At 35.2% G+C, this 72089-nt stretch overlaps 2 protein-coding genes and 1 pseudogene across 5 annotated transcripts; 1 reads left to right on the top strand and 2 right to left on the bottom strand.

The window, feature by feature from the left end:
• Positions 1 to 20265: 20265 nt before the first annotated feature.
• On the bottom strand, positions 20266 to 40041 carry CAGE1 (cancer antigen 1). Its single transcript, XM_039869387.1, has 8 exons — positions 37630 to 40041; positions 35498 to 35579; positions 31543 to 32066; positions 28370 to 29431; positions 25977 to 26123; positions 24228 to 24338; positions 20953 to 21033; positions 20266 to 20724 (listed from the first exon to the last, which is right to left on the bottom strand). Exons 1-8 carry the CDS (start codon positions 37735 to 37737, stop codon positions 20611 to 20613), a joined length of 2229 nt encoding a protein of 742 aa, XP_039725321.1. The 5' UTR covers positions 37738 to 40041; the 3' UTR covers positions 20266 to 20610.
• A 2-nt stretch (positions 40042 to 40043) lies between these two features.
• Positions 40044 to 64870, top strand: RIOK1 (RIO kinase 1). 4 transcript variants are annotated; one of them, XM_039869388.1, is made up of 17 exons: positions 40044 to 40319; positions 43084 to 43294; positions 44763 to 44853; positions 45732 to 45801; positions 47284 to 47326; positions 50765 to 50857; positions 51660 to 51772; positions 51875 to 51955; positions 53491 to 53577; positions 53982 to 54119; positions 54533 to 54636; positions 54860 to 54966; positions 58455 to 58520; positions 59356 to 59475; positions 60302 to 60355; positions 61929 to 62081; positions 63269 to 64870. In XM_039869388.1, the coding sequence occupies exons 1-17, from the start codon at positions 40249 to 40251 to the stop codon at positions 63377 to 63379; spliced, it is 1713 nt and encodes a 570-aa protein (XP_039725322.1). In that variant the 5' UTR covers positions 40044 to 40248; the 3' UTR covers positions 63380 to 64870. The 4 variants fall into 4 exon arrangements, with proteins under 4 accessions (XP_039725322.1, XP_039725323.1, XP_039725324.1 ...); XM_039869389.1 differs by having other exon boundaries at positions 40047 to 40157; positions 63269 to 63740; XM_039869390.1 differs by having other exon boundaries at positions 40047 to 40157; positions 43084 to 43172; positions 63269 to 63739.
• On the bottom strand, positions 62992 to 63110 carry LOC120607790 (uncharacterized; annotated as a pseudogene).
• Positions 64871 to 72089: the final 7219 nt, after the last annotated feature.

The following is a 72089-nucleotide window of genomic DNA, read 5'->3' as shown; positions in this document are numbered from 1 at the left end:
TTTCCAACTAAAGTGAGTCTCTTGTGGGCAGCATATATAAGGATATTGTTTTCTCATCCATTCAGCCACTTTATCTTTTGATTGGAGCATTTAATCCTTTTACATTTGAAGTACTTGTTGATAAATATGTAGTTATTTACATTTTATTATTCATATTTTTAATCTTTTTTTTCTTCCTCTTCTTAAAGAAGTCTCTTTAATATTTCTTGTAATACTGGTTTGGTGTTGATAAACTACTTTAGCTTTTTCTTGTCTGGAAATCTCTTTATCTGTTCTTCAATTCTAAATGATAGCTTTGCTGGGTAGTCTAATCTTGGTTGTAGGTCAACAATGTTGAATCTTAAGACCCATGAAAAAAGTATACTTCTCTCTATATTTGTCTTCTTTATTCTCTCTCAGCAAAGTTAATACTTTTCAGTGTATAACTCTTTCATGTTTCTTGTCAAATTTATCCCCACGTGGTTCATATTTTTGGTGCTATTAGAAATGTTTTTATTTTTTAAGCTTAAATTTCTGATTGTTTATCATTTTAGAATCAGCTTGTCAATTTCTATTTAAAAAGTCTGCTGGATATCAATTGGGACTGTACTGAATTTAAGATCACCTATTGTATTATATACAGCAATACAAAAAAATTTTTATATTGATCTTGTATCCTATACTTTGCTAATCTCACTTAACAGTCCTAGTAGCTTTTTTGTAGATTTCATCAGATTTTCTATATAGATTATCATGTCATCCAGAAAATAAATTCATTTTCATTTCTTCTTTTCATGTCATCCAGAAAATAAATTCATTTTTATTTCTTTCCAATTGCACTGGACAGAACCTCCAGTACAATGTGAGTAGAAGCTTTGTTCTTGATCTTGAGAAAGTATTCAGTCTTTCATCATTTAGTATATTAGTGTGTGTTTTTTTTTTTCTATAGATGATCTTTATCATATAAAGTTCCCTTCCTCCTTAGTTTGTTTCAAGTTTTTATCAGGAATGGATGTTGGATTTTGTCAAATTCTTTTTCTGTGTTTATTAAAAATGATCATATGCTTTTTCATTTCTGATTTTTAAAATAGGCTAAGATTAATAGAATTATTTTAAGATAAAGCTGATAAATTTTTGCATATATGGAGTCATTCACAGATTTCAGGGATTAGGACATGGATATCTTTTAGGGAGGCATTTTTCAGTCTGCTGCAATTATTGTTCTGCCATTGACTTCTGCTTCTTTTTTTTCATGCCAACCCTTTTTCATTAAAAAAAGAAAAGAAAAAGAAGTCAAGAAATACAATTTGCTTTTATATTTTTATTTTACATTATTTTCTCTTTTAAATCTATTTTTTACTTTTTACTTTTACCTCTTCTTTTCTCATACCAATCCTTTTTCATAAAAAAAAGAACTAAAAAATATACAATGTGATTATTACTATAAATAGGGCAGTATTAATGTTATTTTACTTTGCCATATACTTAAGTGTGGCTATTTGTTGGGTTTACAAGTTTCAGAGATAAACAAGTGTTCACCTTATTCTCTGTGATTAAGGTATACAAACTCATGGATTTTTATTTTATTTTATTTTTTTTTTAGGCAAGGCAACCCTTGGTTGACCTCACAGATTGCAAGGACCTTGTCAGCTTACAATCTCTTATTATTATTTTTTTTACACCTACAGCACCTAGTCTTCCTAGGTGGTCTCCCATCCAAGTACTAACCAGGCCCGACCCTGCTTAGCTTCTGAGATTGGACTTGTTCAGGATACCAGGCCATAGCAAATTCATGGATTTTTAATAGGATATTCAAGCCAAGCAAATATTGCTGGTCACCCTGTACTCAGACTATAATGAAATTTAAGAAGAAAGGTTACAAATTTGCACTCTGATTTTTCTGTGACTTCTAATTTGGTTTTGCATGGAAAAACATTTACGGGGACTTTGTGTAGGTAGAAACCACAGTTGCTGTGAAAGGTCAGTGAGTAGTTTTCTATGAATTCAGCATTGTCTATACCAGATATAGCTTTGGAAGTATTCTTCTAGGACTCAGTGGGTCTCTGTGGATGGTAAATAATGAACACATTAATGTGGAAGACTTTAATGAGTACCCGTAAAACCTCTAAACTATAATCATGGATCACCTGATGGCAGACAATGTATTGGAAGATCATCTGGAACAATGAGGAATGAGTTAGCATGGCTGGATAAGATGGAATACCAGGACAGGAAATGAACTGGGACATTTTTGTTAGAGGGTCCACCTCTCCTCAAGAGGATGTCACAGATGTAGGTGGGAATTGGGTAGAGAAAACAAGTCTGAAATTTTATAGGAATGTGTGTTCCAGAACCAGGAATATGGAGCAGAGACTTCCACACATGAAACAGATATGGTCATGACATTATAGAGAAAGTAGTGTTTGGGAAAAGGAGACGTTTGACAAGAATCTCTGCAGCATTGTGGAAAAGCCATGTGACTTAGACTGGGAAAACGGTGAATGTACCTTTAAGGAAAGGGCATTTGAGCAGAGATTTGAAGGATAGTGTGTGATAACTGGGGAGCAGGTAGCCTGAGCATTCCAGGTGGAGGAACATATGCTAAAGCCCTGAAGCAAAAGAGAATGCAGTCAATTTGAGGATCTATACTATCTCCAGTGTGGCTGAAAGCAAGACAGGGAATGGTGAGATGAGATTGGATAGACAGTCAGGAGCTCTATCACGAAGGAACTTGTTCGCCACTCTAAGAATTTTGTTTTTACCTAAAGGTGATAGAAAATCACTAGACTGTTTTAAGGGCATGATCAGATTTATATTTCAGAAAGATCACTCTGGCTGCTTATACCAAATGGACTTCACTAAGTACCTTCTTTTAGTCTTTTAGAAAAATTAGATATCATTAATGGCTTTTGTAAGTAAGCAGATGTTTCTAAAATCCAAGGTATGTGAATTGAAAACTTACAGAATAGCTTGTGAATGTATTTGAAGAAAGACACTGTACCAATGCTAAATTTTAACATAATATACTAGCAGCAATTTAAGGAAACATTGCTCTGACGATGTGCACATTTGATAATTTTTGAAGCAGCATATACCTTTTAAGGAGATCAAAGCTAATTCACTATAATTAAATAAAAATACGGTTATTTGTGGATATAACAAACTATATTTGATAAAAAAAATGAATGGCAATCCTGATCACTTAAAGCAAATAAACTCAGATAATATCTTCTATGGTTCTCAACCTGTCCATTAAAATTGCCTGGACAACTTCTGAAATATACCTATGTCCAGGTCCACCAGATATTTTAGCTTATTTGATCTGGGAATAGGGCTTGGGCACTGGATATATTTTTAAAAAGCATTCAAGGCAATTCTAATAAGGAGCCGCAGGTAACTTTTTAATAAAGTTTATAGAACTCAGATACCAGGTCTCCTCTTGAACACAAACCAAATCAACAACTCAGCTGAAATATAATTTAAAATTTTTTTGAATTTTAAAAATAACTGGAGCAAAGCAATAAGGCCAAAGTGATGGTTTGACACTGTTTTTAGAGTACTCTTTATTTTTATATTCATGAGTCTATGATGATTGGGCTGTTTTCTTGTTTCTAAGCCAGGGAAGGGTCTAGTTTTACCTCTCTTGAGTGTATAACAACATCCCTTTTTCCCCTCCAAATTTACAACTTGCTTGTGTTAGTCTGAAAAATGAGCAAATTTTTTTTTTTTTTTTTACAATTCATTCTGCTTAAAAACAATAGTGGAAAACAAAAGCAAACTTTCCGAGGTACGAATACCTACACTGTCTTTCAATTGTCTTATGGCGAGTTGGCCCTACTGAAAGTTCATATTTTGGAGGGTGCTTAAGCTCTAGAGATAGTCAGCACAGTACAGATGAAACTGGAGGAAGAAGCATGTGAGAAATAAAGATAATAAATAAGTGGAAAAATTCTGCAGAATTTAAAAACACAAATTTTGGAGTGTTTCAAGCTGAATCTCATTCTAATGAGAAAGCTTACTTTGTACTGATACGTGTGTATATTTTATTTGGTGTGCATTCAAAAACTTTTTGTGAATAAATTCAAGCACTGAAGGTTATTTTACTTGAATACCATGGCAAAATATTCTAAAATTTTTGGCTTTTTCTCATTAATTCTTTCAACTCCCCCCCACCCCCGAAATCAAAGGGAACGCTGAGAAAAGAAGCAGAAAATCTGGTTGTTCAAGTAGTCCGGACATTGAGTAGACTAATTACATTATTGAAGAATGATCTTAATCTGTAAAACTGCATTTTTCCTTCTTCTAGGAGTCTAAGAAAAAATGAATTTAGCAAGCCAGAGAGCAAAATAATATATCAGTAAATGTTTACAAAATTAAAAATTAAGCTTTTCAACTTACTGTGCAATCTGGGAGTTAGATATCTTGAGCCTTTGGTCAGCGCATTCAATAATTTCTTCATATGATCTAACCTTTTAAAAATAAGGTAAAGATAAATTGGATAAATAAATTTTAGAATTTGGATAAATTCTAAAATTTTAATTTAATTTATTTTTTTGTTTTTTAAAATCTCTACAAGTTGAAGTTTAATTCAATTATATGACTCCCATCAATGAAAGTTTTTACAATAGTCAAAAGATCTTCCTTACATTTTGAAATCAGAAATACGAATAGAAATGGAATTATAATGTGTCTCTTCATCAGGCAGAAAGTGAAGTGTCAAAAAAAGGGACACCCGTAATGAGTCAACTATGATCTGAGTCATATTCCAGACAAGTGGTATATGTGTCAACTCAGGAATACAATCCATTTGGTTAAAGTTAACGTGCTTTTTAAAAGACTTAAACTAGAACACTGAGTTGGCAGGATTTATAATTTTCTTCAATGTGAAGCAGTAATACTAAGACCCGAAGTTGCTGACAGCAGAAGAATAGATACACACAATGTTCTTTGCTAGCTTTCAGCTAAAAGGTTAATGGGGACCTTTTATGAAGTAAATCAATATAAATGTGTTATATCATCCCTCAGATCCTTTTTAGCTCCAAAATTCTATTATTTTAATATTTGGCATAGCTTTTAAGAGGCAAATATTGCTGTAAGAAAATCTGTACCTTATCTATTAAGTTGCCTAAATGTCTCTGATACTTGTCATTTTCCTCAATGAGTCTGTTGCAGTGGTCTTCTTTTGACTCTAGAAGAGATCCCAATTTTGCAATCTATGGAGAAACATCAATAAAAATATTAACTTAGGAATTGCCATGAAAGCATGGATGCTAAAAACAAATGAGAACGGTGAGCTAAACTTCATTCCAATACTTTCTCAAACTGAGTTGTACTATAGGTGAATCCAGAGATGCTATGAACCAGGTCCTAGTTAGATTCACTTAGAACAGATAGGCAGAAATTATAATGATGTTTCAATTTTTTTCTCTAACTGTAAAACAGCTTTACAAACAATTAAACAACTATTAGTTAATACCAATATTTATTAGCCTCAAATCTGCACTAATTTCTTTCTATATATAACCAATGTAGAGACATATTTGATTCTTTCTGAGGTATAACACTAATGTGCTGACAATGCATTTTCAGGTTTGATAATTATTCTCAATTGCATTAATGACTGCAAGTTTTTTTTTTTTTAATTTTCAATTCAGTATATGTTATATGCTTACCTGTGGTCCATTTTTTATTCGCAGAAAAACCATTAAAAATTAAAAACTGGATTGACATCAGAAACATGGCAGAGTGAGAGCTGTTCCCAGATGTCCCTCCCTGAAACAACAATAAGCTGAACATCTAAAACTCAACAAAAAACACCCACACTGCATACCAGCAGGTCAGAACCCTGGGTGTTGGACAGTGGACTGGGAGAAACAAAGAAGTTGCCTCTTGCAGATGTAGCTCCCCATAGGAGGAAGGGAAGGGGAGAAGGAGCAGCCAGTTTCCTGAATGGCCCTGACTGGGAGAGCTGTGAGCTCCCTGCGGCTGGCGGCAGTGCCCAGTCATCAGGGCAGAAGGCAGAGAAACGGGGATGGCAGAGAAGCAGGGATGAAATCAAATAACAGTTGATTTTTACCAGCCGTGGTTGCAAAACCAAGGCTGAGCCACTGCCCCCATCCCCTAACTCAGAAGGCCCCTACTCCCATACCCTCCGAGACAGAACACCACGGAGCCTCAGGGGAATCTGAGCAACGCTACCAAAATTGTTGCTAACACTGACAGGAACTGAGACTGAGGGTAGCGAGCATGATTAAACATCTGTAAGGAAAAAAAAAGACATTATTAAGACTTTATATAAAGCAGAGATCCAAGAGGCTTAGACGCCAACTACTGGAAACCAAAAGAAAAACACCTTCTTGGCAGTAGGCTAGGGACCATTATATAATAAATCTTTTTGGAAAAAAAATCAGAATACACTTCCGTTAATGCCCAGGTGGAGAAATAGCCCATTAAGCACCATGAACAACTAAGGTGACAAGGCATCTCAGAAAAAAAGAGAAAAATCTCCAGAAAATAAGCTTACAGACATAAAAATATGCAACTTAAATGACAGAGAATTCAGGATGGTACTTCTGAAAAAATGAGATCCAAAACTATTCATATCACAATTTTAGGAATTGAAAAAACAACTAGATAAGCAGAATGAGTTCTTTAGCAAGGAGCTTGAAACCCTCAAAAAGAACCAAATAGACCTTCTGGAGATAAAAAATATACTGCATGAGTTGAAAAATGAGATAATAAGCTTAGGAAATAGAGTCGACCAAATGGAGGAAAGGATCAGTGATATCAAGGGAAGAAATCCAGAAATAAATCATAGGGAAGAAGAGAGAAACTGAAGAATGAAAAACAATGAATGAGAAATACAAGAACTAGTTGATACCATCAGGAAAGGAAACATAAGAATAATGGAAATTCTCAAAGGGGACACATCTCAGTTCCAAAGACAGATATAGACTCAAAGTGAAAGGGTAGAAAATGATCTTTCAAGCAAATGGCATTCAGAAAAAAGCAGAAGTAGTGGTACTAATAACAGATGCAATAGACTTCAAAATAAAAAAAGATAAAGAAAGATACTGAGGGAATCATGCACCAAGAAAACATAACACTTATTAATATCTATGCTCCCAATCAGGGAGCCTCAAAATACATAAAGCAATTACTAACAGAACTAAAGGGAGAAACAGACCAAAACACTTTCATAGTAGGGGACCTAAATACCCCACTGTCAGATATGGACAGATCATCCAAACAGAAAATCAATAAGGAAATAACATCCTTAAATGATACATCAGATCAACTGGACATAATTGACATTTACAGAGCCTTTCACTCCAAAACAGCTGCTTATACATTCTTCTCTAGTGCACATGGAACATTCTCAAGAATCGACCACATACTGGGACACAGAGATAGCCTCAACAAATATAAGAGGGTTGAAATCATACCAACCATATTCCCTGATGCTTTGCATCATAATGCTTTGCAACTAGAGATCACCTGTAAAAAGGAAGCAGAAAGAACCAGAAATATGTGGAGATTAAACAATATGCTGCTGAAGAATAACTGGGTCAGAGAAGAAATAAAAAGAGAGATCAAGAGATACATGGCAACGAATGATAATGATAGTACAACATATCAAACTTTTGGGACACGGCAAAAGCGGTCATAAGAAGAAAGTTCATATCATAACAGGCCAATCTCCAAAAAGAAGAATGAGCCCAAATAAACAACCTAACGCTTCATCTTAAAAAACTAGAAAAGGAAGAACAAATGAAGCCTAAAGTCAGCAGAAGGAAAGAAACAATCAAAATTAGAGCAGATAAATGAAATTGAAAACAAAACAAAAAAAAACAATAGAAACAATAAATGCAACAAAGAACTAGTTCTTTGAAATGTTAATAAAATTGACAAATCCTTGGCTAGACTCACTAAAGAAAAAAGAGAAAGGACACAAATAAACAAAATCAGGGATGAAGGAGGGGAAATTATGACAGACATTGCAGAAATACAAGGGATCATACAAGAATACTATGAAAAAGTATATAACATCAAATTTAATAACCTACAAGAAATGGACCAGTACTTAGAAAAATACAACCTCTCTGGACTGAATCAAGAAGAACTGGAAAATCTAAATAGATCGATCAGCAGTATGGAAATTAAAACAAACATAGAAAAGCTACCAAAAAGTAAAAGTCCAGGACCAGATGGCTTCGCCAGCGAATTCCACCAAACATTCAAAGAAGATTTAATTCATATTCTTCTCAAACTCTTCCATAAAATCAAAGAGGCAGCAATACTTCCCAATTCATTTTACGAGGCCAATATTACCCTGATACCAAAACCTGGTAAAGATAACACACAAAAAGAAAACTACACACCAATGTCTCTCGTAAACACAAATGCAAAAATCCTAAATAAGATACTAGTGAACTGAATACAGCAACGTATTAAAAAGATTATACACCATGATCTAGTGGGCTTCATGCCAGGGGCACAGGGATGGTTCAACATAGGCAAATCGATATACCACATAAACAAATTAAAAAATAAGAATCATATGATTATATCACTAGATGCAGAATAAGCCTTCAACAAGATACACCACCTATTTGTGATCAAAACACTTAACAAAATTGGTATAGAAAGAAAATACCTTAATATAATAAAGGCCATATATGACAAAGCCTCAGCCAACATTATACTTAATGGTGAAAAACTAAAAACCTTCCCTCTAAGATCAGGAACAAGGCAAGGCTGTCCACTGTCACCACTGCTATTCAGTATAACATTGGAGGTCCTAGCAAGTGCTATCAGGCAAGAGAAAGATATAAAAGGCATCTAAATAGGAAATGAAGAAGTCAAACTATCATTGTTTGTGGATGACATGATTCTCTATATAAAAATCCCTTAAGACTCCACAAGAACACTACTAGAAACAGTAAGCAAATACAGTAAAGTTTCTGGATACAGAGTCAACGTTCAAAAATCTATAGTGTTTCTATACTTTAATAATGAAGTGTCAGAAAAAGAAGTGGAAAATTAATTCCTTTTGCAATTGCAACAAAAAGAATAAAATACCTAGGAATAAATCTAACAAAACATGTGAAGAACCTATATAATGAAAACTATAAAACCCTGTTAAAAGAAATCCAAGAAGATACAAAGAAATGGAAAAATATTCTGTGTTCTTGGATTGGAAAAATCAAAGTAGTTAGAATGACTTTATTACTGAAAGCATTATACAGATTTAATGCAATCCCCATCAAAATCCCATCAGCATTTTTTAAAGAAATGGAACAAAAAATCATCAGATTTGTATGGAAGCACAAAAGACCCTGAATTGCTAAAGCCATCCTGAGAAAAAAGAATGACGCTGGAGGCATCACTCTGCCCGACTTCAAATTATACTACAAAGTGACAGTAATCAAAACGGCATGGTATTGGCAGAAAAACAGGCACACAAATTAGTGGAATGGAATTGAGAGTCCAGAAGTAAGCCCATATTTATATGGGCAAATAATTTTTGACAAAAGAGTCAAAAACATACAGTGGAGAAAGGAAAGTCTTTTTAATAAATGGTGCTGGTAAAAATGGAAAGCCACCTGCAAAAGAATGAAACGAGACTGCTGTCTATCACCACACACTAAAATTAACTCCAAATGGATTAGGGACCTGAATATAAGACCTGAAACAATAAAATGCATAGAAGAGAACATAGGAATGAAACTCAAGTACTTTAGGCTTAAAGAAGATTTTATGAATTTGACCTCAAAGGCAAGGGAAGTAAAAGCAAAAATAAATGAATGGGAGTACATCAAACTAAAAAGTTTCTGCTCAGCAAAAGAAACCGTCGACAAGGTGAAGAGACAACAATCTCAATGGGAAAATATATTTGCAAGCAACACCTCCGATAAGGGCCTAATATACAAAATATACAAAGAACTCATATGACTCAGTAACAACAAAAAACAAATAACCCAATCAATAAATGACCTGAACATACACTTCTCCCTAGAGGACATACAAATGGCCAACAAATATTTGAAAAGATGCTCAACATTGCTAGCTATTAGGGAAATGCAAATCAAAACCACAATGAGATATCATCTCACACCTGTCAGAATAGCTATAATCAACAGAACAAGTAATAACAAATATTGGAGAGAATGTAGAGAAAAAGGAACCCTCATACACTGCTGGTGGGACTGCAAATTGGTACAGCCACTGTGGAAAACAGTATGAAGGTGCCTCAAAAAACTAAGAATTGATCTATCATATGATCCAGCAATCCCTCTACGGGGGATTTACCCCAAAGACTTGAAAACATATCCAAAAAGATATTTGCACATTGATGTTCATAGCAGCACTATTCACAGTGGCCAGGACATGGAAACAACCAAAGTGTCCTGTGATAGATGATTGGCTAAAGAAGCCATGGTACATATATACAATGGAATATTACTCAGCCATAAGAAGAGATGAAATACTGCCATTTGTGACAACCAAATGGACCTTGAGATAATCATGCTAAGCAAAATAAGCCAGACAGAAAAAGTTGAAAATCACATGATATCACTTATATGTGGGATATAAACCTAAAAGCAACAAATGAACAGGACAGAGACTCATGGACATGGACAATGGACTAGTGGTTACTAGAGGGTAGGGGGGAGGATAAAGAGGGTAGGTAGACAGGGGAAAATTTAAATCATTTCTTCAATTAAATAAATAAATAAATATTTTTAAAAAATATTAAAAACTGGACTCTGGAAGTAACATCTAAGATTATCTGGAAGAGTATTCACAAGTTCCCTTAGCAATTCCATTTATTTTCAAAACAATTATAGAAAAAAAACAACATTGTGATTTTGATTTGCATTTCCCTGATAATTAATGATGCTGAATATCTTTTCATGTACCTGATAGCAATCTGTACATCCTAATTGTAAAAATGTCTATTCAGACTTCCTGCCCATTTTTTAATCAAAAAATTTTTTTTTGCCATTGAGTTGTATGAGTTCTTTATATATTTTGGATATTAACCCCTTCTCAAGGATTTCTGATATGCAAATATTTTCTCCCATTCAGTAGGTTTCCTTTTCATTTTGTTGATGGTTTCCTTTGTTGTGCAAAAGCTTTTTAGTTTGATGTAGTACCATTTGTTTATTTTTGCTTTTGCTGCTTTTACTTTTGATGTCAGATTCAAAATCTTCACTAAGACCTATGTCAAGAAACTTACTATTTATGTTTTCGTCTAGGAATTTTATGGTTTCAGGTATTACGTCAAATATTTAATCCTTTTAGAATTGATTTTTGCGTATGATACAAGACAGTGGTCCAATTTCATTCTTTTGCATGAAGCTGTCAGTTTCTCTAACATTATTTATGGAACAGACGGTTCTTTCTTTCATCGTATATTCTTGGCTCCTTTATCATAAATTAATTGATTGCATATGTGTGGGTCTATTTCCAAGCTTTCTATTTCATCAATCTATGTTTCTGTTTTTATGCGAACACTACACTGCTTTAATTACTACAGCTTTGTAATAGAGTTTGAAATTGGGAAGAATGATGTCTCCAGCTTTGTTCTTTCTTAAAATTGCTTCTTTGTTTGGGGTGTTTTGTGGCTCCATACAAATTTTAGGGTTCTTTGTTCTATTTTTGTAAAAAATGTGATTGGAATTTGATAGGGATTGAATCTGTAGATTTAGATGGTAAGGACATTTTAACAATATTAATTCTTCCAATCCATGTACATGAGCTACTTTTTCATTTATTTTTGTCTTCTTCAATGTCTTCTCTTAATGTTTTCTGGTCAGGTTTTTAACATATATTCTAATAGATGTGAAGTCATATTTTCTGTGGTTTTAATTTGCCTCTTAATGATGGTATCTTTTCATGTGCTTATTTGCCATCCATGTATCTTCTTAGTGACGTGTCTGTTAAAATCTTTTTGCCCATTTTTTAAATTGGGTTGTTTATTTTATTATGATAGAGATTAGAGGGTTCTTTTCATATTTGATACATGTCCTTTATCAGATCTGTGACCTGAAAATATTTTCTCCCTGTCTGTGGTTTTTCTTTTCTTTAAGAGCTCTATATTTTAAAGTTAAAAAAAATTTGAAATAGAAAAGTTTTGGAAGACAGTCTATTAAAGTCAAATCACTGAAAAAGTCTAAAACACTTCCATGAAAGTATACCCAAAAGTACTCTGTTATCTGTAAAGTAATATTTATGGAATAATTTAAAGGGTGGGGTGGTGGCAATATTTTTCTTTTGTAAAGGAGGATACTACAAGATAACCTAGAACATGGTTATTTGGCAAATATTAATGAAAGCTGTTCTTTAATGTGGTATCTTTTCCTCAATGTCTCAAAGATGCTGTAATGCTTTGGAGCTGGGTGCTAGGAAACCTGAATCTACTCAATATCTCCACTGAAAGAAAGCAGATTTGAATAAAGGAAGAGAAACTGAAGGTTAGTCAAGTGACTTTATATGCACTTGACTTAATACAGCAGGAGATATAGACCATTGTAAGTCAAATAGGTGATAGTTCAAGTGAGGAGCAGCACTCCCAAGCTTTGTTCTTTCCTAGACACTCCCATTCACCAGACAGTTCATGGAGGTGAGCCTTCCCCACTTGACTCTATTCTACCTGGCCCTAGATTTCTGGATCCATGGAGGCTGTGCCTGGTGCCCCTGCGCTCACACCCCAGCCTATGTGGTTGATGATTCTTGAGGCTTCCCTACTAGGTTTTCCACATGACACTTGTATATGGTTTTCGGCCTTGTTTAGTCCTTTGATTTGAGCATCCTCTTTTGCCTCTGGTGAATATCTCACCTTTTATGGAGAGAACCCTTTTTCCTGCCCCTCCCACTCCCCAAGTCACTGCCCATATTTAAGTAAAGGTGGAAGAGAAGAAATCAGATTTTGTGACAAGGTAAATTGAAGAAAAAGCAAAAAAAAATCTTTAGATGAGTACCAGGACCAAGAATATGTACTCTACAGACTTAAAACACTTTGGCTTGAAAAAGCCTTCTTGAGTCCACACATAGTAGATGTCGTTTATTCTGTCATAATTCTTATTCTTTGAAAATGTAATGCATTTACAATCTGTGTTAAGTGAGAATTGTTAAAGTCTTCATATATTAAAATCTGCAGATGACACTGTTTCACAGATACAATCAGTAAAAGCAACATATTGAAAAATGTTCCATTTTACTATAAGTATAAATTAAAAGGGCAATAGTTTAGAAAAATTTCAATTGATAATATTTAATGCTGGCAAGGTTTTGGTGAAACAGTGCCACTTACACTGATATCTGCAAGGTAAAATTCAACTCTTTTTAAAATTTATTTGATTATGTACATAAAGATCCACATGCATATTTATAGCTTTGAAAGTTATTATCCAACTTTCATAATTTATTCTAAGGAAATAACCCACAAAGGAAAAGCGTCTCCAGATAAAAATAGAAAGAACTCAAATATCCAATAAGCAGAATAGCTTAAAAAATTATCGTATTTCCATACTATGGAATATTATGCAGCTATTAAGAATTATATACAATCTATAAGGTCAGCATAGTAATATGTAAGAATGAGTGATATTTAATTAAAACAAAATTTAAGAGTTTATTAACATGATGATTTCAACTCTGTAGAAGTGGACAAAAACTGTTATGTGTCTAAAATGTTCTAGTACGAGCTATGCTTTATTCATATATTAAAATACAATACAGGAGTGAAAGTGAGTAAATTACAGTTACACCTACCACAAGAAAGAAACTTGCAATAATAAGGTTGAGGGGGGAAAGTTAGAAAAGAATATACAAGATACAATTAAAAAGATATGCAAAACAATATTATACATTGTTTAAAGATACATATATATGCAGGAAATAAAAAAATGCATGGTAAAGGTAAACACCAAAGTTAGGATAATGGTTACCACTGGGTGGAGGGGAGGAAAATACAACTGAAGAGGGGCCATGGGGGCCTTGAACTATATTCACATTTTATTTCTTAAACTGGGTGGTGGGTACACGGATATCTGTTATATTAGTTTTACATAGTTTGGTGTGAAATATTTAGAATAAATATTTTTAAAGATAGCATCACAGCGCTTACATATATAGAAACACGTTCTAACAAGAGGTCCCACCCCTGGGTGTTTGAGGGCTGAGAGCAGGTGAATGTTCTTCTACCTCGCCAGCTCTCCTCTCCTGTGGGCCCTGCCCATGTGAGCTGGAGCACATGGCACAGATGCAGACCCAAAGAAGCTGTGACGGGCCTTGCCAATCATCTTGAAGAAGCAGGCTCCAAGGACAGGGCTGAGTGAGGCAGAGGAAGAGCACTCATGTCTGCTTGGTCCACAGAAACATACACTTGGCCATGGGAGAGGAGAAAATCCTCTTGGAAAGCTGCTCCCCCTGAGCTGTGTGGACCACAGGCACTGAGAAGAACTGAAAGGCAGAGATGCTGGCTGGTTGCAGGTGCTGGATATGGTTCACTCAGTCCAGTTGGGACTACTCAGTCACAAAGTCCTCCAGAGGAAGAGTTCTAGGTTGCATCCCCTCTATAGTCCCCATTTTCTAGATATGTGGACACAGTTCCAAGTTAATAACATATTCATATGTTGGTATTAATATAATACATAATATTCCTATTATTATTACCCAAGTATATTATGAGGCACTGAAATCTTCATCACTAAGAAATAAATGAGGTCGACACATATCATCAGCTTTCTGTTGCTACTGTAAGAAATTACCACACACTTAGTGGCTTACAACAAATTTATTATCTTATAGTTCTGTAGGTTAGAAGTCTGACAGGGGTCTCACTTGGCTAAAGTTGAAGTGTCAGCAGGGCTGTGTTCCTTTCTGAAGGCTTTAGGGGAGATTTTCCAGCTTCTAAAGGCTGCCCAAATTTCTTGGCTTGTGATCCCCTTCCCCCACCTTCAAAGCTAGCAGTGGTGTATCTCTGATGTTCTTCAGTAGTTGTATCTTCCTCTGACATGGCTAGATGTATGTGATTAGATTGGGCCCATCCTGATAATGTCTCCATATCTCAAGGTCCTTGATTTAATTACATCCACAAAGTGCTTTTTGCCATAATTGTCTGGATTCCTTATTTTGTTAAGGCATACAAAGTCCTTTTGCCATATTCTGGGACTAAGTGTGGACATTTATAAGAAGCCATTATTGTGTCTATAGCACACCTCTAAGAGGATCACCGAGGCCTCTATCACTTGAAGTGTAAACTTTCAACGATGACAGTAGATGGCTCGATTATCATTATGAACAGCCTTGGAGAATGGGATATCTAAAGGCCGGCTGATTGATTTCCTAATTCTTTAAACAAAGATTTTGAGATTGAATATGTATAATAAAATATAAATAAAAAACAAACAAACCAAATACACAGAACAGGTAAACATGTAGATATGAAGACAAGACCTGTACTACAGTGCTATATATTTGCTATTAAACTTCTGGTATTTAAAGCAAAACTGAAATGTGGTCAGTTACTGACTTTCATTATTTATCAAATGAAAACACACCTGTCTCTAAAGAAAAGTTTTTCCTAGTAGGCCTGAGGTCTCAAACGAAGTTCTCATCCAAGTGGCACTAAGTGAAACAACAGTCTCTCTATAGCAAATGGAGAAAGATGTTTTTCGGGATGGTTGAGGGTTACCAAAATAACTCAGTAAAAGAATTCTGTGAGAGCCAAGAGAGCATGTTCCAAGTAGAAGCTTTCTGATAATAAACATGATCTAATTTGACTCTTTATTAAGTAGTGAAATGAATTTATGACCAACACAAAAAAATGAAATAGAACAGAATAATAAAAGCAGTGTTTCTTCTGTGTGGGGGCATATATGTATTTGATCAAGATGTAAAATGTAATCTTTTTTATTTTGGGTTACTACTTGAGAGATGAAAGGACTGCACAGATAACCCATCAGAGATTCAAGAGTTCTTAAACAAGCTCTTGCTAAGAGGTGGTTAGCAGCTAGATTGATGTTATATTCTTCAACAAGGGTCTATAGTGTGAATACTGTTTTTAGCACTGGAATTAGGATAGGATTTAGAGAAATCAAAACCAAGAAGGTGAGGAATAGGATCAGAGAATGAGAAGAATGCTGGAAACAGATGGTAAGATTGACACATCTTCCTGTGGAAACTGAGGAACTAAGGTTCAGCCCTCCCACCTGTATGATCTGACTTCTAGTGAACTCAGACTCTTCCTTAGGAGGTCAGTCAGTGGCAGAGAGGCCTGGAAACTCTAAGTTGTATTCAGGTAATACTGTGCCCAAATCCAGAAATGGGTGGGTTCTCTCATAGTTCAGAGGGCCCATGAGACACTGGGTTGTAATTGTTTTCTTTTGGCTCAGTTAGGAAATTTTTCCTAGACTAGTAATTTTCTACTTTGCAAAATATTCTTTTCTTATTTTTATGACTAGAGGAGATGAATATTTTTAAATGCTACCTCTTGAGTATTTTCTTTACAAGTTAACAAACTTCTAACTTAAGAGGCTACCAAAATAATAAATTAGCAAATGTTTTATGTAATATGTAAAGTTCTATAGTGAAGTGTTATGTTTTAGGATAGTTCTAAGTTTTTGATCTTTGACTATTCTGTAATAATGGCTAAAGGATTTCTTCTATAATACTGGATAAAAAATACCTTATTTTCATAAAAAGGTTTCTATTTTACTAAAGATGAGATTTAGGAGCAACTTGAGGGGTCATTACAATAAGCCCAACTTAAACCCTGAACATCAGTACTGTTAACTGGATTACTGTCTTTTTTCTCTGAAAAATCCCCAGAATTTGATGTACCTTATCAAGGGCTTCAATGACTAGGAGACATTTTGCACTCAATAGTTAAACACCCAAAATGGTAGAGCTAGTCAGAAGGCAAAGTTGAGTCAAGGACCCTGTGTCAGGATGGAAGAGATCAGAAAGTGAATGGAGTGGACAACAGAATCAGAATTGTGAAGAAGAACCAATAGGAAGGTTCCACATGATAAAGAATCAAAGGATGTTTGAGCCATCAAATTTAACTCCAGCAGACCAGGTATTGCTGGCCTAGAGTTTCTTAGAGTGAGGAGTGAGCTTCCTGGAGCACACTTCTACATTTCAAAAATAAAGAACAGGAACAAAACCTTCTAATTTTGGAAAATTTCAAACACATACAAAACTAGAGAGAGCAGTATAATGAACCTATCATCATTTCAACAATTATCAACACTTTTCCATTATTTTTGCATCTGTCTCCAACTGCACCCCCGACCCCAAACACACACCCACAAACACACACTCTCATTCTGCCATCTTTTTATTTTCCTGGAGTGTTTTAAAGCAAACCTAGTAATCATATTAATTCACTCATAAATACTTTAAAATGTGTATCATTAACAGATAAGGGCTTTTAAATACACAATGATACCACTATCATATCTATTAAAATTAGTAATTTCTTAATATTATCTAATACCCAGGTTGTGTTGTTATCTCACAAACATCTTTTCATAGTGAGTTTGTTTGAATCAGAATCTACACAATTTTCACACACTGTATTTGGTTGATTTGTCTCTGAAGTTTCTAATTTCTTTTAGTCTATAACAGCTATTCCTCTTCTCTCCCTGCCTCTTCTAATTGTTAATTTCTAATCAATTGTTAATTGATTAGAAATTTTCACATTCTGGATTTATTCTCATGGTGTCATTTAATGTTTCTTTATCCACTGTCAACTGGTAGTTAGGTTTAGAAGCTTGCTTTCAGGTCCAGTTGTTTTGGTGAGAATACTTCATAGATGATGCTGTGCATGTCCTCCGGGATCACATCAGAGTGCACAGGTCTGCTTGTCTCACCTCTAGCAGGGCTGAGATTGATCAGTGGGCTCAGGTGTTTGTCAATCTGACTCATTCATTAAAAGTTCTTTATCAGTCTTGAACTTAAAGGTTTTAGTAGTCATTATAATTGCCTAGATTCCTTATTTTATTCAGGGATGCAAAATATAATTTTCTAAATGTATCTTTTCTTTTGTTTTTAGTAGCTTACACTCTTCAATGAAGAACTCTCCCTCATCAATTATTTGGTTTCTCTGAGACACAGTTTGTACAAGAAAGACTGCAACATGTTTTTAAAGGTGACATAGTGTATCTGGCATGCTTCCATTTGTGTTCTTTTTCTCATTCCAGCTTCCCAATGTTGGAAAGATTAGGGTCCATTCTTATTATCTTTTATGCCTGAAGCATAGAAACTGCTAATGAGTTACAGAATTTATTGAGTGCTCTCCTCTGATATCCCTATGCTCAAATTTTACTAGTCTTCAAGGCCCAACTTGCATCCCCTTCACTAAGTCTTCCACATGGATGTCATCTCTTCCTCCCCTGAACTCGTCATTCAACGAACATCTCTCCTCTCTTAGATGTGAGTCACTGTATTTCTCTTTAAGAAACTTTTCCTTTACTCCTTGTAAATAGGTACTTATGTATTTTATCTTCTTTTCTAGATTCCTTAAAAGGAGGGACTATGTTTGATTTAGTTTTCTATCTCCATAGTGACTAGTACTTCTTAACACTTTGTGGGAAGTCAATAATTACTTATTTAATGAAAAAAATTAATGAATTAGAAAAGAAGAAACCTTTAAGCCCTCACAGCAAGGGAATTTTTCTTCTTTTAAAGAAAAGTGTCCTGGCCACTGTGAATAATGCTGCTATGAACATCAATGTGCAAATATCTTTTTGGATATGTTTTCAAGTCTTTGGGGTAAATCTCCAGTAGAGGGATTGCTGAATCATACGGTAGATCAATTCTTAGTTTTTTTTTTAGGAGGCTTCATACTGTTTTCCATAGTGGCTGTACCAATTTGCAGTTCCACCAGCTATGTATGAGGGTTCCTTTTTCTCTGCATTCTCTCCAACATTTGTTATTACTTGTTCTGTTGATTATAGCTATTCTGACAGGTGTGAGATGGAATCTCATTGTGGTTTTGATTTGCATTTTCCTAATAGCTAGCAATGTTGAACATCTTTTCATATGTTTGTTGGCCATTTGTATGTCTTCTTGAGAGAAGTGTCTGTTTAGGTCTTCTGCTCATTTTTTGATTGGATCGTTTGTTTTTTTGTTTTGTTATTGAGTCGTATGAGCTCTTTGTATATTTTGGATATTAGGCCCTTATCAGAGGCGTTGCTTGAAAATATATTTTCCCATTGAGATAGTTGTCTCTTTACCTTGTTGATGGTTTCTTTTGCTGTGCAGAACCTTTTTACCAAAGTGTCCTATGATAGAGGATTGGATAAAGAAAATGTGATACACATATAAAATGCAATATTACTCAGCTATAAGAAGAGATGAAATACTGCCATTTGTGACAACATAGATGGACCTTGAGATAATCATGCCAAGTGAAAAAAGCCAGACAGAAAAAGTTGAAAACCACACAATATTACTCATATGTGGGATATAAACTTAAAAGCAACAAACAAACATGATAAACAAACAGAGACTAATGGACATGGACAATAGACTAGTGGTTACCAGAGGATGGGGGAGGAAAGGGGAGGTAGATGGGATAAAAGAGGTCAAATATGTGGTGACAGAAAGAAATCTAACTATGGGTGGTGAACATACAATGCAATATATATAAAACTTACTGTTGAATTGTACACTTGAAACTTACTGGTTTTCATTAAACAATTTCACCACGATAAAAAAAAATTTCATGGACAAAGCTTTGAAGCACCGTTGAAACATCCTGATCACTCCTTTCTTATTGTCTTTGTTTTTGTCTTTATTTTCAAAAATGTATACAATGCAAAAATATGGCTTTTATGATATATAAAGATGAATGAGTGTTATAAATTTAGTACAGAATGCTGATTTTTAGTATTTTAGAAATATGATAGGTTTGTTTAATTAACTGTTATTAAAAATAAATTATGTTAATCACCTTTTTATTATAGTGGTATACAATTGAATTGTAACTCTGTAACTATCTAGATACCAAGATCATATTTTCATTTTCTTCTAACATATTTTCCTGTTTTATCTGCCTTAATTTTGTTCAGCTTTATTGAGATATAATTGACATATAACACTGTGTAAGTTTAAAATATACGACACGTTGATTTGATACACTATATAGTGCAAAATGATCACCACCTTCATATTAGCTCACATCTTCATTAAGTCGCATAATTACCACTTCTTTTCTGTGATGATGCCTTTATCTTTAGATGTCATCTATAGTAAATTATGAGTGCTGTTTCCAAAAGCATCCCTTAATCATGGTAGTTGTAAACAACTTGGTGGTAGCATATGCAACAATATAAATATGCTTCATTCACCATGAAAAATTGTGCATTTTTTTATTTCTATGTTTTAAAAGAAATTAATCTGATCAGTCTAAATAGAAGTTAGAAGGACAATACATAAAATTTCAAAACCTGAAAATGCAAACTCCAATTCTATACTTTGTGGGTGAAAAATACTGCCACAATGCCAGTGTGTGACCATTTTAATGAGCAAATTTTCATAGGCTAATAATTTCTTAAACTTGTTAATAAAATTGGTGTTATGTATAAAAACGATAGCAAAGCAACAAAAGGTCTTTCAAATCAATATATCAAGCTCTTTATTTAGACTGTGGTACTTATCCAGTTTGGCTCCCAAGAAGATAGGTACATCTCTTACATTCTTGGCTTCATCTGAATCTATGTCCGTAACCTGAGATTAAATACATCTGTGCTCATTTCTAATACTTTCATACTCCTTGGAACATTTGACAATAAACACTGTATTAGTTAAACAATCAAAGAGATCTTCAGTGGCTAGAATAATAGAAGTATAGAACTTAGAGCTAGAAGGATTTAAACAAATTTACCAAAAGACTATAAATATTTGAAATTGTATTTTTGTATGTCAAAAACAGCACATAGTAAATGTTAAACTCACCTCAATAACCTGATCTTGAAATGCTTTTTCATTAGCAATTAACTCTCTAAAAGTTGTGATTCTGTCTTTATGTTTCAGTAGCTAAGAAATAAAGCATTTTATATTTCAGAGAAGGAGAGGAAATAAAACTACATTATATAACATAACAAAATCATCAAACCATGCACAGTCCAATCCCTGGTCTCCAAAAGACACATTGTTTTCATAGTTCTTGTCCAGAAAAGAGTTCACACGGCAGGTTGGGGCTGCTGTCCTTAGAAAGACCTGCTAACCAGGCTGCCCCTACTAGCATCTGGGAACTTGGATTGTGGGAGGGTTTCCCTCATGCCCTGATATGAATGGCTCGCTGTGCCTAATCTATTTGTACAAAGAGTGTGTTTTATGCCAAACACCTCTTTCCATCTGGAGGGTCTAGAATTTTGGTACATGCTAGGCATAAGTTGCCTATGTGAACAGCCCCTGGTAAAAACCCTGGGCACTGAGTCTCAAATGAGCTTCTCTGGTAGATGACATTTCACACGCATTGTCACAACACTGCCGTGGGAATGAAGCACATCCTGTGTGACTCCACTGGGAGAGGATTCTTGGAAGCTTAAATTTGGCTTCCTCTGGACTTTGCCCCATATGCCTTTTCCCTTTGCTGATTTTGCTCTTTATCCTCTCATTGTAATAATACCTCATGGCTGTGAATATACCCTATGCTGAGTCCCTTGAGTCTTTGTGAATCTTCCAAACTGAGGGTGGGGTTGCAGTCTCCAGGTTGCTCATCCTAATATCCCATTGTTTTTATAGTTAGGCTACTAAAATTCTTTAAAGAAAAAAACCAGCCAACGTTTTCTAATGTAATTTATAATCATTTCTTATTTATTCATTCTTTCCTTCAGTATAATAACAGTGAATCTTAATATTCACACTTCTTCAAATATCAGTGAGGCAAAGTGTGCTGCACAGAATTTTTTTATTATGAATAATTTCTAATACTTGAAATAATAGAGAAAAACCTTTAATGAATCCCATATAACTATCATCTAGCTTCAACTATTAACAGCTAATGGCCAATCTTGTATCATTCATATCCCCAACCACTTCTTTCTCCTTCCATCCCCCTTTACCGAATCAAATCACAGACATCATATCATTGCATTTGCCAATATTTCAGTAATTACACAGAAATTTACCAAAAAAAAAATTATGAAATTGTATTTGGTAACTTCCTGCTCTAATCCTCAACTGGGCTTATTTTTGAAGGCTGGTTTAAGAAGTGGAGGCCAATAATTTCTGTGCATGTTTATTTCTTGATCCTTTTTTCTGCAGGTTAGCTAGAAGACCTGCAACATATTTTCTCTACATCTCATTTCAGAAAAGTAATTTCCTAATAGTACAGGACCAAATTTGTTATAATGATCCGAGATCCCCTATTTGAATATGTTTTTATTTCTTGAGCCAGATAAGTTTGTCACTGCTGTATTACTCTCAAATTTAAAATGCACAAGTTAACATAGTGTTATCACCTTCTTTATTTAACTTACTCTCTTTATCCCTCAGTCTTTGTAGAACTACACCAAGAAAAGAATAACTAAAGAAATTTCTGGAGTCTTTTCCTTTATTCTTGTCCCACATGAGAAATAAAATGGTTTATTTTCAGTGTATCCATTATTCCAAGTGATAAAATTTGAAATCACTATAGAAATGTCAAAATACACTATTCTTCGGGAATAAGAAATGACACATAAAAGTGAAAAATATCATATCAATTTTTATGTAGCTGAATGAGACTTTGTAATACAGACTTATATTATAAAACAAGTCAAATATTGAACAATATATCTCCTTAATGAGGGCCGTGTGAAGCTAATATGGTCCGTAAAAACAATTCTATTAAAAAATCGCCCACCTGCAACAGAATGAAACTAGACTGTTGTCTATCACCACACACTAAAATTAACTCAAAATGGATTAAGGACCTGGATATAAGACCAGAATCAATGAAATGCATAGAAGAAAACATAGGAACTAAACTCAAGAACCTTGGACTTAAAGAGGATTTTATAAATTTAACCTCAAAGGCAAGGGAAGTAAAAGCAAAAATAAATGAATGGGACTGCATCAAACTAAAAAGCTTCTGCTCAGCAAAGGAAATCATCAACAAGGTAAAGAGACAACCATCTCAATGGGAAAATATATGTGCAAGCAACGCCTCCGATAAGGGCGTTGTATATCCAAAATATACAAAGAACTCACACGACTCATAACAACAAAAAAACAAACAATCCAATCAAAAAATGGGCAGAGGACCTGAACATACACTTCTTCCTAGAGGACATACAAATGGCCAAAAAACATATGAAAAGATGCTCAACATTGCTAGCTATTAGGAAAATGCAAATCAAAACCACAATGAGATTCCATCTCAGACTTGTCGGAATAGCTATAATCAACAGAACAAGTAATAACAAATGTTGGAGAGGATGCGGAGAAAAAGGAACCCTCATACACTGCTAGTGGGACTGCAAATTGGTACAGCCACTATGGAAAACAGTATGAAGCCTCTTAAAAAAACTAAGAATTGATCTACCATATGATCCAGCAATCCCTCTACAGGGGATTTACCCCAAAGACTTGAAAATATATCCAAAAAGATATTTGCACATTGATGTTCATAGCAGCATTATTCACAGTGGCCAGTACATGGAAACAACTGAAGTGTCCTACGATAGATGACTGGCTAAAGAAGCTGTGGTACATATATACAATGGAATATTACTCAGCCATACGAAGAGATGAAATGCTGCCATTTGCAACAACTTGGATGGACCTCGAGATAATCATGCTAAGCGAAATAAGCCAGACTGAAAAAGTTGAAAATCACATATCACTTATATGTGGGATATAAACCTAAAAGGAACAAATGACCAGGACAAACAGAGACTCAAGGACATGGACAATGGACTAATGGTTACCAAAAGGTAGGGAGTGGGGGAGGAGGGTCAAATATAGGGGAGTTGGGGGAAGGTGAAATGGGTAAAGGGGATCGAATATATGGTAGCTAAAGGAAACTGGACTCTGGGTGGTAATCACATAATACAATAATACATAGATGTCAAATTATAATGTACACTTGAAAATTGTATAATTGTATTAATCAATGTTACCCCAATAAATTTTAAAAAATCCCAAGTTTAGGAGTTTCCTTATACTTTTACATTGTTTTTTCCTTTGACTATTTTTTTCATGACAAATGATATAATTTATAGAACGAAGAACACATACAGTACCTCTTCATCTAAAATTTTCTTTTTAAGATGGAAGCTCTTCAATTTTTGTATCATTGAGTCACTAACTTTCTCATTCTCTTCGATATGTTCAGCATTGGGATTGTTGATGCCCTAAGGGTAATAGTTTGAGAGGCTAGATTAAAAATTTTCCAGTAAAGCTAAAAGGAGGAAGGAAAAAACACAAATGAAACAAATCATCCTCTCAAAATAAGTGACCAAACTAAAGATAAAAATAATATTAAACCCATTCTTCAATTATTCATCATAAGACATCCATTAAAGGGCTAGTGTGAAAAGAATTCGTATAGATTTAATTTGTACATAATTGTTATCGGGGCAGGTTAGTATAACTGCTGGGAGGTTAATACTCACCTATAAAAACTACACATGCTCATGCATTCATGCAAACGTTCCCTTTTTGTCTAGTCAGTTTGCAAATTCAAATTTTAGACAAATTGTTGTACCTGACTCCAGAACAATCAGACATCCTCAAAGACACTGAAACTCTAGGTATTTCCAGGATACCTAGAATGAAGATACTTATACCAATATAAGCTAAGGGTCAAAAGTGCATGCATTGGAGTCAGACTGCCTGGGTTTGTATCTGAGTTCTGCCACTTAACCATATGTGAGACTGGACAAGAAATTCAACTATTCTAAGCCTTAGTTTGTTATTCTGTTTAAAAAAAAAAAAGCCTGATGATACAAACAATGGTACAATTCGATAAAGAGATAATCCATGAAAAGCAGGACTGATAAATTTAAATGGCTCCAAGGACAGGTTGAGAAGTCAGCAAATATTTATTGAGTGCCTATTAGGGGCTTAACCTGTGTCACATTTAAACTCTAATATTTAAAGACAAAACTTAGGTGGATACAGTCTGTGGGCCACCACTTTGTGCATATCACTGCAGAAAACGCTTAGCTCAGTTTTTAGCATTCAATAAACACTAGTATTCAACAAATTTTAACTGAAACAAAATAGAAATAAGGTTTGTGTTGGATGAGGAACATCACAAATCCATGCCCCCAAGCTTTAGCTCATATGAATGCACTTAAGAAGGAAAGTGGAAGAGAGCTAGCTAATCTGAGAATGCACTTAAGAAGGAAAGTGGAAGAGAGCTAGCTAATTTGAGAAGCGATCAAGTGTCATCTCCTATGTTCTCTCATTAAATGTAGTGCTTGTAAACTCCCAGGGCAGCAGCAAGTATCATCTGCCCTACTTAAGATGAAAAAATGAAAGCTGAGAAAGGTCGAATTACTTGGCCAGATCACACACCTGGGAAATGGTGAAGCCAGGATTCGAACTCACCTGACATTAACTACATTTTTCATTCTACTAATATACACAGGTTCACCCTGCCCTATCCCTGCCCCAAAGCTGGGTAAATAGTTCATTTATGTGAACAATCACTAATCACTACAACAGATTGACCCAGAAGATAAGACTATTGCTATGAGAGAGCTTTCTTGAAATGTGGGAAGTACTAAATGAAGCATTTCACCTGATATCTTTATTTTTTATCTTATTATGTTACCTTACTGTAGACTTGTGGGAATTATGTGTTGAAGAAAAATTAATAGAAGTAGTAGAAGGAAGGAAAGGTTGATTAGTTGGTTTAAGGGTCTCCATTCTGTCTTCCATCTTTTTCTTCCATAACAATTCTGTCAGTTTACATTCCCTCTTTTGGTTTAGCCAATCTTAATATTGCTCCCCACCTAATAAAAAATATGAATTCTTTTTATTACCTGGCATGTGAGATGTCCTACCATTGGAGCCAAAAGGTTGTAGACTTTGGAGGCCAGCTGAGTGTTTTTCACGTCGGGGGGATTCACGTTCTCTTCTTCACAAGGTGAGCAATTCAGGAACAAATTAGAATGTATCATCTCTGCATCCTATATGTACATAATTCAGATTTGTCACAATAAAGACAAAGAATCTGGATTACTTTTTAGTAAAATGCTGAATAAAATACCACTCGTAAAAACTTTGAACAGTGGTTCTCAAACTTTTAGATTCTCAGGACCCCTTTATACTCTTAAAAATTACTGAGGACCTCAAAAACCATTTTTTTTGTGCAGTTTATATCTATCAATATTTATTTCATTAGAAATTACAACAGAACATTTAAAAATATTTGTTTACTAATTCACTTAAACAACAATAAATCTATTATGTGTCAATATAAATAATGATTTAATTTAAAAAACCACATTTTCCAAAAAAAATTAGTGGAGTGGTACTGTTTACATTTCTTGCAAATATTTTATTTATTTATTTATTTTAATTAGTTTTTTAGGCAAGGCAAACCTTGGTTAGCCTCACAGATTGCATGGACCTTGTCAGTTTACAATCCTTTATTTTTTTATTTTTTACACATGCAACACCTGGTCTTCCTAGGTGGTCTCCCATCCAAGTACTAACCAGGTCCGACCCTGCTTAGCTTCTGAGATCAGACATCGGGCATGTTCAGGGTGGCATGGCCATAGACTCTTGCAAATATTTTTAATACTGGCTTAATAGAAGACAGCTGGATTCTCATGTTTGCTTCATGCATTGTTATCAGCCATTAAAACAATTACACCATTACACATCACATAGTTTCTGGAAAACTCCACTATATGCCTGTGAAAGAATGAGCATGGAAAAGGCAATAATATTTTCAAATTACTATGAAAATACTGTTGACCTCACAGACACTCCCAGACCACATTTTGAGAAAATGGACCTAGAGTTTAATGCAAAGTAAAACTAAAAGCAGAGTAAGAATGATTTTAGGATGCTAAAGAATTTGATTAGTCAAGATAAAACAAAGAATTTTACTAGTTTTTTTTTTTAAAAGAAATCTCAACAAAATATTATATACTGTAATAAACTTTTATACAGTTATACTAATTCAGTCAGAGTTTACCAATTCAAAATTTGTCATGATTTGGTTAGCAGCTAAACTTAAAGTCATCTTTGCTTTGGTTACTGGTTCTCAAAGTGTGATCCCTGGACCAGCAGCGCCAGTGAGACCTCGGAGCTTGTTAGAAGTACACATTTTCAGGCCCCACCACACAACTACTGAATCAGAAACTCTGGGGTGGGCCCCAACAATCTGTATTTTCACAGCTGATGTTGATAAATGCTAAGGTTTGAGAACCACTGGCTTAGATAATCCTTCCTTCTTTCTGGAGAAAAGACCACAGAGAACATTTTTTAACCATAGAGAATAATATTTTCCTAAGAATCATTAAAAATGGTAGAATTATTTACTTGCAAAGAATACTTATATATACTGATTACAGATTCACGAAAGCGAGTCCACTAAGGATATCTTCGAGGCAACATGACAGCTTGGTTCAAATTATTATAAAATATAAAAACAAACATACATTTTTCTAGTTCGCATTAGCCTTCTGTCTAAATAGAGTTAATAAAATCGTACTATAAATATTTTAAGGCAAGCCAATAAAACTGAAATAGATGTGCTCTGGCTTGTGAAATTTCTGTCTTCCAGGATGTGCTACCAGGTTGTCTGCCAAAAAAACCACCCGAACTGCAGAGATTAGCAAATTACAACCTCTCCAAAAATATTGATGAGGCTCTCCTCATGTTTTTAACCGATGTTAACTAGATTTATTGTGATCATTCTGCAATGTATACAAATATCGAATCATTATGTTATGCACCTGAAACTAATATGTCTCAATTATAGCTCAATAAAAATGTTTATAAATTTACAAATTATTATATGATATAATATGGGTAAACCAAATATGCAATTGAATTATTCATTTTTATTGTTGAATAGGCAGACATGGTATGAAAAGATTGAGATCCCCACTTAGAAGTACCTTTTCTCAAAGAATGCTTCAGAGCTACTCTGACTGGTCAGGGGTACTCACAAAATTCTCATGTTCATTTTCACTTCCACCAAAATAATCATGAGGCCAGAAATGGCTGTTCTCTAATGTTAGTACCCAAGAACCAAAGAACCTCCTCCAAATCTGTAGTGTATTTTCCATTCTATCTCTCTTTTTGGTTAATAATTCTTTCTACAAACAAATTTATGTAAGTGCCATGCCTAAATATGCATTACCAGACTTTTAGAAACTCCTGAAATTCTGCATTAGAGGTTCTGAATTTGTAACAATACCTTTGTGATATCTGACTCCATTGCTTCCTCTAAGTGCTCCTTTAACTGAGCTGTCTCAAATTTAGAGACAGAATTTTGCTCCTCACTCTTTGCAACCTGCTGCTGAAGTTGTGCATTTTCATTTTTTACTTTGTTGATCTGCTGCTGAAGTTTTATATTCTTAGCCCTTTCACTTTCAGATATGAATTGCAAATTTTTAACTTCTGCTACCAGTTTCTCAAGTCTAGATTTCAGTTTCTGTCTTTTTTCCAGGTTTTCATTTTCACGTTTCTGATATTCTTCCTGTAAAGACAAGAACTCTTGTTCTTGAGCTTCTTTTTCCCTTTTCAACAAGTCCAAAGCAGAAGAGGAGGCCTTTTCCAAGTCTCCTTTGAGTTGCTGCAGCCTCTCTACCTCTTCTTCTTTCTTGCTTAAGGCTTTATCCATCTCTATGCACTGACTAACAGTTTTATTTTTTTGTTGCATTTCAGTTATGTACCTTTCCTGTAGACAAACATAATTGTCCTTGATCCTTTTAAGCTCTATTTGTAAGGTTTCCTTTTCATTTCTCGATTCCTGAAGATGTTTTTGGGTGTTAGTTAAAATGTCATGCAAATTCTGCAGTGTTTTGTCAGTATCATTCTTCTCTAGCATTACTCTGTATTTATCTTCAATTAATGCTTCAGCATTCTCCTTTAGTTTATTTATGATGTCCATGAACACTTGCTGTTTGGTAGTCTTCATCTGTAACAGTTCCTCAACTTTCTTCTCTAAATACATGTTACTACACTGTAGGTTTTGGATCAGAGTTTGCTGCTTCTGGTTACTATGTTTTAATTTCTGTAAGACTTCATTTAAAGCTATAACTTCTTCCAGAGGTTGTAAGATTTCCCAGCTTTGCTCTGTGTCAGGTATTTTGCAGTCCTCACCAGATGCTCCACCACTCCAAGAAATGCCCTCAGAAGAACAAGTTGAAAGAACCCCTGGACTTTCCATGCCCTCCACTGTGACTTCCTTTTGGTGACTGACTGACATCTCAGGAATCTCCCCAGAATTTTGTATTCCTTTTGAAGAAACAGTAATCTGTAAATTATAGTAAAAAGTGTGAAAGAGTAGAATTATCATGAACTGTGAAGTCAGAGCCGACCTTAAATTGTACATCCCTCGTTTGGTTTCCTTAGCTGTAACATAACAACTATAATATCTACTTCCAATAATGACACTCATTTAACAAAGATACTTACATATTAATTGCTAAATGTATGTATAGCACCTAGTAAGATAGCAGAGCACAAACAATAGGTATATGATAAAGATATGTATCACATTTATTTTTATAAAATAAAAATTAAACGTTGATTCTCTTACCATTTTCTATGATGCAAATGTTCTGGACACATATATGATACTTACTTTGACCACATAAATTAAAACAAATTTTTCAATTACCCTACAGTCCATGAGCCCTCTTTTGAATAAAGGTTTTTTTTTTAATTCCTCATTAACCATTACCTCACTGTGCTACCACTTCTGTGAACGTCAGAATGCCAGATGAACATGTCTTGCGATTGATTTTTTGGACACAGTACAGGTTTTGGGGGGTTTAAAAGAGACAATAAGTTGTAGTTTAAAAAAAACGCTGAAATGAATATGACATAAAAACCCAGTAAAAGATCCTGGTAGAAGTAGACTGTATAACTTTCCTGGATACTGGACCTCTGTATTTTAATATTTCTCCGTTGTTCTGAGGCAAAGACAACTATCCTTACTAAGGCCTACAAGGTCCTGATATGTGTCTGATCTGAGTATCTGATCCATGCTACCTCTCCATCCTCATCTACTATATTGCTCTTGCTCCCTCCAACCCAGCAACCCTGGCCTTCCTTCAGGTCCTAGTAGGGAGCATGCTCCCTGCAGCCACAGGGTTTTTGCACATGTTACTTTTGTGTGGGATGCTCTCCCACCTCTGCTTACCTAATTAACTGCTACTCATCTTTCAGAGCTTAGCTTAGTTCTCACTACATCAGGGTAGCCTTCTCCAAACTCCATCTTACTTTTATTCATAGGACTTAACATAACTGCAAGTTTATACTTAATTTTATATAATGTTATATATACTTTACGTACATTTTATATAAAAGCTTTATTCATGGTACTTACTATAGTTGAAAATTTACATTTATTTGTGTGATTATTTGATTAATATCTATTTCCTCTACCAAGATGTTATTTTCATGACAACAAAAACCACATCTTTTTGTTTTTTTCTAATTTGTGTTTTTAACCATTATCTAACACATAGCACAGGGCCTAGCCCATAATAGATGCTTGAAAGTATTTATTGACTGAATGCAATAGAAATAAGGAATAATCTTGGGAAATTCTAATTAAACAGACTTTTAATGTCATTTCAACATAGAGAAATAAAGCTCTCTTTTAAATGCTCTTCCAAATCAATAAACCAACAACAAAAAAAAACAAACTGGTTATACTTGCAAGTGAAACATAATAGTCATAGCTTTTCTCATCAAACTCACAATGAAAAGGTGTTATTTATTCTATTCTTTATTATATCTATTTGCCCACACAAATTTTTAAAATTTTTATTTTTATTTTGCTCAGAGCACACAGAATTTATTATATCATTGGTATTTTCAGTGTTATTGGGATAATACAGGTATGCCCAGAATCAATAAATTAAAAGAGAAATCAATGTTTTCATTTTGGTAAAAAAAAAAAAATTATTTTTGCTAGTCAATACAAATCCCACATGATAGAAAAATCTTAAGCTTTCCTTGTCAAGTAATTTAATACCTCTGCACTTCTTCCTTTGCAAATTTTTTCTTAATGTCAACTCTGAGTACCAACCAACTGAATATACCAAATACAAAAGCTCATTATAGTCAAGGCACCGTGTAGATGCTAAGGTGCATAAAAGGAGTAAGACAGAGCCCTGATCCTCAAAGAAATTATCATTTGGTAGAGCTAATCTCCAAGTATGGACTGGATTTTATTAGAAAAATTTGTTTCTAAATTGATCGAGACGTGGGAAGGCATTTTCCACAGAGAAGTAATGTCGCTTGTGCTCATTAGATGACTGATCACTCCTTGGAAAGTCTCTGATTATATACCTTAAAAAACAAAACAAACACTCTCAATAGTCTACAGGCTATACTGACCATCAAAAATCTTACCTCCTTTGTTTCATAATCAGCTCTCATGTCAAGCAGGTTAAAGCTATTGTCTCTATAAAATGGTTTTTCAACATCACTATGTATATATTCTTTACACAAGAAGATTTGAGGTTGACCAGGGTTGAAGACAGATTCCTTGGCAGTATTTTTAGCCAGTGACATTTCTGTGAATTTCAATGTCTCTTCACTGCAGTGGATTGGAGATAGGCTTCTAGGAGGTTGCCTGACACATTCATGAGCAAGTTGGTCCTTGTATGTGGAAGTGTCAGTTCCCACTGGATTTTCTTCTTTAAATGAATCTTCCTTTATGTTGTTGTCTTTTGCATAATTATATACATGACTTTGCAATTCTGGCTTCTCGGTGTAAGGAAAGCCACCTGTCAGATTTTGAAATGTTATCACTTCATCATTAAATGCTTCTGTCTCATGAAATTTGAAAATGGGCTCAAACTGTCTGGAGGAAGAAATGCTGGTGTCAGTTGGCTCAGTTAGTACATCCTGTGAGTAATTTCCATTGTTGACATCTCATTTGAAAGAGAAAGATGGAAATAAGAATTAGCTGAGCATTAATGTATGTGTTAACAGTTATATTAACATTTATAAAATAAACTTTTGAACTTTTTATGAATTATATATAGTTCAACCTTTTGCACTGAGTGGATTTTAGCATGGCTTCGTGCTAGCCAACAAAACAACTTTTCACATGGGGAAAAGAAATTCTCAAGTGACTGTACAAAAGCTTGTTATATATCATTTTGGTCAAATACCATTACAACAAAGAACAAGATATCTTCACAATTCTTTCGTTGTACTATAATTTAAAAATGTTTTAATTCTAAAACGTTTCGAAAGAATACAAAAACACAGTGAATAGTATAATAGCAAATACACATAAACTTATTTAATCTCACAACAATCCCATGAGGTCAGTACTGTTATCCTTGTTTTAGAGAAGGAAACTGAGACATAAGAGATGTTAAATCACCTGTCTAAGGTCACAGAGCTGGTAAGATTTTAGAATACTACTTCTAAATAGTATGCTATATACGGTTTCTCAATAAGACAAATTACCCAGATTTAATACATTTTTAAAAATCAGAAGCAAATAAGGCAAAATAGAAAGAAATAGTGTTGCAAAATTAATGACTCCTCCCTTCTAACTTCCTTCCTTTCTCCTTCCACAGATGTAACCGCTGTTACTAAAGCCTGTATGTATTCATTCTTTCCATTCATATTATTCTACTTTTGGTACTCATGTGTACCCTAAATAATATATATCAAGTTCCCAGACTTTCTCATCCTGTGACACCTTAATGTCTCAGTAATTTTTTCACAGAACCCCTAGACCAAAAGAAGTACCTCACAGTTCCAATTATGAAGTAGTTAAGCTCAAACAACTTAACAAGTATTTGTCCTAACAACTTAATAGATGTTTCAAAATATACAAAAATTGAAAGAAAAATGTAATATTTTATTTCATTCTTAAACAACCAAACTTACTACTTGAATATACTATTGAATCCCACATGTCTCAAACCTTGGAATCAAATTGAACAAGGCCAACCCTCGCTTCCTTTTCCACTTTGATTTTTGTGCAAACTTGCTTTTTATCATAGCATCCTACAAAAAAACAGCTTTGCAAATAAGGTGTTATAGAAAGGACTGTTACAGAAATAGTGAACTATCTCAAGGTAGTAGTTTCTGGGGTCCAACAGATGTCCAGTACCACTGTTTCTTTCAAATTTCAAAATATCTTGCAACACCCTGGACAAACTGAATACAATATTGTTCTCTGTTCTATAATTTTATGTAAATAGCATCATTATATATACATATATACATACTTATATATAATTTTATCTCCCTATTTGTTTAATATATATACAGAACATCTGAAAAACTGGAGTAGACTCAGAGAAAGGAGAAATATCAGTAACTTAAGACATGAAGAGACATCATCTCACTGGCAGAAAGTAGCAATGATTTGAAACGACTTCTGATGAGAGTGAAAGAAGAAAGTACCAAAGCAGAACTGCATTTGAACATTTAGAAGACAAAAATCATGACTATAGGAAAAATATGCAATTTTAACATAGGCAATGGAGATATTGGAATTGTTAAAGATTTTTTTTTACCTTGGTTCAGTCATCAATTCAAATGGAAACTGTAGCCAAGAAATTAAGAGAAAGCTGACTTGAAGGGCAGCAATGAAAGAATTAGGAAAGATCACCAAAAGCAAAGATGTGTCATTAGGATACCAAGGCTGAGATCATCCACACCGTCATATTCCCAATTATTATGTACGAATGTGAAAGCTGGACAGTGAAGAAGGCTGATAGGAAAAAAATTCATTAATTTATTATATGGTGTTGGAGGAGATCTCTACAGATACCCTGGACCACCAGAAAGATGAACAAGTGGGTCTTAGAACAAATTAAGCCTGAAACATCACGAGGCAAAAATGACAAAATTGAAGTTGTCCCAGTCAGAGTGCATCATGAGAAGGCAGGGTTCTTTGGAAAAGACAATAATGTTGGGAAAAACAGAAGGCAGCAGAAGAGGAAGATCAAATATGAAATGGGTTGACTCCATAAAAGAAGCTGTAAGCATGAATCTAGAGGAGCTCAGCAGAGCTTTTGAGGACAGGACATTGTGGCATTACTCATTCATAGAGTCATCAGGAATTGGAGCTGACCCGATGGCACATAATAACAATACATATATCCATGTGTGATTATTTCACTTAAAATTTTGCTTTTCATACTTATCCATGTACATACATGTAGATCTAGTTCATTTTACTGAAGAATTATACTTTATTTCTTTTTTGTTGAACATTTGTTTCTAATTTTAAACAGCTATTAAAAACAACACTACAACGAACATCCTTATACACATTTCCTTGTACGCTAATTTAAGAATTTTTGTCTAGGCTTTGGGTACATATCTAGGAGTGGAATTGCTGGATTATAGAAAATATATATCCTCATCTTTACTAGATATTGTAAAATTACTCTCCAAAGTAGTTGAACCAATTTATACTTCTACCAATAACTTATATAAGAGTTCCTTCATTATACATCCCTCCAACACATCAAACTGATATGTATGAAATGGCATTGTGGATTTTTAATGTATATCCTTTTAGGTATTTAATGCTCTTATAGGTTTTCTTTTCTGTGATCTGCTTCCTAGATACTGTTATGGACTAAATTATGTCTCAAAATTCACATATTGAAAGCTTAACTCTCAGTACCTTAGAATGTGACTATATTAGGAAATAGGGCTTAAAGGAGGTAATTAAGGTTAGATGAGGTCATAAGGGTCAGGCCCTAATACAATATGACTGGTGTCCTTACAGGAAAAAAAGATACCAGGGAGACACAGAGAAAAGGCCATGTGAGGATACAAGATGGCAGCCATCTGTGAGGCCTCAGAAGAAACCAACTCTGCAGGCACCTTGATCTTGGACTTGCAGCCTCTAGAACTATGAGAATATAAATTCAAATTGTTGAAGCCACCCAGTCTGTGGTATTTCTTTATGGCAGCTCTAGCAAACTAATACATATAGGTTGCCTGTTTTTCTATTGAGTTATATGTCTTTTTCTTATTGGAGTTCTTTACTATTTCTTTGTTAATTGCATATATTACATATATCTTAGATTGTGGCTTTTTTTTTAACTTTGTTGATTATAATTTGGTCACAGTTTTTTAAATTTTATTATAGTCAAATATGTTGATTATGTATTTCTTGTGTTACTCCCTGAGCCTCACTTTTCTCATCTTTAAAATGTAGATAAAAACAGCCTTTTTTACAAAAGGAAAAAAAAAGCCCTACTTCATGGGACTGTTTGTGGATTAAATGTGATAATGTATATAAAAAGCTTAGCACACTACCTGGCTATTATTATCACAGGGCATAAAAAAATATTAGTTTCTCTGTTTGTATACTCACCATCTAATGTATCATCTAGTGTGCTATAAATTTCTTCAGAAAGTTTAGATTCATTTTCCTTTTTTATATTCTTTATTTCGTTCTGTATTAATAATAAGGCATTAATATTAATACTTCAAACAAACATCATAAGCCTCTTCCAAAGGTGTAAGTACATTGCTATGCAATTTTTGTTAGTATTTTTTGTTGTACAGGTGGGATGTGCTTCCTAGTATCTTTCCCCACTGTATATTTAACCTCCCTTTTAGAAAAATCATGCTAATAAAGTTACAATATTAAATGAGAATTAAACAAGTATCTTGCTATTTTAACATTTTGGTTTTTTAGTAAGTCAAATCATGTTCCTGTAAACGTAGCAGTATATGATAACCTATATATCTCTTACTGATAATTCTTTGATGTTTGTTAAATGTGGCCTATATGACATTAGAGCAATTGTCATTCAAGTTTTTTAACATTAAGATATATAAAACAGGGTTCTAGTAATGAGGTGAGATCTGATTCCAGTAAATAGAAATCTATAAAAATTCATGTAGGGTTTATTCTCAGTTACCTTAATGTTATCTAAGATGAAAGAGTTTATTAGTAAAGTAATATTATAAATAAGATAGTAAGGAAAATATTTTAAATGTTTAATGAAAACATTGGTTTAATCATGAATAGTATATTAAGTATGTGGACCTAAATGATGCTCTCAAAATTTCTTATTTCTTTTTAAAGTCAGCTGGTTGAAGACCTCCATTCAATATGCTTTTTATAGCATTGTTCCACTTATTGAATGTACCTGAAGTACAATAACTGAGTTATATTTTATAACAATCTATCTTTTAGACTTGTTGCTAATTCAGACCATTCATCCTGATTAGATTTTTCAAGTATCGAGAATAATATACTTGAAAAATAAAATAGCACTATTCACATGTATTGATGTTGTTTCTACAAACTTCTTGGAACTCCACTGCTCATTGAATTTCAGAGATCACTTCTAACTCTAGTCTTCTATGACATTACTGTTTTTAACCAAAATATGCCTTTTGTGCCTTTGGTCTATAAATTTTTTATAAAGAATAAAATGGTCAGTGAAATCTAAGAGGGAAGATCACCTTACATAAATGATTTAAGATATTCATGTTTTATAATTTAGTACATAGTATTTTTGGACACTGATCAACACCATAATACTATGACCAATTTTTTTCAAAATGAAAAGTTTTTTAAAATTATAAACGGAATTTGAACATTGTTTAAAAAGAAAAGAAGGTATACTCAAAAGCTCACTACATAGTAAAAAGCAATGTGACCATTTTCCCATGTCAACAAATATATATCTATATTATCATATTTAAGGTTTATATATCCACTGTACATATATACAATAATTTAACTAGGCCCCTACTGATGAAAATTTAGGTTATTTCCAATGTTTAGTTATTATTGATAATTCTTCAGATATCTCACTTGAATACTTTATAGAGGCAAAATTAAAAATAAAATGTACAGTTAAACTCTTGATTTCCTATCATTAAACAGCCCTTTAGAAAGGTTATGCTAATTTATGGGTTGAACCATATGGAACTGTCAATACTTGTCTGTTTTTGAACTACAAAAAGGTAATTTTATGTGGCAAAACCAAATGAATTCCTATTATTCCCCTACACTCTTGCCAATAATTGTCAACATTTAGAATAACATTCATGAAGATCCTGGGACATTAAAATTTCTTTTCTTTTGTGACAAATGGCACTAGAAATTTTCATGAAGATAGGAAATCCTTTACATGGCACTGTCATTGTCTTTATGAACAACATTTGAAACATCTGCATGCTGACATAATGGAAGATACTCCAGACTAGATTTCAGGCTCCTTGGGTTCTTGTCCTTCCTCAGTGACTAAGTTGTTGTGGCATCGTCCCCTACCTATACTTATGGAACTTCATGAAGAGGCTAAAAAGGATGTTTTAACATTCTATTTGTATAATTCTACCTTTCTTGTATACTAGTGGAACTGAGAAAACCAGACCCTGTATTCCCCTATTCTATGCCCCCACTGAAGATTCTATTATTCGTCATATGGAAGACAATGTAAATGTTAAGTACATCTGTACCTCCCAGAACTTTTAAGCAATGCACACCTGAGACAAGTCTGAAGCAGCAGTGTTGGTTTCCATGTAGAAGGGAGAATTTGAGTGAGTTAAGTCTTGAGAAAAACTGCTAAAATTCATGGCATCTGCTTTTGACATACTTTCTAATTTTTCATGAGAACCATCCACTTGAAAATGTACAGGATCTGCAGGTGATCACCAAACTTTTTGATGGTCCTTGTTCCTATTTGTTGAATGTTGAAGGCCTCTTTAAAAAAAACATAATTTTAATGTCTATTAGTATATGCAAACAAAAAATGTTCCTTCATCCCTTGTTAAGGGAGCAGAAAAGTTCACTGTCCTAAATTTTAAAATGTCATTTGTCAAGTTATTGGAAAAATAAAAAAATTTAGTCTGAGTACACCATGGTAACTTTGTATAGTAATATGAATTTAGAAAAGAGCAAATCAATATGTATGGCTACTAGTCAATAATTACCTAAAAGATGTGAATATCCAGAAGGTGAAGGAATCTCTAAGTTATTTAATCAAAAGATATTCACCGAATATTATCAGAGATTAAGTTCCACCAAACACTGTATTTCTATTTACTTGACACCTGCTATTCGAATTTCTCAGATGCAACATTGTAAACCTACCTTCCCTCACTTCCCCATGCCACACTTATCCTCTCTGGCACTTGGGTTTGAAAACTTGGCATCCTTCTACCTCATTATCCATGGGCTATTCAGTTACCAAGTTCTGTTCATTTCTCCTTTAAAAACGTTTTTCATAACTCATGCTTTCTTTCCATCTCTTATGTCATCGCACTGGTCCATATTCTCCTGCCTCCTCAGGTCTGTCAGGGGATGGGAGTGGAGACAATGTCCAATCACACTGACTTCAAATTCTGCTTGAGTTTTTAGGTCTTCCATATCCTCCTTAACTACCCAGTACTCCCTCTGCTTTAGTGAGATCAGGCTCACTTCTCTGTAAATAGATCATGCTCCTTACCACTTCTACAGTCTGCCCTGTCAAGTGCTTCTCTCCTAAAACCTTCCTATCTACCTGTTCATCTATTTTTTAAACTCCCTCAAGGTCTTTCCATCTCATAATTCAGCACCTATTTGTTCTGTTTTAGTATTAACCATTGTTTCAAGGGTGTCACTGTTTGTATTTACAGATTATACATACTTCAAGAAGTCCACTTATGGTTTTTCAATATTCCCTACAGCAAATGGAGCAGTGTTGTCCAGAGTGAATGTTAACTTATTAACTCCTGCATTCTCCATTATTTCTATTAAATCTTCTCAATCTATAGTCACTACTCATTTGCCTGGATTATTTTATTCAATTATCAAATTAGTAAATAATTTATTGAGGATTAATTTTTTCCAACATGTCATCCTTTGGTAAAGTATAAAAAAAGCCACCGGGCGAAGCAGGCTAGTTAGCATTGGTGAATGGCTCAACTTTATGCTTATCTTTTTCTTCTTCTCCAACACAGAAATGCTGCCTGGGCTGTGGTGAAGGGGATCTGAAAAAAATTCTTGCTGTTTTCCAAATGCAAAAAACGCAAGGGCCTTAGTTCTTAAATTTTTGTGAACCCAGACCTTACATTTACATTTTTACAACTTTGTTCGTGTGACACGGTCTGCCAATTTACTTTTTTTTTTTTTAAGTTAGGTTTACTTCTTCCATCCTTCTCTCCTTACCAGATTTACGTTAGACTTTTAAAATATTTATTCAAATGTTTCGATAGCTATTCCAGAGACACCGTAAAGCTATTTTAAGATAGATGTTAGGAGCGCCACTGGAGTTTTTGGCCCAAACTCTGAAGTTTTGTTTCTAAATGATTTTCAGTCGTATGACAAACTTTAACTTTCTAAAAGCACTTAACTCATTTTCACCTCGAAACAGTGCACCAAACTCTTTAATTCACAAAAGCGTGCTCAGTTCCAGGGTCCATGCAGTTTCTTGGATCCACAATAAGGATTTCATGCTTCTTCACCCTGCACTGGGTTTTATGGGAGGGAGAACACTTTTCAGCCTTTCCCACGGACTAAAAACTCGCAGTTGAGATACAGGCGCGCTGGAACATCCCTGTGTGACGTCCGCCCACTCCAGCCAATCTCGGCGGGGAACAGCGCCAGGTTCCCACGACCTCAGCGCGGACGCGGCCTAGGTGAGGGGCTTTCGCAGTTGAGAGGTTATGTGGCTGTGAGCCCCCAGTTCGAACAACCTGTGGGTTGTCTGGCGCGTCCTTCTGCAGTAGGAAACACAAAGCCAAACTAAAAGCTCCGGGTGGAACTGCCGGTACAGGGTCAGCCGGTTAGGAAACTCGAGTTGACACTCCCACCGGCCCCTCTCAACCGCTAAGCGCAAGCTCTACGCTTTCAGTCCCGCGCGGGGGAGGAACTTCCGGTATGACAAGGTTTCCGGGAGGGGTGGGGTTTCCGCTCGAGCGCGGTTCAGAGTGCCACGACCTTAGGTCCTACTGCTCAAAGCACGTGGCGCGCGCTTTCGGCAAGAGGACTTCTGAGCGATTTGCTAGGCGGGCATCCGCGGAGAAGCCGTTAGGTAGGCCGCAGGTGGAACAGTCTCTGTGAGATTCCAGTCACTGCTCGGGGCAGGTGGCCTCCGGTGGCGCAGAAGCTCTGCGCGCTCCATCATGGACTACCGGCGGCGGCTGATGAGTCGGATAGTCCCCGGGCAGTTCGACGACGCGGATTCCTCCGACAGGTAGACGGTGGTTGAATACGACTCCTTTGGGATTTTGCTCTTTCCTTCGCCGCCGGTCCCTTGGAGACTTAACACTCTTTTGTTAGTTTAGAGGGAGACTTGGTATTTAATAACTCTGGGGCTCTTCACAGCCTTTCGCATCGTTCTCTGTCCCAGCGGTGACTTTCGTTCCAGTTTACGGTAGTGTTAATGAAAGCCCGTTTGTCTAGAGTCCAGGGTTCCCAGGTTGGTTAGCATCTCTGAGAGGCAGTGGGGAAAGCGATTAGTAAACAGATTGTTGCGTTTTAACTACATTCGGCGTTCAAAAAATGTGCGAGCACCTACTATGTGCCAGGTTCTGTCTATAGTGATGAACAACACAAACTAAATCCCTGTTATCATTGAATTTTACCTTCTTGGGAGGCAGGGCAGGCAGTTAAGTACATAGAGATATTTAAAAACTAAAATGCAGATGATACGTACTATGCAAATAATTAACATCAGTTAATAGACTAAATTATAATTTGGTCAGGGAGGGATTAAGTCCAGATCTGAACAAGAATGAGTTAACCACCTCAGGAAGAGCAGAGAACAGCCGGTTCAGGAACAGGGCACAGCGAGTGCAAAGTCCTAATGGTGGGCTGTGAAAGGAAGATCTAGAGGTCATTGTGCCTAGAGCACAGCTGAGTACTTGAGAGGATTAGAAAGTAACAAACAATATAGAAATGAGATGGAGCCGAATCTTGTAGAGCCTTATGAGTGATGGTAGGGAGTTGAGATATTATTCTAGGACTTATAGAAAGCCATAGGGATTTTAGCAGGGGAGTGAAATCATCAGATTTATAACTTAAAGGAATTGTTCTGCTATGAGGAGGATGGTTTTAGAGAGCAAGGTTGAAAACAGTTCAAAAGTAATAAAGTAATTCAGTTCAAAGATGATGGGAATTGAAGATAGGGTCATAGGGATATGTTTTTGAGGTAAAAGTGATTGAATGTGGGGTATGAGGCCAAAAGAATAAAGAATAACTTTTACTTAAAAGCAAATAGAACAATTATTTTGGAATTCCAAGAAAATAGTTTTTACTTTATGTTTACAGTAAGGTTTCAATACATGTAAATTTTATTAATCCATTGGAGATCTTTTTGTAAATAATTTTATTGATTGCTTTCTGTGTCAGATCTAGTGTTAGTTGGTAGGGATACATTAGTAAATACCACTCTGACATAGAGCTTGCACTCTAGCTGGGGAAGCATATTAAATAATTAGATAAATGGTTTGTATTAGAATTGGATAAGTAGTACAAAGGAGAAATGGGTGAAGAGTTGAGAAGACTTCCCTGAGCAGGTGATAGTAAGCCAATACTGGAAGGACAAGTAGGATTTAGCCACAGAATTGAGAAGTGCTTTCCAGATTTGTTTCCAGATGAGCATACAGATGGATTTAGAGAAGAAGTTAAGGAGAAAGAAGAAACACAGCCATTGTGGCTGGTGAATAGTTAATGAGCGTGTACTGGTTTACCATCTATCAGTGGATATTATAAAGATAAACCAATGGATTTAGCCCCCACACCCATCCCCCTAAGGACTTTGGGCAATTTCTGAAGACGTTTTGTTTGTCACAACTGGGGATAGTGGTGCACTAGTAGCATCTGGTAGATAGAGGCCAAAGATACTGCTAAAAATCCTACAAAGTACAGGAAAACCTCTCACAACAAAGAATTGTCCAGCCAGGATTGAGAAGCCCTGGTACAATTGAAGGTACAACTTTTACATGCCACTCTAGGTTATTGATAAGTGAAGGATCACTTTTTAGATTATGCTTATGAAATCCTAGTTAATAGCAGGTGCTTAATGATTATTCTCTTCCCACCCATATCCATAGAGATTTGGAACCCTGTAAGCCATGGCTAATTAATAAGTCAGGATTGATCATCTGAATCAACATAAACTCATATCTGACTTTTTAAGCTGGTAGTGCATATTATCAATTGTTTTATATGGTTTTTGTCCTTGTTCTCTACATGAGAGGTCAAAACTGGTAGTACCTCTGTTGAATCTGACCTGCAGACATGTTTTGTTTGGTACGCACAGTGTTTTGTTAAAATTGATTGTGCCAGGTAAGTAGGAGATTTCACACGACAATCCAGATTTCTGGCTTCTCTTAAAAAACCAAGAAGATATGGTAACACTGTCTGAATTCTCACATGGCAAAAACAGATTCTATTAGTTGTGATCTCTATTCTGGGCCTGTTCTCTGGGTTTGATAATCCCCACGTCTGTTTAATTATACCCAGCCTACTTCTCTCATTTGTGGTGCTTGTATTCACCATTCCTTCCCTTCACGAACAAGGATGATTTGATTTCTTTGTGTGTCGCAAATCTTAAATACAGCAACTTTCGTTGTAAAGTGGTATTGAGTTCAAGATAAGGCTGCTTTAGACTTGTTCTTAAGTTTTGTCAGAAAGCTTTTTTCCCTTCTTGATGAAGCTCTGTGAATGAGTTTCCTAGAGTCAGGTCTAGTGTACTAATCAGAGTGAGCTTATTCAGTAAAGAAGATAACAATATAAATTATAAGGCAGAAGTGAATTTAACACCTGTTGTACTCCTTTAGTAGGACCTGGAAAATAAGCAAAGAACTGGAACCAAACTCTGAAAAACAGGAGAACTTGGTATTAAGATTGAGTTTCTTGGGAGACATGCTGTAAGGGAACCTTTTAGATTTATTGGCATAGGTTTAGTCTATTACAGAGTATGTATAAACATGCTAAAACATTGTTATTTTTAGTGAAAACGTTGACTTGAAGACCATCAAAGAGGAAGACGGAATTCTCTTTGAAGACCTTCGAAAGAATATAAATGAGAAGATGAGTGAAGGTGAGGTAGAAAATGAGGAGGAGGAGGAGGAGGAAGATTATGATGACGATGATTGGGACTGGGATGATGGAGTTGGAAAACTCACCAAGGGTTATAACTCAAATGGAAGGAGTAATCCACAGGTATTTTATGAATGATTATATATACCTTTATGTTATTTATTATGTCTTCTTTTTTTAAAAGATTTTTTGTGATTCTGGAATTGAGTAACTAATTTTCTTTAGGTTGTAATCATAATCATTAAATTTTAAAAGTTATTAAAATTGTCCTAAGATAATGAGCTTAAAAATCTTCATGGGAAAGGACAAGAATAGGCAGTTTTCTGCAAATGGTTAAGAAACATGGAGAGAAAGTTCAACTTCATTAGTAATTAAAGAAATGCAAATTAAATATGTAGACATGCCATTTTTTTACCTGTGAAACTGACATAGACACAAAATATGTAATTGAGGGTCCAGCAAATAGGTACAATTATTTGGAGGATAAACTGGTATTTAATAAAAGCTTCAAAATAATACTTCGACTCAGCAATAATTCTAGGAGTGTACCAAGACTTGTTACACGAATGATCCTCCATTTTTGTTTCTAGTAAAGGAATGTTGTAAACAACCTTGATTAAATGTATTATGGGGTTGGTTCACACAATGGGATATTATTGCAGCCATAAAATATGTTACAATGGAAGACTATATTAATGACATAGAGATATGTTTATAATCTACTATTTTCTACCATGTGCAAAACACGAGTTACCAAGCCATGTAGAGCCTGCTTCTCAAACTGGAACTACCAAGTGTTAGGTGTTTGCAGAACCATAGGATTAACATGGTACATCTTACTGGAACATAAAGGTTTCTGAAAAAATATGGAAGGAAGAAAAATAAAAAATATTTCTTTGAAAATTAAAACAGCTGTATTGTGGACTAAAATGCATACATTTGAAAAACAACCGAAGAAATTTTATACTTGTCTTATTTTGGAAACACCTCTGTTGATTGGTGAAACACAGAGCAATTTCAATGTAGAGCGTCATTTCTTTTAATAAAGCTAGGGAAAAAAGTATATGTGCTTAAATGTTAACTGTTATCTTTGAGTGCTGGGATTGGAGGTAACTAAAATTTGCCCATGTTTTCTATTGTGAACATGTATTATTTTGATTTAAAATATATTTTAAAAGTTACATTTAATTGAAAAATTTAACAGTTTTATGCAAACAAGAAACAACTCAGCCTCCAAATTCCAGGTTTAGATGGCAAGATTGAATCAGTAAATCTATAAACCAGTCAAATTAGAAAAATGCATTAAATCTTAATTTATTATAATGAAAAATATGTTGTAAAGACGTTTAAAAAAAAAACAAAAACCAGAATTTGCAGACTCTATTTTAGCCAGTAACTTTAACCTTCTATTTCAAATGACTTTTTAAAAAATTTATTGAGCAAATTTGATTGATTCTTGCTTTTACTTAGGGTACTCCTCTATGTCTCATTTAATAGTTAACTATGAACCAAAGAAAAAAGCATGTGATGCTGAACCTTAGGTTTGTATGTATAACTAGTGCTTCATGTTCTGGAAACTCATTTCTTCTAGGCAAATCGACAGCCTTCCAACTGTAATTCAGTCAAAATGTCTACTCCAGCAGACAAGGTCTTACGGAAATTTGAGAATAAAATTAATCTAGGTGAGTTTGTAAAACACATTTTCTGACGGGGCTAAGAAAAAATTCTTCAAAAACCATGAAATGTTATAAAATTTTATTAGATCAAGAAATGAGTATATTCATTGTTACTGAAAGAATAATGCTCAGAGAAAATAAAAACAGTAATTTAAAAACATCGCTTCAAGGGAAAGACTTTAACTTACGCTTTTTTAGTTTTGTTTTTTTGCTTGTTGTACAAATATGAATTTAGATACCAATTCAAGTTATTGTCTGTTTTGTTAGATTTTGTAGTAAGATTATCTCATAGTAGGATGTTGAAAATACTAGAATAGTGAATATAATTATATTTTGTTTACTAGAGACTTTTCATGTAGACATTAATCATTTAGTGAGCTGCTGGATGCAAGGAATCATAATATTGATTGGAGCTATCACCTCTTGAAAAATGCAAAGTCATCTTCTCTTGTAGACATTGACTTGTTATAAACCTAGCACAGCATCTTATATCCTATTATCACCTATCATGGACCTTTAATTTGAAATGACATGGAAGTTTTTCTAATTAAACAGAATTCAGGCAGTTATATTATCTATATTAGTCATACTAAATAGTAAGTATCTGAAATTCAATGTATGAAGGTATAGTATTTTTGAAGGGTTTCTGGATCTAGATTTCTATAGCTCAAAAATTATAGTGATGAAAGTGACACTTATTCTTAAGGAAACACAACTTATCGCTTACCTTTAAAAACATTAAACATTTTTTTCATTACTAAAATATATTCTATGTAATGTTTAGAAAATAGAGAAGGAAGAGAGGAGATGTATTCTTTTTCAGAAAGACTTAATGTCTTTCTCTCTTACATATTGATTACATTGTGGGTTTTTTCTATTTTTAGATAAGCTAAACGTTACTGATTCTGTCATAAATAAAGTCACCGAAAAGTCTAGACAGAAAGAAGCAGATATGTAAGTAATATTTTATCTATAAAACATGACAGATAGTGACTGATTGTATATACATTTAGCATCTTGGTCATAATTCTTTTGCAGAGGACGGTTCGTTGTTTTGTATATTGAACCTTTTCGTTGTATATTGAACCTTTTTTTATTTTTATTTTTAGCTTAAATGGGGATATTCTATGCCTTTGTAAGTTGAAAATATTAAATGAGCTTTAAGGAATAGATGGTAAAACTGTAATCTTGTGAAATTTACAAATGTGCTCTCAGGAGGATAACAGTGTTTGTAAATTTCTGTTTAAATGTCTAAACTTAGGACTTGGTTCCATAGTGTAGTGGTTAACACATCTGCATTACATGCAGAAAGTCCTGGGTTCGTGCCTCAGTGGAGCCACGGTCCATGATCTACGGCCATGCCGCCCTGAACATCTGATCTCGGAAAATAAGCAGGGTCAGGCCTGGTTAGTACTTGGATGGGAGACCACCTAGGAGGATGAGGTGTTGTAGGCATAAATAATAATAAAAATAAATGTCTAAACTTAAAAGGTTAAAATCTTAGAGCATAAAAATGCTCCTTTTTAGAATCTATTAAGAATTGTCCTCTTCCATGTTATATTTTTTAAAATTTAAGAGAAGATTTAAAACTAAAAAGCAATATGACTGAAAACAGTTTCCATTTATATTTCTATTCTCAACACCAGTTTTTTAAGATCTGGCTAATTTCTATATGTTAATAACGCTAAGGCATTTTAGTCATACAATTAGCAGTGTTAGAACTGAACTTAAAAATCAATTTTCTTCTGAGTAGAAAACAATTTTCTTCTGGTTTAATGCTATGCCCAAGCGATAATAGCTTTTTGAGAAGTGCCATAGTCATTTGTTATTTCATTGAAGTGTCTGAATCTTTGCTTTTGAATCTTTACTAGTTTAGGTTAGTGTGCTAATCAAGTCACTTAGTAGTGTGAGTAGAAGCTAATCAGAGTCTGCATTTTAGTAGTCTGCCATGATGAAGTAACTGCTTGAGCTAAAATCGACCTGAGAGGCTGCATTTTAATACAGAACTCAGTCACTCTCTTGAAATGATGTCTTGTGTCTTTGTAGAAAAGGACTCTATAAAGAGAAAGCCTTATACATGACTTTAATTGTGTACTAATGCAATTATTAATGATTTGAAGGACAGTATAGGTTCAATGTTTTCTTTTTACCAGCGTAGTTCACTTTATCCCATCTGTACTTTTAATCCTTCTAAAATGTGGATAGATTTTTTTTTTCTTGCAGCCCATATGTTCTTTTTGCCCTAGAGAATTGAATTGCTTATTAAAGGGAAATTAAAGTTTTGCTGATTGACGAAACTACATTGAGATCATGAAATCTATTATTAAAGAAACTACCAGCTTAGGAATTTAATAGAACTATATATATTAGAAACTTATATTTTGGCTTCTCTGACTGAATTTTGAATGTCACCTATACTTTTTTGTTTTTGGTTAGGTATCGCATCAAAGATAAGGCAGACAGAGCAACTGTAGAACAGGTACAATTTTATTATTATTTTATATTAGCTTCAGGTATACAGTACAATGGTTAGACATTTATATAATTTATGAAGTGATTCCTCTGATTACTCTAGCACTCATCTAGCACTACACATAGCCATTGCAATAATATTGACCATATTCCCTATGCTGTCCTCTATATCCTTGTGACTTTTTTGTAACTACTAATTTGTACTTCTTTATCCCTTCACCTTTTTCACCCAGCCTCTCAACCTCCCTACTCTCTGGCAATCACCACATTGTTCTCTGTATCTGTGAGTTGAACAGTACAATTTAAATGGGTTACAAGTTCTTGTTTAAAAGTAGCATTTCTTTTCTCTTTGAATTGTAGTTTGTTTTCATCTTTCTTGCTTAATGCTAATGTTGCCTGAAATTACTCCTATATAAAATTACTCCTTATCTACATTTAGATAAGTAGTATAGAGAGCTACATTTTGCTTTATTTATAATAGGACTATTAATAGACAGATTAAAGTCATGCTGCCCTCCGTGGCCCTGTGAAGCTACCATGCAATGCTTTCATCTTCAAGGGTGAAGCAGAACTGACTATAGGACCAGGAATCTTCCATCTTAAATAAAGTCTGCAGGAAATTTGTGATCTTTCCTGGAAGATCGGTCAGATATCTGCCACAAAGCAGGGTGGTAGTTTGTGTGTGAGAGAGAGAGACAGATAATGCTTTAAAATTTTCAATTAGCATTCCCTTTCTTGGTTTAGAAATTACGCTTGTTTGACTCTTTCTATTCAACAATGCGGAAAAATCTGCCCCTAGTTTTCCCACACGTAGAGGGTTGTGATTGCATGTTAACATTAACCCAGATCTGTGATGTGAAGGAAGTGATTCAAAGGGTCAGAATATTGCTTTTGCCACCTACATCCTTCTCCCCACAGGCATACACACGTACGAACACATTTTGGACTAGTAGCCTTTTCGATCTACAGATCCTTAATTTAAGACACAAGCACCCCTTCTATTGGTTACCTCAATTCCCAAGGGAGTAACACCCAACATCAGCTCTAGAATCATTTGCGCATTTAAAGAATTTCACATTTAGGCAGGTCTGGGATTTGTGTCTTCACTGTCCTATAATTTATTTATTTTGTGTTATTTTTGTGTGTGTGTGTGTGATTGTAAACAAAATGTGGCTTTAATTTTCAAAAACCATCAAATAACTAGGCAGCAAATCCTTTTTCTTTTTTGAAATTAATTTTGAATGAGAGTATATATATTGAGTCTTAAGCTGTCTTTATAAAATATATTTGTAAATTTATTCTCTTATCATATTTCTCTTTCCCTAATTTGTTTTTAAGCCATGTTGGTATTTTGCTCCTTTCTATGTCCCTATCTTGGCTACCTACCAGTTTTGCAGAAGCACAGGTCTCTACCTAGAGTCCTAGGCTCAACCAGCTTACAGCCCTGCTATTTACCTGTGTAGTAAAGGCAGAATGGCAGTTATTGCCTATGCACTCCCTTTCCTTTCATTCTCCTTCAGTTGCAATGGTTGTAGTTTGGGTTTTAGTCCTGCAGTCTTTTTTTTTTTTTAAATTTATTTTTTTTATGGTGACGGTTAATGAAATCCAATAAGTTTCACTTTTGGAAACTTGAACAGTAAGGCATATATATATTTACACTGTGTGTTCACGTCCCATAGTTAAATTTCTTTCTGTCACCACATATTTGACCCTTTTTACCCCGTCTACCTTCCCCCTCCCCTCTGGTAACCACTAGTCTATTGTCCATGTCCATGAGGTCTCTGTTTGTCCTGTTCATTTGTTGCTTATAGGTTTATATCCAACATGTAAGTGATATCAGGTGATTTTTAACTTTTTCTGTCTGGCTTATTTTGCTTAGCATGATTATCTCGTGATCCATCCATGTTGTCGCAAATGGCAGTATTTCATCTCTTCTTATGGCTGAGTAATATTCCATTGTATATATGTACTACAGCTTCTTTATCCAGTCATCTATTGTAGGACACTTCGGTAGTCCTGCAGTCTTTTAAGTTCGTTTGTTTCTAATTAACCTTAGGTTTCTGGTATGACAGCCACCTCATTGAAGGATAGATCCTAGAATATAATTAGGTTTGGCCACTTGACATTGGCTCACTCCATGGAGCAAGAGGGGCTGCCTGAGCCATGAGGAGCTACTGTGGGTATCCCTTGAAATTGCATGTAGACACTGTTAGGTTCGCCGAAGGAGGAATGCACAGGCTGAAGGCATTAAGCCAGATTTATTGTAGCAGTGTGACAGCCTGGCTGAGCCGAAGATGGTGTCAGCCCTGAATGTGAGGGGACCTGAAACTTATATGGGGCTTGAGGTGGGCTTTTTTGTTGGGATTATTTCGGGCAGGTAAATTGACGGGGAAGGGAGGAGAGTCCAGTGAAGTGAGATGTGAGCATGTAGTATTGCCAACCTGGATGCAAGGTCTGGTTCCCACACAAAGGCAAGGGAGAAGTCTGGTTCCCAAACTACGGGGTCTAGGGATTGGGCCCTCCTGGACTTAACAGATATGTGGCTGTATCAATTTCGGGCATGGACAGGAGCAGGCTTTAATTCATTGCCTTCTGTTTGTTGAAGAGGACTGTGGGGTCCTTTTTACTCAAAATTGATGGCTCTAACTTTGAGTGAGAACCTGTCCTTGATTTACTAATGTATAGCAAGAGGCTGCAATCTCTTTCTTTTAAAGAGCTAATGAATAAATACTTTAAGCACTGTGACTCACAATTCTTTTTTTAACAACTATTTTAAAAGGTAAAAATTATTAGTTTGCAGCCTGTAGGAAAACAGCCTGCGGCCTGAATTTGACTCCTGAGGTGTAGGATGGTGACCCCTGGTTCAAAATTGCATATCCAATACAGTGGCCACTGAGCACTTGAAATATGGCTGGTCTGAATTGAAATGTGCTATAAATGTAAATACACACTGGATTTTGAAGACTTAGGGTAAAAAACAGAATGTTAAATCTCCAATAACTTTTTTATAATGAATACATGTTGAAATGATAGTGTTTTAGATGTATCGGATTAAATACAATATAATAAAACTAATTTTACCTGTTACCTTTTACTTCTTTTAATGTGGTGACTAAAAAATGTAATATTACTTATGTAGTTTGCACTAAATTTCTGTTAGCTAGTGTTGGTCTAGAGTCAGTTTCTGCTTCCCTTGGACTTGGTAGCCTTTGATTTCTATGATTGAATGAACTTGTTGGTTTATTGTCTCTGATTCCTTTGACCTTCATCTGACATTTTATTTACTAAAAATTAGAGAAAATAAAAACACCATAATAGCAACTCTAATTTAGCCAACACAGAATAGCATGGTACAGATATGCTTTTCAGTTTATTTTCAAATGCTTCAATGAGAAATATTTGGTACTACCTTTCTAAACTCTCTATTTTTTGCATTTCTTAATAGGTGTTGGATCCCAGAACGCGAATGATACTATTCAAGATGTTGACTAGAGGGATCATATCAGAGATCAATGGCTGCATTAGCACAGGAAAAGAAGTGAGCTTTTCTTTAGATGCCTGAATGTTTGTTTGTTTGTTTGTTTTTGATGCTTCAAGATTTTCATGTTAATTTTCCTATTTCAGATACCAAATGAAACTAAGGCACTTAGTAAATAAATCATACCTAAAAAAAAAACAAACAACTATACACAAGTCAGGACAATTTAATCACTGTTTCTAAAAATGGCTTTATTAATATTTCTGGCTAGGTAGGAAGTTGTACACGTAACTGTGCCTTTTCACTACCATTACTGTACTGTATTATTGAGTCCAATTAGCTGTGCCCAGCAGTAAGCTTAGACTGTCAGATTACTGTAGGCCTAGGTCCCAATTAAATCGTTACTAATAGGGGTCGGGAGTGATGGTCTAGTTTCTATGAGTTGACAAATGTCTTTCTCATTTTTTTCTTTACATATGGATATGGAGAAAGACAAACATGGTGTTTTTAAGTTAGCAACTCATTCTGTGGGAAGCAATTTTCAGTACAATTCAATTCATAAATCATAAAATATAAGAATGTTTTCAAATATTTTCCACATACTTGAGATATAAGTGTTTGAAACTACTCATGTGTATTTAAGTTGAATTTTACTATATATGTAAATTGGAGATATATTTGCTGTACCTTTTGTTATGACGTTTCATATTTTAATTCACATTCAAAGGATGATGGTTTTCCTTATGCATGTTATTTCCGTTCACTTTTCACTTTTGAGAATAGAATCAAGTAGATAAAAGTGAGATACTATTTGTAGTTATTTAACACAAACTTAATTTTCTTTGTTTTTAACTTAAATTAGGCTAATGTATACCATGCTAGCACAGCCAGTGGAGAGAGCAGAGCAATCAAAATTTATAAAACTTCTATTTTGGTGTTCAAAGATCGGGATAAGTATGTAAGTGGGGAATTCAGGTGAGCTCAGATTTTTTTCTAATTGGCTTAATTTCTGTATCCTAAAAAATTAAAACTAGAATAATGGAATGATTCAAATGACAAATACTTTTCTTGTTCCAGATTTCGTCATGGCTATTGTAAAGGAAACCCCAGAAAAATGGTGAAAACTTGGGCAGAAAAAGAAATGAGGAACTTGATCAGGTGACTGTTTGGGGTGTGTGTCTGTGTAGTGCCCTGCACATTGCTTATAGCTCTTTCCTACCGGCAGATGCCAGTGTGGTTCTGTCCAAAGACAGGGGCGTGGCAGGGCTGTTCAGTTCCATTAGATCTGCTCAGGTAAGCAGAAGCAGCAAATTTCTGGACAAGTAGGAGCTACCTTATCTTCTGTGTTTAAAGAACCCATTACAGAAGACTTCTGCCATAATTCACATTTATTCAGCAAGGCTGGGTCATTTAAAGAGCTTTTGGAAGGCATATGAAAACACTTAGAATTTAAACTAAGGACGAGAAGGAGTTGTTACAGGATTTTAAGTAGGGAAGCGACTTAATCAGGTGGCGAGAATGCTGTGTCATTTTTTAAATAGGTATTGGAGTTTTAGACAATTTTGTTAAATCCTAAACTCTTTATCAGTTTCCTTTATTTCAGTCCAGTGTGGACACGTTTATGCATTTGTTTGCACTGACACCTTTGTATCAGTTAAAGGCATCTTACCTAGCTGAGATTGTTTCCTCAAAAATCTGAAGCTTTATTGTGCTGTGCATAGGTGACACACACTGACTATATTAGTATTAAGCAAGTACTGCTACTTGTTTTGAAAGTCCTTCTGGAAATACTACTCAGCCATAAAAAGAAAAATGAAATCATCCCATTTACAACAACATGGATGGACCTAAAAGGTATTATGCTAAGTGAAATAAGTCAGAGAAAGACAGATATAGTATAATCTCATTTATATGTGGAATCTAAAGAACAAAATGGACAACCAAAATATAAACAGACTTATTAGATACAGAGAAACAAACTGGTGATTGCGAGATGAGAGGGGTGTTGGAAAAAAGGTGAAGAGATTAAGAAGTACAAACTGGTACTTACGTAGTTACAGGGATGTGAAGTACAGCATAGGGAATATAGTCAATAATATTGTAATAAATATAGTGCCAGGAGTGCTAGACTCGTGGGGCAGGGGGGTCATTTCTTAAATTATATAAATGTCTAACCACAATGCTGTATATCTGAAACTAATATAAAAAAATAAATTGAAAAAAAAATTGAAAAATAAATTTCTCAGACTCACCCCTCACCCTCACCAAAAAACAAAGAAAGTCCTTCTGAAATCTTGTGCTCAGTTAGGTGTTACATATGAGTCCAACTATTTTTATTAATTGTTGTTCAGGCTCATTAACTTGAAAGGTAATTGCATACATATCTGTGGTACCTCATCAACTTTAAGATGCACATTTTTTTCATAGTTTAACATCTCTGGAATCAGATTAGGTGTTAGAGGCTATGGGATATTGTAGTTGAATTGCCAGTGTTTTGTCATTCTTGGAAGTGCATAGTGGTGCTACTTAAAATCAAGGGTGTCTTAGATTTTATGAACTATAGTAATACAATTGAGAGGCCCTGGTGCTGTTTCCTAACAGTAGTATTAATCTCGTGTATTGTAGCTGTTGTAATTTGTTTTAGATGCTGTTTCGACTTTTCATTTGTCCTTTTATCTATTTTAATATCACAGGCTAAACACAGCAGGGATCCCATGCCCAGAACCTATCCTGCTAAGAAGTCATGTTCTTGTCATGGGTTTCATTGGTAAAGATGATATGTGAGTATGTGTGAGGCCTAATGATTATGTGCTCAGAATTATATTTTTAAGTGCTCTAAATTATCCAGTATATAAATATTTAGTATTTAAATAACTTCTTTCATCTTGGAATATTTTTTATGACTCTATTATATTAGTGCATAGAGTTGTTAATTTATTCTACCTTTTAAAGTCTCAAAATGCTTCAGAAAAACAAAGTTCACCCTGCTTTTGAAGGAATCTTTTCTATAGTGAGCTGGGGGAGCACCTCTTTTTTGACAACTTCTTGGAATGGTACATCTGTAGTGACTCAGATTGTTCAGTTATAAGTTGTAGAAGAGAAGTGCATATAACGATGTAGCGTAAAGCAAGAACATTTGTTCTGGGTCACTTTATCTTAATTATTCACTTTATTTTTATTCAAGGCCAGCACCACTTTTGAAAAATATCCAGTTATCAGAATCCAAGGCTCGGGAGTTGTACCTGCAGGTCATTCAATACATGAGAAGAATGTATCAGGATGCCAGACTTGTCCATGCAGATCTCAGTGAATTTAACATGCTGTGAGTATGTTTTGTCTCTTAGGAAGCTCCCATATGTCATTTCATGCCCTTTAAAAAAATAAAATCCCAATCCAAGACGTCATACTAAATTCTAAAGTTTAAAGTTGGCTTTCATGTGGTCACAATATAGGATGTTTCCTGCCTTTGGTGACTTTAGTCATTGATTCGAGCACTATGATCATATAGGATTTTGGAAATTTTTACCTTTTGTTAGTCAAAGTGGCCTTTTCTCCATACCCACCTTGTTTATTTTGTAAATTATTTACCTTGCTCTTAAAATAGAATTTTTTAAACAAAAAATGTAGAGAAGTAGTAGTATCCCGTAGTCCCCCCATGTCTGGTCCTCATGGCACCATTGAGGAAGTGTGTCTGTCACTGACATGCCTCACAGTCTCTGCTCATCTGGCCCACAGGTACAGTGGTGGAGGTGTGTACATCATTGATGTTTCTCAGTCTGTGGAGCATGACCACCCACATGCCTTGGAATTCTTGAGGAAAGACTGTGCCAATGTCAATGGTGAGTGGAAACTGGAATTTTCTACAAGCTTGATTGTGTGTGTTGGTTCGTTACTCTGTTAAGCTGTTGATATAAAATCTTGGCACTAAATCGTTTGATGCAGTGATACTTAACACCGTTTTCTGGGAGCAGGTATATTTTTATTTCTTTGTTTCTCTGTAAAATTGTTGGAATAATAACCTTTTCCCTTGTAAAGCTATCATTGATGTTTTCCTTCTGACAGATTTCTTTTTGAAGCGCAGTGTTGCTGTGATGACTGTGCGGGAGCTCTTTGAATTTGTCACAGATCCATCAATTACACAAGAGAACATGGATGCTTATCTCTCAAAGGTGAGATGGGGCAAGAAAGGGGAGAAAAACAATATAGTAGTAGTAATTTGCATTTATGTGGCATTTCTGAGGGACTCAAAAATTTGCATTTATGTGGCATTTCTGAGGGACTCAAAATTTTTTGTTTACTTTGACAGCTTTCTGAGACCTTTTCTTTCTGATTTCACAGGTGGGAAATCAAAAATATAGTAAAAAGCCAGTGGTGAAGCCAGGTTTTTTGACTTTAATCATCAGGGAAGATTATATAGACTGTCAAAATTCATGAATGTTTAGTAAGAAACCTGTTATTAGCTTTGATCATTAATTCTTTTCCTTTGTTTCTCAGAGGCCTGTCTAAATCAGAATTTTTAAAATTGTGGTAAAATATACAAAGCATAAATTTTACCATTTTAATCAGTTTTAAGTGGACAGTTCAGTGGTATTAAGTACATTTGCATTGTTGTGTAACTGTTACCACGATCCATCCACAGAACTTGTTCATCTTGTGACACAAACTCTATACTCATTAAACACTAACTCCCCATTTCTCTCTTCCCCCAGCCCATTCTGCTTTCTGCCTATGATGTTGCCTACTCTAGATACCTCATACAAGTGGAATCATACACTATTTGTCTTCTTCTGGCTGACATATGTCATTTAGTATAATGTCCTCAAAGTTCGTTCATGGTATCGCATATGTCAGAATTTCTTTCCTTTTGAACACTGAATAATAATTCCACTGTATATATATATATCACATTTGGCTGTTGTGAATAATGCTACTATGAACATGGGTATACAAATCTCTCTTCAAGACCCTGCTTTCAGTTTATTTCGATGTATAATCAAAAGTGGAATTCCTGGGTCATATGGTAGTTCTACCTTTAATTTTTTGAGTAACAGCCATACTGCTTTTCTTAGTGACTGTACCATTTTACATTTCCATTAACAATGCGCAAGGGTTCCGATTTTTCCACATTTTCACATCCTTGAAAACCCTTGCTGTTTTCTGGTTTTGTTTTATTTTTGTGGGGTTTTTTGTTTTGTTTTTTCAAGTAGCTATCTTGATGGGTGTGAGGTGGTGTCTCATAGATTTGACATACATTTCTGTATGATGATATTTAGCATCTTTTCACGTGCTTGTTGGACATTTGTATATCTTTGGAGAAATGTCTGTTGAAGTCTTTTGTCCATTTTTAATCAGATTTTTTCTTGTTAAAGGAGTTCTTTACATATTCTGAATATTAACCACTTATTAAATATGATTTGTAAATTTTTTCTCCCATTCCATAGGCTGTCTTTTCACTCTGTTGATTGCATCATTTGATGCACAGAAGTTATTTATTTTAATGTCCGGTTTTTCTTTTGTTACCTCTAAATCGTAGAATGTTGAACAGATGCCATATATGTCCCTACAGAGGTTTTCGGGTTTTATCATACCTTTTTATATTTTCCCCTTTGCCTGGAATGCCTTCCATTTCTATCTTTGCTCATCTTGCTTTGTCTAGTGCAGGGGGCCGCACAGCAGGAGGTGAGCAGCAGGCTAGTGAGTGAAGCTTCATCTGTTTTTGCAGCCATTCCCCAGTGCTAGCATCACCACCTCAGCTCCACCTCAGCTGCACCTCAGATCATCAGGCATTAGATTCTCATAGGAGCACCGATGCCTGGTGCCAAAATGGTTGGGGACCGCTGATCTAGTCACCTTTAAAGCTCTGTTCAGAAAGTGTTGTAGAAAAATCCCAAAACCAGTCCAGGGAAAACCAAGCAGTAACTCAGAGAGATAGAGAACTCAAATTTATTATGCGTGGTCCCAGAGGAGCTAGTGTTCTGAAGATCTGGGCAGTGTGCTCAGTGGCAACATTCCTTATATGCAGAGTTTTTATGCAAGCTGATTGGTTTATTCAAACTTAGATACAAAGCGGAGGGAGTTGCTGTGGTTGCAAGTAGTAACATTGGCAGAAGGGCAGGAGTTATGGATTACGAGCCAGTACAAGGTGTTATAGGAAGTGGGAGCTGCCAGGGTACAAAGTGCTACAAGAGGCTGGTGCTGCTCGGGGCATAAACAGTTATATTCGTGGAGCAAAGGTACAAACAGTTACATTTGCAGATCGAGCAGAGTGCGAGTGAGCTCTTGCCTGCAGCAAGCGCTTTTGCAGAAAACAAGCATATTTACAGAAGCAGAATAGAAAGCTGGTTAGTTTTTAATGAAATTCCCCAAGTTTCCTCTTCAAAACTGTCTCATGGAGAAATTAGGCAGAAATAATTATTTCCAAAGGCGTACAGTCATCCCTCAGTATCTGAGGAGGGTTGGTTTCAGGATCCCCCAGAGGATACCAAAATCTGAGGATGCTCAATTCCTTTGTATGAAATGGCATAGTATTTGCATGTAACTATACACAGCTCTAGAGATACTTATACTTTCTATTATGATGTAAATAGTTGTTTTACTGTATTGCTTAGGAAATAATGACAAGAAAAAAGTTTGTGCATGTATAGTACAGATGCAGCCATCATAGGCCTAACTATGTAGTACATGTCAGCAACAATGTAACACTTTTTTTTGAATATTTTCTATCCAAAGTTGATTGAATCTGGGGATGCAGAATCTGCAGATACAGATACACGGAGAAGGATACAGATACATGTATAGATACAGATATACAGATATGGAGGGCCAACTGTATTTTCATGTTATAACTCTATAATAGAAGTAATCACTGTATCACTTCTTATTATGTTAAGTTTTTAAAAATTTTGTCACCCTCTACTAGACTGTGAACTCTTAAGGGACAGGAGTTTTATTCTTGTATTGCTAGTACCTAATCAGTACCTGGCAATGGTAAGTAATCACATATGGTGATGAATAAATATCACATCATTTTTATTCCTAAAATCTCTAACACTAATTTTAGTGTCTGGCCTTAAAAGGTACCTAGTACCACTGTTCTTTCCTTCTTTCTGTATATTCCGAATAGAGCAGAGAACAAATCTTTAGTTTTACAATTGTACAAGACAGAAGAATCCTATAGAATCTTTGTCACATTCTTAGTCTTAGTCATTGTTTGCTCAAATTGCTGTTTTTGGTAGTTTGTACTGGCCAACAGGATTAGAGCCATATACTCATGTATTCTTCGATTCCATTCATTGACTGCTCAAGAGTTAAGGAATGGTTCTTTAATTCTTTGGGTCTCACTTTTTCTTTAGTAAATATTTTTGCTAATCATTTAAAAATTAGTAAAAGTAGTACTACTTTTGAGGAAAAAGCTAGGGATCCCCTGAGGCTAGATGAGTTTGATTTATTCGTTTTCTTTGGGGTTGCTGGTAACCTTTTTGGTGAAGTCCAACATGGAGAGCTAACCTGACCACTAGAGGACGCCAAGTCCTTTCTTTCAGGAGTGTGAAGAGGTGATACCAACAAAGATTGCAGCAGGTGTATACTAAAATTGGAAAGTGGATGTATATTCTATAGGTCAAATGCGAAGGAAAGTAATTTTTGTTTTCTTTCCAAGGCCATGGAAATAGCATCTCAAAGGACTAAGGAAGAAAGGTCCAGCCAAGATCATGTGGATGAAGAGGTAAGATTTATTATCTAATCACAGTCTTAGGAAACACTTGTATTTCTAGTTTTTTTTAATGTTTAGGCATGAATTTGATTTTAATAAGCAGTTTTTTTTAATGATATTTCCTGGGGATGTAATATTTTACATAATTGTTGTATAAGTTACATTCTGTTATATCATTCCACTCAGCCACCTATTAGCCCATTGCCCTACATGGAGAACATTTTAAAGCACCTATTGGAGTATATGATTCAAGAAGAAAAAGCCTGTTTTAGTTTGCAAATGTGAATTTTTAAATGATTTAAATGTTGATTTCAGTAACATTGTAGATTTTAAATATTTATATTTGGTAAAAAAGAAAACTTATTTTAATCTTAGGAATCAGTGTATTTTTTGTGAAGGTGATCCATAGTTGGCTTTTTTTCTTTAATTCTCATAGCTATCAGTGTGATGGATGAATATAAGGTACCCTATATTTCACAGCAGTTCTGAACCTTTCTTTACTATAGCACAGTTATAACATGTTAGAACATATTCCTTTGTAAGGCACAGCCAGGCAACTCCATTCCTTTCCCACTTGGAAAAACTTTTTTGGAATGCAAATGAGAAGAGAGAAGTATTATTGTCAGGGTAACCTTAAAACATATTTAGTTTCTCTTTGATAACAAATTACTTTGAAACAGTGTACAGCAGATGCAACACCAGTGTGTGCAGACAGCCTGGCTGAGAACCAGTGTTGTAGATGATAGGGATAGATTTTTTTATGACTGAAGGAGGGTGAGAATGCTAAGCAAATGTGAGAAGTATGTGAATAACAGTTTCAATTTTACTTTTCTTCTGTGTTTGTTAGGTGTTTAAGCGAGCATATATCCCTAGAACCTTGACTGAAGTAAAAAATTATGAGAGGGACATGGATATAATGATGAAATTGAAGGAAGAAGACATGGCCATGAATGCCCAACAAGACAATGTGAGTGGCTTGGTCTGTATATAGCAAGCAAGTTTACAAAGGAAGCTTTCATCCCAAACCTGTGATCTTGAATGTTGGTTTCTGATCTAGTGACATGGATGATTCTCTTAGTATTGACATGTCCTTTGTGCACGTTGGATGTTAAGGGAATTCATTGGTGTTTATGAAAGGAATTGATTTATTTGAATGAGTCCAACAGACTATAATTTCAGAAAAAGGAAGATTTGTATAGAAGTCGAGTATATAAATGGTTATTATACTAGATTCATTAATATACATATTTCAGGATCCAGAAAATTTTTTCTGTTAACGAGCCAGTAGTAAATAGTTTAGGCTTTGCATGCCAAGAAGCAGAATTGAGACTGTTATGTAGGCTATTATATAAAAAAGAGAAAAAAACTTCTAAATTTTTATCGATGAAATTTAAAAACATTTTAGTAATTGAATGTAACTTTTCATTATACAGGTCTGCTAATGAGAGAGAGATGGAGTTATTTTGGGGAGGAGAATACATTTTATTTAATTGAGATTTAAAGTTAGAATTTTCCATCATCAAATTGATTGCAAATGTTCATCAGTAAAAACCATTAGGCTGGGGATTAGATTTGGGTTGTGGGTTAGAGTTTGTTGATGCCTGTATGCTTGGTGGACAAGAATAACACCTACATTTTAAACTTTTCTTTGTTACTATAAGATAAATTTTAGGCACCTTTTTATAATCCCACAAAATATCATTTAGCCTACAGTGTTCTTTCTTAATATTAGAGTGTGTTATTTTCTTGTCTAGTTTTACGTTGATTTTTCTTTTTTTCTTTTTGGTTACAAGATTCTATACCAAACCGTCACAGGATTGAAGAAAGATTTGTCAGGTGTTCAGAAGGTATGAAGAACATGTGTTGCTGTTTGTTTATGTGAAAACTCTTCTAAAGGGTATAAAATTTAATGTAAGGTATTATTAGAATTAAATTCACATTGATCTAGTTGTTAATATAGATCATTCAAAGTCCATGGGCATTTTTCAGAAATGCTATCTTTGTGTTCATTCTTAACCATAAGACTGAAATATGGAAATTTATGGTTTATTTTTCATTCTGCCTCGGAATTGTTCTGTTATTGTAGCTGAGACATTGATCCTTTTTGTATCCTGGGCTTCATTTGTCAAGTTATTAATGATAACCATGTACTTCTTGATGTTTTTACAACTAGCTTTAAAAAAAAAATGGAATCTAGTCTCATACTGGTACGTATGAAGAGCAATCTCATGAGTTTAGCAGTCTCATAGTACTGGATTCCTGTAATGTTTTTTCTTTAAACAATCTTGTTTTGTTTTACATTTTAGAACAGTAGGGATTATTTCTAATTTAAACAACAATAAAGGTGGTTCTTATTTCTTTTAATGTTTTTAATTAAAGACTTAAACAGGAAGGATCAGTTTACTTTATGAAAATTTACTGTCTTTTATGGGAAGAATTAGGAAAATTTCTGGTATTTTGCATTTCTGAATTATAGATATAATAGGTATAATAGGGCAGTTGTGCTTTGAATTCTAGAGTATGAGTATTTTGTTAAAACTGGCTAGGAAACCTTTTTGTACAATTGCCTTTTAAATGTTTGGTTTTTTTCCTTATAAAAAGAAAACCTCATCTTTTAAAAAGTGCTTCCTCTGCTTTAGAAACTTCTAAACTTTAGGGGAAAAATGAACATTTCTTTTGTTTAAATATTGTCTTCCCTCTTGATGAGATTAACAATAAATGTTACTTGAAATTTGATTCATAGAAAAACAGCTGTGAAGTTATCCAAATAAGTATTTTTTATTCTGTCTGTATTTCACAGTCATCCCATATAATAGCATTTCAGTCACCGATAGACTGCATGTATGATTGTGGTCCCGTAAGATTATAATGGAGCCGGAGAATTCCTATTGCCCAGTGACATAGCATTGTCATAGTGCAACACATTACTCATGTGTTTGCGGTGGTGCTGGTGTAAATAAACCTACCATGCTAACAGTTGTATAAAAGTATAGCACATACAATTACAGTTATAGGCTGTACCATCTAGATTTGTGTAAGTGTACTCTCCGTGTTCACACAATGATGAAATCACCTAATGATGCACATGTCAGAGCGTATCTCCATTGCTGGGCAGTGCAGGACTGTATTTCGAAATCCCAACTCAGTCCTCTTTCCCTTTGCTGGAGTAGTACATTTCTGTCGTTGCTCTAGGTCGCCCAGTAAAGCCCCAGTTTCTTTATTTGGGTACGTTCTTAAGCCTTATTGGAATGGCTGCTCCAGGCTTCCTCCCTCATGTTCATTCTGCTTTTTCGATGTTTCAGTATAGGCTCTTGTTTTTCAAAGTGTATCTGCAAGAGTAAAATCTGAATTCTGGCATTAACTCATTTAATAACAATAGATAAGTGGTTTAGAATAAGATGATTCTGTAATACTTTCAAGGTCCCTGCACTCCTAGAAAATCAAGTTAAGGAAAAGACTTGTTCTGATTCAGAAGACGCTGGAAGCTTTGAGTGTTCTGATACAGATTCTGAAGAGCAGGGAGACCATGCCTGCATCAGGAAACCCACCACTGACCTTGACGTTGATAAAAAGGTTAGCTAAGAACACAAACTCCCTTGTTATTTAACATGGCAGCATAGCCACTCTCATATCTGTTTGCTCAAGTATCTAGATTATGGTGGGTGAAAACATGAGTGGTTAGTAAGTACCTCTAATTGTAGTTTCAGTTCCTAAGCATGAACTTTGCTTTTGGTGGTAACATTAGAGACTGGGCTTCTGTTAGGAGCTCCTTGGGCACTGCCCAGGGAGAGGACACACTATATTCAGTACATTGATTCAAAATGATTGTCATTCACTTGAAATACAAATGATGTTGGAGTTGCCCCATGGTGAAATACTGAAGAGGGGGGATTTACAGCCCAGCCCAGCGTTTATAGAATCTAAAAGACTATTTCTTCCCCACCTAGCTATAGACAGAAGAGATACTACTGATTGAGTGACGCATGATAGCTTTGTAACTATTATTCTTCATTCTTAGCTTAATCCTTTAAATCTTGTAAAGTGTGGGTCTTAAGACTTACGTGATACATACCCAACTTGTTATTACAATTTTTCTCTTTCTCTACTGGAAATAAGTATTTTGTCTCTTTCCAACCTTATATTCTATTAGAATATGAAACTTACAAAGAAAAATAGTTGTAAACATCTTAATGGATACTTCTATTTTGCTTTCTTCAAATTTCTATTAAGATACTTTAAAGACAATTTTCACCCCAAATTTTACCACCAAACCATAATCATTTTTTTTCATGTTATACATTTTATCCTTTTACGTATATCTTTTTATTTAATTGTAGCAATAATCTGAATACTCCAAATGAATGGAATTTTCTTATGAGAAGAAAACCTCATCTTTTAAAACCTCATCGTGCTTCCTGCTGCTAGTAAAAACTGCCAAACTTCAGGAAAAAAATTAATTTTTTTTTTTTTTTTTTTTTTTTTACACATACAGCACCTGGTCTTCCTAGTTGGTCTTTCATCCAAGTACTAACCAGGCCCGACCCTGCTTAGCTTCTGAGAACAGATGAGATCGAGCACGTTCAGGGTGGCACAGCTATAGACTAAAATTTCTTTAGTATAAATACTGTCTTCTCTTTTGATTGGATTAATAATAAGCGTTACTTGAAATTCAATTCATAGGTAAACAGCTGTGAAATTATTCAAATAAGTCTTTTACTTCTATCTGTATTTCACAGATTATTAAAATTTTTGTTTTACAGGAAAGAAAAAAGATGGTCAAAGAAGCCCAGCGGGAGAAAAGAAAAAACAAAATTCCTAAACATGTGAAAAAAAGAAAGGAGAAGACAGCCAAGACAAAAAAGGGCAAATAGAATCAGAACTATATTATATACAGTGATTTTTTCATCAGTTACTTTTCTTGCTTGCACTCTAAACTGCATCTGGAAGATGATATATTGATTTTAACCAAATGATCATTATGGCAATGTCTATGGACACTGATTCAAGTGTTTTCATGTAATTATGTAAAAAACTCTAAGCTCTGTTGTTCAGATTCTGTCACTGGCTCTCTCTGGTATTGACAGAGGGTTTATTTAAGCTATTTTAATGAAGAACTTTGTACAGTTTTTTAATATATTTTTTCTCCTCCAATATGTTTTTGAAGCGTCTTAAATATTAAATGTAATTAACATCCACAACCTTTATGTAAGTATAAAGGCACTTTGAACAAAGTTGGGCAAATTCTTTTTTGCTTTGTTTGTACATGCCAAAGACCCATCTGAAATAATTTGATTATAAGGCCATGGTTTCTGTAAAAGGGAGTTTCACTTGTAAGAGAATTCAGTTGGCTGTTGATGTAATCATTCATTGCAACTTGTTCTGTGTGTATAGATGATCATTTATCAGGCACTCACTCTTCATCTTTAATATTCTTATTTGAGCTAGGACCTCCTAGTTTATAAGCTTTTTCATGTTCAACTATTTGGCATTTTCATTCATTCATCAAATATTTGCGTATTTTGGGTGCTGGGGATACAGCGGTAAATAAAACAAAAATTACTACTTTTAGATAGTTTACCCTTTAATAGGAAGACATTAAACAAAATAGGTAAAAACAGTGTACCAGCAGGTGATAAATTCTGCAGAGAAATATTGCAGAGACGAGAGAATGCCTAGGTAGGTATGAGTTTGCAGTTTCAAAATAGACCACACCAAGAAGCTATATTTGAGCAACTACTTGAAAAGTACGAGTTGTGCATATCAGGAGAGAACAGGATTCTAGGCAAAGCAAACAGCAAGTGCAAAGGCCCTGAGGCAGAAATATGCCTGAAATGTTCCAGAAACAAAAGGCTAGAGTGTCATAACCATGGGAGAAAACAGATGAAATCAGTTGATGTTAGGCTGTTGGAGGGTTTTGAGCAGAGGAATGATAATAATCTGCTTTCTGTTTTGAAAGGATCACTATTACTCTGGCCTCTGGAGAATTGACTTGGAAGCAAGGGTGGGAGACCAGTTGGATATTTATTGTAGTAACCCACGGGAGTGATTGCATTCTAAATAGAACACAAAGATGGAGTACAGTGGATGTGCTAGGGAATATATGAAGACCATGGAGAGCAAAGGATGATATAAGGGTGTATGACCTAAGCAACTGAGAGACTTGGTACTGCCACTTACTGTGTTTGAAAGGATTGTGGGTAGAGCAGGTTTGTGGGGGGGAGGGAATAAGGGTGAGATCGTAACGAAACACAAATGTTGAAAGAAATGATCATGTATTTTTACCATATACTTTATATTGGAAATGCCTATTTTGGCCCTTGCATCAGAAACGATTTCTATAAATAAACTTAGTTTCCCTTGAATTAAAGCTTGCATCTGCTTGTTTGGGAGTTGGTGGCTTATTGGAGGATGGGGATATGGGAGTGTCAACTGAGCTTTTAAAATTAAGTTTGTTACGTTCATAGAATCTTCCCTTCCTGACTAAAAAATTTCAAAATATGATTTCAATGAAACACAATAGTCACCTCTCTAACCAAAGAGAATACAAAACAAATTTAGCAATCCTGTATGCTTTGGGGGATTTTATCTTCAAGATCTTCCAGTTCTTGTATTGGTTTGGTCTTACTCTGACAAGGTGTAATCGAAATAGGTGGTCAAGCTCCTCAGAGCTATCTTTTTGTGAATCTAATGCAGTTCTAAGTTGTATCAATTTGACTTGGGCAAAAGTAGTGTCAGTAGGATTTAGGGACAATTCATTCTCGTTTACATTGCTGCCAGAAGGAAGTGGCTTGTAAAATGCCAGATTTGGGACAGTGGAGGGTTCTAATTTGAGGAACAATTTTCTCATAACTCTCTTGCTGATGTGGCTGCTTCCCTGTTTGGATTCTGGACCGTAGGCTGTGGCAGAGTAGAAACCACTGATAGTATTCTTGCCAAACTTGTCTGAAACTATGTTTCCCTTAATTCTGTCCCCTACCAGAAGGCTTGGAAGAAGGAGCCTATTAGGTAAACTTACAGGGCCACTTGCTTATTGCAATGGAATATTAAGCACTTGACAGTTAGGTTTTATGTCCATGGATTATTGATTGTACAGTTACTCTACATTTGGAGAGATGAGGTTTGGGTCTCTTGGCCCAAAAGCTGGGACATAATTTTGTCAATTGTTAGATGTATCAATTTTCTGTAATATTTTGTTGATTTTTCTAGTCCCTCCAAATAATGCAGGTGTTTCTAAAAGTTTACAGTGAGAAATTTGAATAATTTCTTTGAAACACAAAATCAGTTATTTCCTGTGTTGCTCTAGTTCTTATTCTTCCTTTGAGGAAACAGTTTAGGAAGAAAAATTTCACTGGCCCAGAAACTCCAGCCTTTGAGCATGGCCTTGGAGTGAAGAAATGGGACCTATGGCAGCTTTTTGCCTAGGTCTGATCAAGTGTGAACCATGGCTCAGGGCTGACGTCAAGTTTTCTTCAGCTTTATAACTTGAAGGTGGACTCAAGAGATTGAAAAATTTTATAATTTGGTACTAAGTTATTTGACAAGATCTCCACTTTTCATAAGCGTTTTGTTGAATTCAGTGCAAGCAGCTTGCTGTTTTTTTGGGTGTAGGCCTATCCTGTTTCGTGGCTGTGATTTCATTAACCTGTTGGCCCAGCAAATGAGTTAGAAAAAAGTTCTTTTAGAAGCTGGTAAAAATTCAGTGTAAGGACATCGCAAAGCCATGGACTCTGACAGCATAACTAAAAATCCTTTTCATTTTCAAACGCTTGTCTGGTTTTCTAATTTTTAGTTGTGTATACACATAGTAAATAAGTACTGTGAACAATCAAGCTTTGATTTCTGGGGTTTACTTTTTGACGATGAAAGAGTTGTAAGGATCAGCAGCTGAAGCAAATTCTACTCCTTAAAGTATAGTTTTCCATGAAGATGTTTTGTGACCACATCAAATGGATAGGTTTTCAACCGTTAGTGATGGTAAAGCAAGAGCTCTCCACTTTCTGTCTCGTAAATTGGATTAGGTTATCGTATTCCCTATATTTTGGTTAGAGTTTTTAACTTCCATATCTTTTGGGTTTGTGTTGCCTTGGACATAAAAGCTTTCATAAATGTTTCAGGGGAAATTGTAATGTCAGGTAACAAATCATTTCAGCTAGTTTCCAAAGGAAAAGATGCCTTTCTTGCATCTGTGTTCTCCAGAGATCTTAGTCCTGGTTGACAGTATTGCAGAAACCTCTGGGCTTGAATTTGAAGAATTGAGACATGAATTTGTAGAATTCTTGACTGGTTTTCGTCTTTCCTTCATTTTTTGTTATCCATATCCCGGCAGGCCGTGATTGTGAGGAGGTCGCCCTCATATAGCCACACAGCCACAAAATTCTTTTTCTCTCCTTTTTTTTCAGAATGATAAGTATGTCATCTAATGTGTAAGCAGGGCTGTTTCTAGATCTCTGAGGGGTTTCCATGTTTTATATCAATGCTACTTACTAGTTTTGTTTAAAAGCTGATTATCTTCTTTGGGTGAAATTTTAGCCTTTATAAATTCTGTGTATAGCTGTCATGGGGTTATAAATTTGTCAGTGAAAAATATGGCAGGTCCTTATGGCCAAAGAATTGTTGGAGTCCGGATGCTAAAGAGCGTAAGTTGGAGAGACAGGAGGCCAGAGAATGGGATGTGTAAAGTTGTACTTATAGAGGCTCGCCCTTGGTGGTAATGTCTAGGGTACAGCCATGGTGTGAGTGGCTGCAGTAGAGTGGCAGACAAAAGCTTTGAAGGCCAGAAGGTCAGGGAACTGAAGCCAAGGTTTTGGAAAGGCCATCTGTGTCAGCACAGGCCTAGTTTTAGAGTGTCAGTGAGAGACATGCTTAAATCTTCAGGGAGTGGGGAAGTGGTTAGAAAGTGGGAGTAGCATCAATGCCTGCAACATGGAAGGGGAAGTAAGTGGTGTCTGAAGACATGAAAATTAGGGGTCAGCAGGGAAATAGTACCCTCAGGAGAGCTAGAGTTTAAATGGATTAAGGAAAAGAGAACACTTGGAGAAGTTGAGAATACATGGCTTTTTTGCTGATGTCTAACTATGCGTTCCAAAGGGCACTATGGGAGTGCTTCAGGAATTAGAAAGGTGGGAAAGGGTCTATTTGACCTCAGGTGCAGGCCTCATTGTGGGTTGGATGCTTCAGGTTTTCAGAACCTGCTTCCATTAAGTAGGCAAATGCCTGACTACTATGAAGATCATAGTAGTGCCTGCCTCATTGAGCTGTTGTGAAGGATGCTAGGGAGAGCTTTGGGGAACTTCGTAAGGGATGGATCAGGCTGATAATAACGGAACCCTTTGCTCAGTCATTAAAAGTAGAATAGCCAGACACTTAGACGCTTCCGTTGTGATATAAAAAGAAATGCGCAGAACCACCTATAAAGTATCTTGCTTCTCCTCGCCCCTCATACACACGCAAACATCGAATCTGACTCTGTGTAGCCTCTAGATGTAACCAACATTTACAGGGAATACACAGCACATGGGAATAGAAAAAACAATGCTAGGATAAAAACCAAATTTGGGATAAGGGAGCATCTATAAAGGGAGAAAAAAAAAAACAAAAACAGGAGGGAGGACTATTATAATAAGTAAAAGGTGTAAGAGACATATATTCCAATGTGGTAGACTTCATTTGGGTCCTGATAAGATCAGACCAGTTGTAAAAAGATGGGCAAATAGGGACAATTAAATATGGAGTAGGTATTAGATGATAGTGAGAAATTATTAATTTTATTGGATATGACAGTGGTATTGTACCACTTCAAAAAATTGTTCTCTCAGAATGTAGACTGCAGTCTTTTTGAGTGAAATGAACAGGATATCTGGGATTGCTTTAAAATACTCCATTATCCCAGTGTCTATCCCTAAAGAAAAGTGGTAGATGAAGCAAGAACAGCAGAACATTATTTGCTAAAGGTTGGTAATGCACATGTAGGATTCATGATACTATTCTCTCTAATGCTATATATAAAATTTCTATAAGAAAAAGGTTTTGTTAATGAGTTAAAGTATGTTAAATACTCAAAACCGCTTGCCTCATAGTAGTCCTATATTATGTAAGTGTCTGTATCTTTATCTTACTATTTTTAAGTAACTTAGCCTTGGCATCAAGGTGTGATTTAATCATATGGGCCAGAAAGGTAGGTCTAGGCAGAACTGTAATGCCTACTGGTAGTGGCCTAGTGAAGTGTCACTTAAAATGTCTTTTGGGTTCTGATATTTAGATTCTACCAGTAGATGCAGTTAGAGAACTTGTATATTGAACAAATGCTGATAGATTTTTAGCTCTGCCAAACTTGATCTTCGTTTTAAAATATGCCACTTTCTCAGTACCCTATCCTAAACACTCTATTTGGAATTGTGGTCTGCCCACTTCCCTACGGGCTCCTTTGACACATTATTACCTTTACATTATTTTTCTATAGCTCCTAAGCAAACTAACTTCCTTACATATTGTATTTATTTATATGTTTTTGATCCACAACTGGGAATTTACATATTTGGGGGTCAACTGTTGCTATTTTCGATTGCATGGAGGATGGGCACCCCTAACCCCCGCCTCCCTGCCTCCGTATTGGCGTTAAGGGTCAACTATATATATTGCGTGCCCTCCCTCACCTTCCAACCTCTGACTAGAATGTAAAGGCAGGGATTTTGATCATTGTTCTGTCTTATATCCCAGCACCTAGAATGGTATCTGAAACATAGTAAATGCTCAATAAATATTTAAGTGAATAATATGTTGTGTTTTAAAAACAAACTTGAGGGTATTACATCAATTGGATGCATCCCTCATATTCACAAAAATGAAAACTAGGAGCGAGCTGATGTGGATTTATTTGTGCCCTCAAACCCTACCCTTCAGTGACTAGTGGCTCCACTTTAAGGTGACTAACCTGAGCTATGTCTGAGTCTACGGTGCTGCCACTGCAGCACTCTTCTGTCATCAGACCCTTGGCATTAGTACAGTACTCAAGCCAATGGGACTGATGCGTTTTTAACTAGATTGTCATTTTGACTTTGACCATGTGAGAACATTTGACTGTTGTACAAAGTGCTCAGCCAAAAATGGATCGACTAATGCAGGGATCCCCAGTCCCCAGGCCCTGGACCAGTACCGGTCCATGGCCTGTTAGGAACCGAGCCACATCTCAGGAGGTGAGCGGCCAGCAAGCAAAGCTTCATCCGTATTTACAGCTGCTCCCCAGCGCTAGCATCATTGCCTCAGCTCCACCTCAGATCATCAGGCATTAGATGCTCATAGGAGCACTGGTCCCTGGGGCCAGAAAGATTGGGGACTGCTGGACTAATGAATTTACTCAATCTCAAGTCACCATAATATATGAGAATGGGAGACTTTGAAACCAAGGCTTATAGTCACAAATTTGCCATCTCTTCTCAAATATAGGCTGAAAAATTTTAAGATAAATGATTTTAAGAGATGGTCCTGAGTTTAAACAAGACTTCTGCTTACTTGGGAAGCTGACAAACTCCCACAGTGAAAGGATCATTATGATACTTTCCTTCAACAGAGAATTTGTACATACAGTAGTACCCCCGCCCCAGGGATTGGCATGATTGTTCATAGATATTTGGTCTTGCCCAACCTGGTTTTTCATTAAATGATACTGATATTGGCAGTAATGTTGGGAGCTTGTCTCCTGCTGCCCCAGCTTGCTTGCTTAAGGAGCTAGGGGAGCCACTAGCTCGGGATCCCTCTCTTGGCTGGGGAAATGAGTAAGCCATTCTCCTTTGGGGGCAAATTTCTCACCTATGGAATGAGAGAATTGGAACAGATGGTCATAAATTTCTTTTTTGCAATTAAAAAGTGTAGCATATTAGTGATTTAGAAAAGACTCTTTGAAGGCCAATGGACCAAGTTGGAATTACATCTCTTAAAAGTGTTTGTTTGTTAAAAATATAATAAATGGGTTTAAGTTGCCAGTTATCACACTACTCACGTTTGCTTTATACATGAATCATAATCTCCTAAGGCAACTTTTTCCTTACTGGGTACCTTTTTCGTTTTGTGATAGGAATTCTTTGCATTGCCCTTGCGGTAATTTTTCCTCCTCTAGAGGGAAGTATGCTCTTAAATTCTAATTATTAATCTGTACTACAAGCTGCATAAATGGCGGGGAAGGCTGTTGATTGCTAGCCTTTTAAGACTTTAAGACTGCACAGGATACATAGAACAAGTCAAGTTGATCTCTTTATGTTCTTAAAGAAGGATTAAGTGAACCGATTCTGGTGAAAGCAGGAGCATATTTGTTGGTTAATTATTAAACTAATCCTCTAAAAAACTCTTGAAAAAATAAGCCTTCAATACATTTTCTAAAAAGTTGTAATCTTATTTAATCAGTTGTTTGTTTGTTTTACTTTAAGAAAAAAATAACCTTTAAAAAATATACTTTAAGAAAAAAATAACCACACAAAAATTTATAGACTTCCAAAAGGCCTTTGACTGGGAGTCTGGCATGTTATTAACTTGCTGAAACTCACTTCATCTTTCTGGGCCTCAGTTTCCTCATCTATAAAATAGAGATGTTGGAGCAATGAACTCTGATATTTCTAGAGCTGCACTTTTCACTATGGTAGCCATGGACACATGTGACTATTGAGCCCTTGTAATGTGGCTAGTCTAGATTGTAGGTATGAAGACAGTATGTAAGAAAGAATGTAAAGTAACTTGGTAATTTTTTAGTATTGATTACAAGTTGAAATAATATTTTGCCTATATTTGGTCAAATAAAGTATTAAAATTAATTTCACCTATTTTTACTTTTCTTGTGGGGTAGAAAATTTAAAATTGCATATGTGACTATGTAGTGTGTAGTACAGAGAAACATACAAATGAAGGAATGCACGGGGTTTTCCTCCAAATCTGTCTAAACCAATCTTCTACAGGATATTTTTAAAATTTCATGTTCAGGAATACTTATTTCTGAAGGTCAAATTGCTGTTCCAATTGATTTAAATACAGATAATATGTACATTGTGTGAAGGAAAATGAGGATTCTTAAAGATAAATAAATAAAATGAGATGTCAAATACTTATTTTTTCCCCCCAACGATATTTCGTTAGCTTGTTAGTTTGCTCCTCAAATTTTTCTACCAAAGGTATTCTCATTGGGACAGATGAACGTGGCTCCAAGATAACTTCTACTCCGCCTCCAGGTGTGACATTTCTTTCAAATCTATAGTTTTAGCTTAAAAAAAAAAAAGTCCACGTGAATTTTCACCAAGATCTCCTTCAGAGTAAATTCCTGTGAAAAAGTTTTAGGGAAATTTTGAATTACCATCAAGTAATATTGATGCTTCAGCACACAGCGATCTGTATTAACCTGACCTTTCCTTGTGGCACATCGAGACATCATAATTATATTTTAAAGTCTGTTGCTAGTGAGGATAGCGTGGCAGGAGTTTTGCTTGTAAATTGTAGGATAATAGTATCCATTACCTTCCTGTAGGGATTAAATGTAAGCAGATATAATGCTGATAAGTCATTTAGCACAAAATAAATATTTATTAAAAAAATAAGTATTTG

The sequence above is a fragment of the Pteropus medius genome, unplaced genomic scaffold (genome assembly GCF_902729225.1).
Source record: "Pteropus medius unplaced genomic scaffold, Ma_sr-lr_union100, whole genome shotgun sequence".
NCBI lineage: Eukaryota > Metazoa > Chordata > Mammalia > Chiroptera > Pteropodidae > Pteropus > Pteropus medius.
Note: the sequence above shows the minus strand (reverse complement) of the source record. Positions and strands in the feature narration are given on the sequence as shown.

What these genes read in the sequence shown, in the direction of transcription:
- RIOK1 (XM_039869388.1), top strand. Translation starts at nt 40,249, where the DNA reads ATGGACTACCGGCGGCGGCTGATGAGTCGGATAGTCCCCGGGCAGTTC. An exon ending in GCATTAGCACAGGAAAAGAA is followed by an intron (nt 50,858 to 51,659) that starts GTGAGCTTTTCT and finishes AACTTAAATTAG; the next exon opens with GCTAATGTATACCATGCTAG. An exon ending in AGACTGTGCCAATGTCAATG is followed by an intron (nt 54,637 to 54,859) that starts GTGAGTGGAAAC and finishes TCCTTCTGACAG; the next exon opens with ATTTCTTTTTGAAGCGCAGT.
- CAGE1 (XM_039869387.1), bottom strand. Translation starts at nt 37,737, where the DNA reads ATGTCAAAAGCAGATGCCATGAATTTTAGCAGTTTTTCTCAAGACTTA. An exon ending in CTGCTTCAGACTTGTCTCAG is followed by an intron (nt 35,580 to 37,629) that starts GTGTGCATTGCT and finishes TTATTAATACAG; the next exon opens with AACGAAATAAAGAATATAAA. An exon ending in TGGAGTCAGATATCACAAAG is followed by an intron (nt 26,124 to 28,369) that starts GTATTGTTACAA and finishes ATGTACATATAG; the next exon opens with GATGCAGAGATGATACATTC.